Genomic DNA, 72,089 nt, shown 5'->3' on the forward strand with positions numbered 1-72,089 from the left:
CATAGCCCCTCCCCTCCAAGGAACTTGCATCTAATGGACAAGAGCAGGCATATGAATAGCTGCTTAATATAAGGCAGAATAATATTGTTGCAAAGATGCAAGGTGAGGGGTATGGGAATACATTTATAAAATCTTGATGCTTTTGAAAAAGCACTTCCCAAAGTACTTAGACTATCAGGCAGACAACAATTTACATTTCCTGGAACATAAATAAATTTCCCTCAGAATTAAAAGAAGCATAGGTAAATGTCCAGCCATTGAAATTAGGGCTAACACAGAAATCTGCCAGCTTGTTTTGATTCCCAGAAAGACACAAAAGCAAGTATTCAAACAATTTTCAAAATCCCAAGCAAAGAACTTAAGCAAAAATCTTAAGCAAAATACTCAAAGAAATCAAGATAGTAATGAAGAGTCAGCACTCTGCCCCAGGGAGGTGTCCTGCCCTTGATGAACATCAGTCATTGGTGAGGCTGAGGCTTTGGGAACATGCAGGATTGAGTATAGAGCCACCAAACATTTCTGAATACCTACTATGCTACAGCTGCTAAGAATAGTGTAGCAGGGGAGGCAGATATATAAGCAGATCATGAAGCAGCTGGCAAAACCCTGGATCCCTCACCCCTACTTCCACTTTGTGCAAACCTCCAACTGCAATTGTCTTCTTAACTAGAGAAACATTCCATTTATACCATAGTTTTAATTCTTCACCTTCCTCAAATTCCATCTAAATGACTGACAGAATACCCAACTAGGGGAAATTCTGCAAAAGTGCTAGAAACTAGAGAACAGCAATATCCACATGACAAAAAGGGTGGGGGATTTCTGCTAGCTATTGTGCAGATTGGAGCAAGGACCTACCTAACCCACACCTCCTTGTATGAGATGGAATTGCTGGCCATGAAGTAAGAGAACAGGGATCTATAAAACTTCTAATTCTGGCAAGCATAGACCAACCCTCCAAAGGACGAAGAAAAATCACAGGGTGCATGACAACTTCCTCCAATGAACTAGGATAGCTAAAGGAAAACTTTACAAAGTTATAATTTGTATTCTTAACAACAATCACAAGACATTACATCCAAGAAACTAGGACAGGTGTGAGTAGGTCTCTGAAATAATAAAAGACCTCGTGAAATGACAACTATTAAGTCCAAGTTAGATACTACAATGAAGGTATGTGAACAACAGACTCACTATCACAAAAAAGTAAAAGTAAACAGAAAGATTGACAGGTCCAAAAGTTAAGAGGCAAGAAGGACAGATCCAATTCATTATAGTAAGAACTCCGGAATGAGCAAACAGAAAAAAAGGCAAAAATGATAGAACTTTCCTAAGCTGAAGAGAAACTAAAGTGTTCATACTAAAGGAGGTTAACAAGTAGCAGACATTATTTGTTAAAAGATTCTGTATTAGTTTGCTAGGGTTATCATGGCAAAAAAAAAAAAAAACACACCGTGGTTTGGCTTAAACAAGAGAAATTTATTTCTCACACTTCTGGAGGTGGGAGGTTCAAGATCAAGGTGTAGGCAGGCTTGGTTTCTTCTCACTATGTCTACACAGAGTCTTTCCTCTATGTGCACATACCTGGTGACTCACTGTGTGTCCAAATTTGCTCTTTTTATAAGGTCACTAGTTAGACTGGATTAGAGTCCACCATAACAGCCTCATTTTAACTTAATCACATGTTTAAAGATCCTATCTCTAAATGTAGTTACATTCTGAGGTATACCAGGGGTTATGGTTTCAATATGAATTTGGAGAGGGGGGTAGGTAATTTGAGTTATAACAGATTCCAAAACCAAGATGTTTTCTGGTCATTTCATTTTAAGGATAAAAAATTATATTATCAGAGTAGAAAATAACAAATAACAAAATAGCAATAACAACAAAATTAAGCTAGTTTAGATTTCTCACCTACATTGCTAAGCACAAGAGTTATCACTGGAAAAAGTTTACAGATTTCTGGGAGAAAGAGATATGATCCAAAGAATCTGTTCACAACCAGGATAACAGAGACATTCTCAGACATAAAAAAGTAAAGAATGTGTAACACCCGTATACTCTTTCCAAAATTACTTACTTCAAAATTTAAATTCAAAAATTGGTATTTTTAGTATTAAAAAATTTTAATCAGTAATGAAGACATTTAAATATAGAATTCCAACAATTATAGACAACAGTGTAATAAAACATAATATGTTTTTAATAATTCTTTAAATATAATAGTTATGATATAAAAATAATTAAAATGTAAAATAAAAATATGAATATAACACATCATATTATATCAAGGATACCTGGAAGAAAGGAGAAAAGAGGGAAATAAAAGAACACTAAATCAGAGAAAAACTGCTTTAAATATATACAATCAATTAACAACATATACATTTATTACACTCAGTAAAATAGGTTAAGAACTTTTAAATTATTGAAAGTAGCAAAGAAAAATACACCATATAGCAAAAAATCATTTAAGGAAGCAAAAAATTTTATTTTTAAAAATAAAAGAGTATAGAATAAAGTTATACTGAACCAAACCTATCATTTGTAACAATAAACATGAATAGATTAAACTTGTTTAAGACCCAACTTAAAAATCCAATAAAGTTTTCTTCTTTGTGCTTTTCTTTAGTTTAAAAACTGATTTCAATAAAGATATGTCCATTTTATAATTATAAAAGTGGTAACTATTGATATAAATTAAAGGAAAAAAACTAAATGTAAGTAATGGAGTCTGTTTTGACATGCACATTGTAAATTTGCTCATTCTTGTATGTCAACTAGATGCTGCTGGCACCACACTGAGCAGACCTGAGAATGCCCCTTCAGAGGCATTGCTGTCCCATCCACAGTCACTAGTAAAGCACCCCGCTCTGCCGCTGACACACTGCCTCCACTCCCTCCTCAGCACCCCGGCCAGAGCTGATTAGACAGATACCCAAGGTCAATCAATCCATGGGCTTACTTATGGCTTGGTGGGGAAAGCTGAGCTAGAATCATTAGATTCCCACTCTGGGGCGTATTGGAGTTGGACACATGGGAGAAAATTCCCCATGTCCTCAGTGAGAGCCAAAGTTGTTCTGCTCCTAACAGTTCCCTGTGACAAGTTCTCCTTCCAGGGGCAACTGGAGCAGCTCTGTTCCAGCACTCAAAACAGCCTGAATCAAAACATGATGGGAAAGTGGAAGATTCCATTAGTTAAATAATCTATTCCACATCAAAAGTAAAAATTGACTAAATTGACTGAATCGATTCATTTTTACCACATTGCAAGGATATGACTTTTCACTGCACACCGGAGTTACTCTTCAGAGTTCTGCCTGTAAGATATGCCAAGAAACTGTGTTAAAATGTTTAGATAAAGTGACTAAAACAATTAACAAGTTGCCAAGTGTCTTCACATTTATCTGAGTGAACACCCACACTTCTCTCTCCACAGACAGAATCTACACTGTCCTCTATATTCAGGCAAACCTTTTACAAGGCTAGTTCAGTTCAGTTCAGTTCAGTTGCTCAGTCATATCCAACTCTTTGTGACCCCGTGGACTGCAGCACGCTAGGCTTCCCTGTCCATCACCAACTCCCAGAGCCTACTCAAACTCATGTCTATCACATCAGTGATGCCATCCAACCATCTCATCCTCTGTCATCCCCTTCTCCTCCCGCCTTCAGTCTTTCCCAGCATCAGGGTCTTTTCCAATGAGTCGGTTCTTCCCATCAGGCGGCTGAAGTATTGGAGTTTCAGCATCAGTCCTTCCAATGAATATTCAGGACTGATTTCCTTTAGGATGGACTGGTTGGATCTCCTTGCAGTCCAAGGGACTGTGAAGAATCTTCTCCAACACCACAGTTCAAAAGCATTAATTTTGGGTGATCAGCTTTCTTTATAGTCCAACTCTCACATCCATACATGACTACTGGAAAATCCATGGCTTTGACTAGACAGACCTTTGTTGGTAAAGTAATATCTCTGCTTTTTAATATGCTGTCTAGGTTGGTCATAGCTTATCTTCCAAGGAGCAAGTGTCTTTTAACTTCATGGCTGTTGTCACCATCTGCAGTGATTTTGGAGCCCAAAGGAATAAAGTCTCTCACTGTTTCCACTGTTTCCTTATCTATTTGCCATGAAGTGATGGGACCAGATGCCAAGATCTTAGTTTTCTGAATGTTGAGCTTTAAGCCAACTTTTTCACTCTCCTCTTTCACTTTCATCAAGAGGTTCTTTAGTTCTTCCTCACTTTCTGCCATAAGGGTGGTGTCATCTGCATCTGAGATTATTGATATTTCTCCCAGCAATCTTGATTCCAGCTTGTGCTTCATCCAGCCCATTATATATATTGGCTCGATGTGCGTTGTAAACATAGCCTTTCTGAATGGCACTGGTAAGGGGGGATTATTTTATTAAGTAATTTCCAAAATGCCAACCGTGTCCCATATTTATTCCCTAGGGATGTTTTTTTCTTTCTGTTGGCTTGTTGTCATAGCTCTGTGCTACTTGCACTCTCTCTCTCTCTCTATGTATGTGTGTCTCTCTCTGATGTGCATTCTCATGGCATAGCAAAAGAATAGAGTGTTATATTCAAATGCTTAGGAGAGAAAAACAATTTTCTGAGCAGAAAACAGACGCTCCTATTGGATGGAAATGTAGCCACCATATCATTTCTTCCATCATCTCATTAAATATTCCATCCCCCAGCTTAGCTGCTCAGTTTGGTTGTATAGGATCATTTTAGTGTTGATATTTAGGTGTTCTCTTTCTTTTTTTAATTTTTGTTTATTTATTTACGGCTGTGCTGGGTCTTCGTTGCTGCATCCTACTCCAGTTGCACAGAGCAGGGGGCTACTCTAGTTGCAGTGCATGGGCTTCTCATTGTGATGGCTTCTCTTGCTGCAGGTCACAGGCTCTAGAGTAGGGGGCTCAGTAGTTGTGGTGCACAGGCTTAGTTGCTCTGCAGCATGTGGGATCTTAGTTCCTGGACCAGGGATTGAACCTTTGTCCCCTGTATTGGCACACAGATTCTTAACCACTGGACCACCAGGAAAACCCTGAGTATTCTCTTTCTACCATTAAGCCTTTCAGTAAAAATGGAACCTCTGATCTATTGTGTCTTTCTAATCCTCTATTAAATTAATCTAGAATATTTTTCTATCATCAACTTTCAAAAGCTGGAACTCCATGGTACCTAATAGTATCTTTTATATATGTAAATTAAATTAATTTGAAATGACTTAATATTATTGGGGGCTTTAAAAATGTGGAAAATAGAACAGTATGTAAAATAAAGTAATCAAAACATTCAATATGTGGGGAAACATTGGGCATATGAAAAAAGAAAATATTAACAAATGCAGCCAAAATATAATTTAACTTCTTATTACACGGATTTGGAAATATATTAAGTGTTAAACCACATCTCTTGAAATGTAACTTCAGAGTAAAGTTCTAATGTAATACAGTTATTCTTCAGGCTTTGTTCTCCCAGCTCCATCTCCTTGATGGGGTCTGATCTCATGGACTGGCCTGGCTAGCTAAGAAAAAATCAGATAGAACCGATGCAGAAAAATATCTTGACAATGAGGTCTGCCATGTTAGAAAAAACATTCTAAAATAGGATTGTGACAAGTATCAGCTCCTGGGGACATAGAAAATTAGTTTGCTCAAAATTCCAAAAGGCACACTCGAGTAAGACAGTTTCAATCAATGCAAAGGAAGGGAGATGGGCTCACTAGCCTGCCAGGTCTGTTCCCTTCTTTCTGCCTCTGAACGTGTCTGAGGCACATTAAGAAAACATTTATGTGCTGCTCACCTTGAATGCAAAGGCGCGCACAGCTTCTTCCACACAGCACAGGCAGGACCTTTCATTTTCAAGTTTACCAAGAATAAAATAAAATTAGAGCTTGTCACCTTTAAGGGGAAAGAAAACAGACTCAAATCATGCAGACACCTCAATGGCTCAGTCTTCAATAGAGAGTTTTTTAGGAACAGCAGTGAGGAAGTTTTCACATCCAATGCCAGTCACTTATAATTGCTGTCGGGACCTGAAACTTTCTTTCACCTGACGCTGGAGGCATGAAGTCCCCAGACTATGCTCACAGACATCACAGCTCGTGGTCCTTAAGCTGCGGTGAACCTTAAGCTGCATCTTCATTCTCTCCTCCCGATATGCAGTGCACAGTCTCATCTACTCAGATTCCATCATCTAAGAATTGTGGACACTTCAGAAAGTAATTGGGGCTGAAGCTTACTTTACCTATGAAGGGAAGATTTCCAAGATATTATTATTGTAAACCAAACTGCAGCAAAAAGGAATAAATTCCACCACACAGGCAACATCGAGAAAGCCTTGAGCTTCCCTCAGGTTGCCTCAACTTTAGACAGGTAGAAACTGCCTAACAACTGCCCCCTGACACCACCATCCCTTTCCCTAAAGCATGTATTTTAGAAAAACTGGAATTACAAATTCTTTCCCTGCCCCTTTGAGAAATAAACCTTCTACAACCCAGGAATGTCTTTCTCAAGGACTTGGAAGTTATCCCTTTGAAATGCAATTGTCTAGAAAAACAGCACCCTTATCTCCCAGCCTCTGTGCAAGAGTAGGAGCCTAACTTCCATAAGTAACAATTAAACCAGTAGTCTAGTCACATTGACCAATGTGCCCCCAATATTCTCCAGCACTGAAAAATCTTCCTGCCTTTTGTTTGAACAGAATTAAACTCATCTCAATGAACCAGTGCAAGTTTTCTTTTACAAACAATATTTCATGATCCTATCATCCACTATACCCTTCTTACTCTTAGAACTCAGTTTTAGTAAGGTTGTGATATTCTCAGCTAAAAGATTACATGCTCGAGCCTTCCCAGCACCTGAGTGTGTCCATGCCTGTCCCAGCAGCCATCTGGACTAGACGCCCTATACTAAGGATGGCCCAGGAGTGAGAATGACTGACAGCCTTGTGGAACTGCCATTAATTAAAGCTTCAATTGCTTAACCCCTACTTCCTTCACATGAGAGAGAAATACACTTCGCTTCAGACACTGTGATTTGGGGCAGGGGGAGGAGGAGCTTAAATTGCATGAAGGAAACTCTTCAAGCTTCCTCCAAAATCTCAAAAGCGTCTATTTCCCCTATATCTCAGGACTTGAAGGGATATTTTAAAAAATCTAATCCTCACCCTCTATTTTACAGATGAGAAAACTGAGGAGATCCAAAAATCTCAATCAGCTTGACCAAAATCCTTTATATAGGCCTAGAGAGAAAATGTAAAGCCTTATTTCTTTCCAGTGTCCAGCCTGCTGCCTTACATCAAGCAGAGGTTTCATATATGTTTAGTGAGTAAAAGAGCATGTAAACAAATAACTACATTCAGTGTGATAACTATTATAACAGACAAATAAATGAACTGATGCAGGAATACTGAAATGCATACCACTACCCACTCTACTTGCTAGCCACTGTTTATGCCACCTTTAAAGTTTACTCATGTTTGGAAATATACTTGCTTTTAATCTCTTAAATCAAACTTTCCACTAATAAGAACTGGCCTTTGTATTAGTGATTTCTATATTGATCTCAGCAGGTACCATGTTCAACACACAGAGTCTGGCTAAAATATTCCACAGACCCAGTTCTCTTTCTATATGAACATCACTCTCTGCGTACCAGACACCCTTCCTCCTGGGGATCTGTCATTCAAGGTCTGTGCAAATTTAGGGCAGGGAAATGAAAATATGAAATCTCTCAGTTGGATTCGTTCTGCTGTTGCATGTAAATCCACACCAAACATGCCAAACCAAAGTGGAAGTTCTTTCCTGGATTTATAATCTTATTGCTAACTGCATCTTAAAATCTAAAAACACTTAAAGTCAAAAACAGATGCAAACTTTCTACTAAAGCACACATCATATTAAACGAGAAGCCTGGATGTCTGTTTGTTTGCTTCCAGAAGTGTTAATACACAGATGATGCTACGTATCTGGAGCATCCTCCAGTCACTGCTACTTTGCTTTCGTGGAGCTGTTTCCTCATCTCTAATCCTGGTATCTGACCAGACAGAACTTCAGGTCCTATCGGCTCTGACAGTCTATAATATTATGATTGGTTTAACTTCTACACTGTGTAATATGAGCCGTGCTTCCTTCTCCTCTCCCACATGCCACACAGAGAAGTAACTTCTGCTCCACTTCCAAAGGGAACAGGACAAACACATGGGTTCTCTCTCTCCATTCCCTCACTCACTCACTTGTTTACTCCTACCAGTGGGAGGCAGAGTGATTTCCCTGATGGGTGAGTCAAGGAGCACCTGAAATCCACAGGGGAAAATTAGGGCACCAAAAATTGCACAAGTCATGTCTCTTGCTATCTTGCTCTCTTGGTTCTAATGCCCCCGTGCTGGGCACTCTGCCCCACTGTCTCCTGCCCCAGACAATACTTTTCCTCCACAAGGAGCTCCAATATTCTCTAGCCTCTCTGCTAGGGACTGATGGACAAGTTTCAACTAGGGTATGAGATGAAGCCAGGCTACCATTAATCCAACTCAGCTTTCCTTGTATAAAGTTGACACTGTATTTTAATCCATATCTGACAACTGTTGTCCACTATCAGTTATTGAGAACACAACATGTAATAATTATTCCAGAAAAAAAACCCAAGCTGATTATCCTCTGCACATTCCAGGAAGTCAGAACGTGGCCCGTTGTAGAGACAGGGGATGTGACTATAACCCTGGAGAACTACAAATGGGCCTCCACATCTGGGCAATATGTGGAATAGGGAAGAAATTTATATGTGAAAAGTCAGGGGAAGGCAAAGAGGAACTACTCTGAATGTGGTCCATGGTGGATGATACTTGTATCAGTTTCCCTTAGCCCAAGGGAATGTACACCCAATATTTGACAAAACAGCAAACTTTCAGAGGAAGATTCATAAGCAACTTGGATCATCAGGGAATCTGTAAGGAGTCAAACCATTTGATTCCCAAAATGACACAGACATAGAGTTTGTAACAGTCAGAGAGGAGGTTCTTTCTCTTCTCCCACTCAGCAGTGAGGGGAGCAGCTCGTGTCTGGAAGCAAGGACAAGAAGGGCAGCCACAGTTAAGAGGACAGAGCAAGCATGGAGTGAAGAAGGCAGGAGAATGGATTCTGCCCATAGCCATGGCTCAGACAAAACTGGATGCTACTGAGGAGCCCCAGAAGAGACACCAGGAACAAGGTCCCAGAATGCCAGGACCTGGTGACCAAAGTTCCAGTAACTTTTCACAGCTCACTGTGGAATGCCAGAGGGTCATTTGCCATGACATATGCACTAAGAAAGCTTTCCCAGTGGCTCAGTCGTAAAGAACCCGCCTGCCAATGCAGGAAACCCTGGTTCAATCCTTGGGTCAGGAAGATCCCCGGAGAAGGAAATGGCAAACCTCTCCAGTATTCTTGCCTGGAAAAATCCCATGGATAGAGGAGCCGAATCATATAAGGAATTGTCTAGTAGGTGTGTCAAAAAAGTGAAAAATAAGCAGGTGAAATTAATTTAATAATATGTTATAGTAACCCAATATAAGGGATTTGATCTAGGTCATACCTGAATGGTCTAGTGGTTTTCCCTACTTTCTTCAATTTAAGTCTGAATTTGGCAATAAGCAGTTCATGATCTGAGCCACAGTCTGCTCCTGGTCTTGTTTTTGCTGACTGTATAGAGCTTCTCCATCTTTGGCTGCAAAGAATATAATCAATCTGATTTCAGTGTTGACCATCTTGTGATGTCCACGTGTAGAGTCTTCTCTTGTGTTGTTGGAATAGGGTGTTTGCTATTACCAGTGCGTTCTCGTGGCAAAACTCTATTAGCCTTTGCCCTGCTTCATTCTGTACTCCAAGGCCAAACTTGCCTGTTACGCCAGGTGTTTCTTGACTTCCTACTTTTGCATTCCAGTCCCCTATAATGAAAAGGACATCTTTTTTGGGTGTTAGTTCTAGAAGGTCTTGTAGGTCTTCATAGAACCGTTCAACTTCAGCTTCTTTGGCGTTACTGGTCGGGGCATAGACTTGGATTACCGTGATATTGAATGGTTTGCCTTGGAAACGAACAGAGATCATTCTATCGTTTTTGAGATTGCATCCAAGTACTGCATTTTGGACTCTTTTGTTGACCATGATGGCTACTCCATTTCTTCTAAGGGATTCTTGCCCACAGTAGTAGATATAATGGTCATCTGAGTTAAATTCACCCATTCCAGTCCATCTTAGTTCGCTGATTCCTAGAATGTCAACGTTCACTCTTGCCATCTCCTGTTTGACCACTTCCAGTTTGCCTTGATTCATGGACCTAACATTCCAGGTTCCTATGCAATATTGCTCTTTACAGCATTGGACCTTGCTTCCATCACCAGTCACATCCACAACTGGGTGTTGTTTTTGCTCCATCTCTTCATTCTTTCTGGAGTTATTTCTCCACTGTTCTCCAGTAGCATATTGGGCACCTACTGACCTGGGGAGTTCATCTTTCAGTGTCCTATCCTTTTGCCTTTTCATACTGTTCATGGGGTTCTCAAGGCAAGAATACTGAAGTGGTTTGCCATGCCCTTCTCCAGTGGATCACAATCTGTCAGACCTCTCCACCATGACCCTTCCATCTTGGGTGGCCCCACATGGCATGGCTTAGTTTCATTGAGGTCATTCAGGTATGACCTAGATCATTGAGGTCATGACCTAGTTTCATTGAGGTCATTCAGGTATGACCTAGTTTCACTGAGGTCATTCAGGTATGACCTAGTTTCATTGAGGTCATTCAGGTATGACCTAGATCAAATCCCTTATGAGTATACAGTGGAAGTGACAAATAGATTTAAGGGACTAGACCTGATAGATAGAGTGCCTGATGAACTACGGACAGAGGTTCGTGACATTGTACAGGAGACAGGGATCAAGAAAATCCCCATGGAAAGAACTGCAAAATAGCAAAATGGCTGTCTGAGGAGGCCTTACAGATAGCTGGGAAGAGAAGAGAAGCGAAAAGCAAAGGAGAATAGGAAAGATATTCTCATCTGAATGCAGAGTTCCAAAGAATAGCAAGGAGAGATAAGAAAGCCTTCCTCAGCGATCAGTGCAAACAAATAGAGGAAAACAACAGATTGGGAAAGACTAGAGACCTCTTCAAGAAAATTAGAGATACCAAAGGAACATTTCATGCAAAGATAGGCTCGATAAAGGACAGAAATGGTATGGACCTAACAGAAGCAGAAGATATTAAGAAGAGGTGTCAAGAAAACACAGAAGAACTGTACAAAAAAGATCTTCACGACCCAGATAATCACGATGGTGTGATCACTCACCTAGAGCCAGACATCCTGGAATGTGAAGTCAAGTGGGCCTTAGAAAGCATCACTACGAACAAAGCTAGTGGAGGTGATGGAATTCCAGTTGAGCTACTTCAAATCCTCAAAGGTGATGCTGTGAAAGTGCTGCACTCGATATGCCAGCAAATTTGGAAAACTCAGCAGTGGCCACAGGACTGGAAAAGGTCAGTTTTCGTTCCAATCCCAAAGAAAGGCAATGCCAAAGAATGCTCAAACTTCTGCACAATTGCACTCATCTCACGTGCTAGCAAAGTAATGCTCAAAATTCTCCAAGCCAGGCTTCAGCAATACGTGAACCGTGAACTTCCAGATGTTCAAGCTGGTTTTAGAAAAGGCAGAGGAACCAGAGATCAAATTGCCAATATCCGCTGGATCATCAAAAAAGCAAGAGAGTTCCAGAAAAACATCTATTTCTGCTTTATTGACTATGCCAAAGCCTTTGACTGTGTGGATCACAATAAACTGTGGAAAATTCTGAAAGAGAGAGGAATACCAGACCATCTGACCTGTCTCTTGAGAAATCTGTATGCAGGTCAGGAAACAACAGTTAGAACTGGTCTTGGAACAACAGACTGGTTCCAAATAGGAAAAGGAGTACGTCAAGGCTGTATATTGTCACCCTGCTTATTTAACTTATATGCAGAGTACATCATGAGAAATGCTGGGCTGGAAGAAACACAAGCTGGAATCAAGATTGCCGGGAGAAATATCAATAACCTCAGATATGCGGATGACACCACCCTTATGGCAGAAAGTGAAGAAGAACTAAAGAGCCTCTTGATGAAGGTGAAGGAGGAGAGTGAAAAAGTTGGCTTAAAGCTCAACATTCAGAAAACTAAGATCATGGCATCTGGTCCCATCACTTCATTGGAAATAGATGGGGAAACAGTGGAAACAGTGTCAGACTTTACGTTTTTGGGCTCCAGAATCACTGCTGATGGTGACTGCAGCCATGAAATTAAAAGACGCTTACTCCTTGGAACGAAGGTTATGGCCAACCTAGATAGCATGTTTAAAAGCAGAGACATTACTTTGCCAACAAAAGTCCGTCTAGTAAAGGCTATGGTTTTTCCAGTGGTCATGTAGGGATGTGAGAGTTGGACGGTGAAGAAAGCTGAGCGCCCCAGAATTGATGCTTTTGAACTGTGGTGTTGGAGAAGACTCTTGAGAGTCCCTTGGACTGCAAGGAGATCCAATCAATCCATCCTAAAAGAGATCAATCCTGGGTGTTCATTGGAAGGTTTGATGTTGAAGCTGAAGCTCCAATACTTTGGCCACCTCATGCGAAGGGTTGACTCATTGGAAAAGATCCTAATGCTGGGTAGGATTGGGGGCGGGAGGAGAAGGGGACGACAGAGGATGAGATGGTTGGATGGCATCACCGACTCGATGAACATGGGTTTGGGTAGACTCTGGGAGTTGGTGATGGACAGAGAGGCCTGGCGTGCTGCAATTCATGGGGTCACAGAGAGTCGGACACGACTGAGCGATTGAACCGAACTGAACCCAATATATCCAAAATATTACTTTCAAAATTTAATCAATATAGAAAATTATTGATTTTTTCATTTTTTTAATATCATCTTTGAAACCTACTATTTAATTTACCCTTAATACATAGTTCAATTCAGACTAGCTACATGTGGCTAGGCTTCCCTGATAGCTCATTTGGTAAAGAATTCACTTGCAATGCAGGAGACCCCATTTCAATTCTTGGATCGGGAAGATCCGCTGGAGAAGGGATAGGCTACCCACTCCAGTATTCTTGGGCTTCCCTGGTGGCTCAGCTGGTAAAGAATCTACCTGTGATGCGGGAGACCTGGGTTCAATTCCTGGGTTGGGAAGATCCCTTGCAGAAGGGAAAGGCTACCCACTCCAGTATTCTGGCCTGGAGAATTCCATGGACTGTACAGTCCACGGGGTCACAAAGAGTTGGACACGAATGAGTAACTTTCACTTCACTTCACTTTCACATGTGGCTAGTGGCCTTGACATTAGACAATACAGTCTTAAATTGTAGCCAACAATCTGGGTACAATGGGAAACATGAATGCAATGTGTGTGAATAAAACATCTCCCAACAGCGGCAGAAATCTAAAATGTTAACTTTGAAATCTAAAAATATCACCACTGAACCAAACTATGGATGATGTTATCTTGCAAATGAGATGATGTTCTTAATCTGCAATCACGGTTTACCCTCATATCGTAGGTTTTATTCTAGGGTCCAAAAAAATGGTCTTTTGTTTCAGACTATCACAAACCTGGCCACTCAAAGCTGCATTTTAAAATTTGCAGTTCTGATATTAATTCATTCAATATTGGCATCTCCTGAGCAAATCTTTGCCTTCCTTTACTGCAGCTCTGGGTTCATGTGAATGCATTGCCCACAAAGTGGCCTCTGCTCTAGAGGGCAAAACATTGAAACTCAATTGTCATCCTCCGTCTCAGTGGGCATCCAACAAAGGCTGATCCCATAAATTGGCAAGGAATATTCATCTTCTCAAACCATGAAATCATTTTCAGATTTATGCTAGTGAAAGATGAGCCAACAATGGAAAGTCGTTGTCATCAAAATTTGCATCAATGGATCCATTTCCCACCCTTCCTTTCACAGACTTCCTCGGCATTTGTGAAACCAGAGACCTAGTTGATGATTTTAAGAAAAATATAGCCGTCTACTCCTATAAAACTGTGCTCTTGAGAGAAAAAGATGAGCTGCCTAATATCAGAAAAGGTAATCTTGTTTGAACTATGTCTTCTATAAGATACATAAGTTAATGCACCCTGAAGGCAACCTCAGCTTTCATGCCAACAAATCATCACACTTTTTTACAAATTTTTCCTACTGATTTTACATTTAAAAAGTGAACAGTTAATAGAGCAAAAGCAAGTATCTTCCTGCAAAAACATATATGGCAAAATAGAACAAATAGTCCTCTTTTCTTTTTTCACTACTGAATCAAATTCTAAGCTACTGCAATTAGCAGACACTGAGTGATCAATACCCAAGACTGATTTGCTTGGGCACTTGTGAAACTAGATTTTGACAGCAAGACTTAGTGCAGTGTGCTAGCGAGAAATCACACAGAGAATTTTGGGGAAAGAGTGAAGGGATGGTTTCATTGCGTGTCAACTGTGCTCATCTTGCAATTTAGTCCTCAAAGCTCAAGATGACTGACCATGCCTGCACACAAGTGACCTGACTTTTTGAAATCCTTCAAGAAACATGTCATCCCTCAACTCACAAAAATCTTAATCATACTCTCATGTGCTGGTGACTGTAATCATTCGGACACATCCAATCTTTAAAGATACATGATAATTGTTTACATGCCTCTTCAACATTAGCCCACTTTACCTTTAAGCCATCAGGCTAACCTCTCCCAATGGTGGGTGTCAGCAAACTCTCTTGTATGAATATTGGCATTGTTTTGAAAAGGATTTTACCAACTAATTTTTAAGCCTCATGGCCTGAAGTTACAGAACCTCTCTTAGTCAAGCCTCCCTAGTAGCAACCCAGAAACTCCCCTTTTATGGAGTTATGATGGATTCAGTTCAGTTCAGTCACTCAGTTATGTCCGACTCTTTGCAACCCCATGAACCACAGCACACTAGGCTTCCCTGTCCAACACCAACTCCCGGAGTCCACCCAAACTCATGTCCATTGAGTCGGTGATGCCATCCAACCATCTCATTCTCTATTGTCCCCTTCTCCTCCTGCCCTCAATCTTTCCCAGCATCAGGGTCTTTTCCAGTGAGTCAGCTCTTCACATCGGGTGGCCAAAGTATTGGAGTTTCAGCTTCAACATCAGACCCTCTGATGAACACCCAGGACTGATCTCCTTTAGGATGGACTGGTTGGATCTCCTTGCAGTCCAAGGGACTCTCAAGAGTCTTCTCCAACACCACAGTTCAAAAGAATCAATTCTTCGGTGCTCAGCTTTCTTTATGGTCCAACTCTCACATCCATACATGACTACTGGAAAAACCATAGCCTTAACTAGACACACCTTTGTTGGCAAAGTAATGTCTCTGCTTTTTAATATGCTGTCTAGGTTGGTCATAACTTTCCTTCCAAGGAGTAAGCGTCTTTTAATTTCATGGCTGCAATCACCATCTGGAGTGATTTTGGAGCCCAAAAAATAAAGTCTGTCACTGTTTTCACTGTTTCCCCATCTATTTGCCATGAGGTGATGGGACCAGATGCCATGATCTTAGTTATGATGGATAAAACTCTATTATTTTATTTCTACTTAAAAAATGGGAAATATTTGAATACTGACCCTCATTAAGTAAACATAAAGAGTGGTATAAGATTCCAGAAAGAATTGCAGTGCAGTTTAAGTGTTGTTTTACATACTTAAACATATAAATGTGTTGGTCACTCAGTCGTGTCCAATTCTTTGCGACCCCCATGGACTGTAGCCTGCCAGTTCATCAGTCCCTGGAATTTTTCAGGCAAGAATACTGGAGTGGGTTAGTCATGCCCTCCTCCAGGGGATCTTCCCAACTCAGGGATAGAACCCAGGACTCCTGCATTGCAGTCAGATTCTTTACCATCTTGGGCCATCAGGGAAGCCCAAATATACAACCGTTGAAAACCAATTTTTTAGTGGCACATCTTTAGGAAGTCTTCAATACATGACTATTCAGGAACTCAATTTTCCTTTATGGAAAGTTTTTACAGTGTCTCTTCTCTGAATCACTGGTAAGAAATTGATAAAATTTGCCTGCCCAATCTCCTTCCCAGTCACCCTCCCCTGACTAGTTGCTCCACTGGCACCATTCCCTCCACACTACCACTACTCAACCACATCTCATACTGAAGAGAAAGGGTGAGATCAAAATGCTGACTACATGACCACTCCAGACCAACTAGAAAAAATCCACTCAGAGCACTTGGGACTTCAGGGAGTAGCACTTGGATATGCCCGATAGTGCCTGCCACTTGAAAAGAGATTTTTTTTGTCCATATCTTTGGTCTTAATTGTGTCTGGAGACCACAAATGTCACACGAAAGAGAATACATAAAAGTCATCTGGGCCACATTCTGTGTCAGATACACACCTGGACCACCCTCCCATCTGGACTCCAGGGCTCTCCTATTCTCCTGGCTTCATACTCAGGTTCTCAACATCAGCATCAAGAGCACCCTGTGGTAGCCAGTTTGAACTCTCTTATATGCTTCTTGTTCAGTCCCTAGGTCATGTCCCTCTTTTGCAACCCCATAGACTGCATCACACCAGGCTTCCCTGTCCTTCTCTGTCCCCTGGAGTTTGCTGAAATACTGCACTCCTAACCTGATACTCTGCTGCACTCTATTCATTCTCACCCACATCCATGCAGGCTAGCCCCCTCTCTCTACCATTCCCCCCAGAAGAGAATGACTGCACATTCTCATCCTGAACTCCTGAATATCAATCACATCACATCTCTTTGGATTCCCCATCACTGTGCTCCATCTGCCTGCTTATGTGGTACCCATCAGTTACTTCAGCTTGAGGTGGACTTCCTACCTAGGTTATGACCTTCAGATCTTATGTTTGGACAAGTAAAGTAAATGCCCACCAGCATTAGCAGCTGAGTCTATCTCCTTCCCCCTCCTTCACCCTCAGCATCCACCCTATTCCTATAAATAGGATATTCCCTTGTCTTATACCTTCTTCCTTCCCCATCCCAAGTCACCTCCCTTTCACTTAGTCTGCCACATTCTTTTCTAGTTATCAGGCCATTCCTGGCTCTCTCTGTGAAAATAGCTGCTCTTAAAATGATGTGGATTTCAGAGAATTGAGCAGTAGTCAAGAAGTTGAACATCTTTTCTTCTCATCCTAAGTTTAGCCATCAATGGAATCTCACCATTTCCTTTAAAGCAGTTTTCTAGAACATCAAACACATACATATTCATCAGCTCCTATCTATATTAGATTATCCATGCTTCTGCCTTCTTCCATTAGTGCAGTTAATCAAGAGCGTTAGAAAGTAGAGCTAACCTTATGAAGTCTGAATTTTGTGGCAAGGTGTATACCGAGCTAGCAGATATTCTTGCTGTATTTGTTGACTTCTCATGAAGGTGCAAAGGAAACAAAAAACTTCAAGTATTTCAAAGGATTTAAAATGGTTTGAGGATATTTTTATTTGCTCAGAAGCCTTCTCTAAAGGGAATTGCACTTTGAGCTGTTATATCACATATACATTTTTATTGCCATTTCTGTTCACTCAGTCATCCAAATACCAAGGTAAAGCATTGAACCGTTGGACACAAGGATGAATTTCAAGGAGATTAGAGAACCAGGAAAGTGCAGAATGGGTTTAATGACTCATGGGTAAAACATTAGTCATTGGTCATAAACCAATATGGAACCAGAGACACTGGGAACGAATTCAGGCTGCAGAGAGCAGGCTCGCTGGGTTCCAATTAACAGGTCAAGCAGCTGACTCAACACTTCCACTGAGTTTACAAAGCAAAAAGCCCAGCTGGTTTACTCTATCTCATCTTCCACTTAACCTTTTACAATCAAGGTCTCTTTTGGCATATAGAACAATATGAAAAAAAAAGTAGTTACTGGGTAAATATGATTCCTAAGAGAGAGAACAATGACCTAAGATACTCAGATACACACACAAGTAAAAGGCTGTAATAGCTGAGCTAGGAATATCCATTTAAAATGAATGCGTTGAAATATAGCTTTCACTGTAAGGAGTGCCCAGTGGTTTCATGGATGACTGGGAACGAGGAATTCAGGCTCTGTTTAATTCTGCTCACAATTCAGACTGTAACTTTAGTCTAGGCAGATCCCTTGTGTTCTCTAATTCCCCATTTTGGACTCATGGGCAGGAATGTGTACCATCCTAGAATCCTTTTCAGGCCTTCCCACATTTCTGAAGGCTTCTCTGACTCCTCCCCTTTCTGTAAATTACTCTCCTCTCTGGACCCCTCTATCCTATAGGTGTCTCCCCATTTGCACTTACCTATCTTTGATGAAGGTGAAAGAGGAGAGTGCAAAAGTTGGCTTAAATCTCAACGTTCAGAAAACTAAGATCATGGCATCTGGTCCCATCACCTCATGGCAAATAGATGGGGAAACAGTGGAAACAGTGTCAGACTTTATTTTGGGGGGCTCCAAAATCACTGCTGATGGTGATAGCAGCCATAAAAGACGCTTACTCCTTGGAAGGAAGGTTATGGCCAACCTAGATAGCATATTTAAAAGCAAAGACATTACTTTGCCAACAAAAGTCCGTCTAGTAAAGGCTATGGTTTTTCCAGTGGTCATGTATGGATGTGAGAGTTGGACGGTGAAGAAAGCTGAGCGCCGAAGAATTGATTCTTTTGAACTGTGGTGTTGGAGAAGACTCGAGACTCCCTTGGACTGCAAGGAGATCCAATCAATCCATCCTAAAAGAGATCAATCCTGGGTGTTCATTGGAAGGTCTGATGTTGAAGCTGAAACTCCAATACTTTGGCCACCTCATGCGAAGGGTTGACTCATTGGAAAAGACCCTAATGCTGGGTAGGATTGGAGGCGGGAGGAGAAGGGGACGACAGAGGATGAGATGGTTGGATGGCATAACCGACTCGATGGACATGGGTTTGGGTAGACTCCGGGAGTTGGTGATGGACAGAGAGGCCTGGCGTGCTGCAATTCATGGGGTCGCAAAGAGTCGGACACGACTGAGCGACTGAACTGAACTGATCTTTATTAGTGGTTTACCAGCTGATTTTAGCCCCCTGTACACTACCTAACTCCTCATATGCTAGCAAGAGGGGTTCATCATTGTTTAGGGCTGATGAATTTTGGGAAGGATCCAACTGGACAAGACATCTCAAGATTAGAAAAAGTATAATGCCAATCAAAAAGTGGGCCAAAGAACTAACAGACATTTCTCCAAAGAAGACATACAGATGGCTAACAAACACATGAAAAGATGCTCAACATCACTCATTATCAGAGAAATGCAAATCAAAACCACAATGAGGTACCATTTCATGCCTGTCAGAACGGCTGCTATCCAAAAGACTACAAGCAATAAATGCTAGAGAGGGTGTGGAGAAAAGGGAACCCTCTTACACTGTTGGTGGGAATGCAAACTAGTACAGCCACTATGGAGAACAGTGTGGAGATGCCTTAAAAAACTGGAAATAGAACTGCCATGTGACCCAGCAATCCCACTGCTGGGCATACACACCGAGGAAACCAGACTTGAAAGAGACACGTGTACCCCAGTGTTCATCGCAGCACTGTTTATAATAGCCAGGACATGGAAGCAGCCTAGATGCCCATCAGCAGATGAATGGATAAGGAAGCTGTGGTACATATACACAATGGAATATTACTCAGCCATTAAAAAGAATACATTCGAATCAGTTCTAATGAGGTGGATGAAACTGGAGCCTATTATACAGAGTGAAGTAAGCCAGAAAGAAAAACATCAATACAGTATACTAACACATTTATATGGTATTTAGTCAATCGGTAAAAATAACCCTATATGCGAGACATCAAAAGAGACACAGATAAATAGAATAGTATTATGGACTCTATGGGAAAGGGCGAGGGTGGGATGATATGGGAGAATGGCATGGAAGGATGCAAATTATCATATGTGAAATGAATCGCCAGTCCAGGTTCAATGCATGATACAGGGTGCTCGGGGCTGGTGCACCGGGATGACTTGGAGGGATGGGATGGGGAGGGAGGTGCAAGGGGGGTTCTGGAAGGGGAAAACATGTACACCCATGGTGGATTCATGTCAATGTATGGCAAAACAAATACAGTATTGTAAAGTTAAAAAATAGAAAATAAACTAATTAAAAAAAAAAAGAAAAAGTATAATGGCTTTGGATTAACTGACCAGCACTGTGGGTCTAAATGTCTTGGGAATTCTGATCCCCAATGTCTATATTCAATGAAACAACCAGCAGGATATGACATACAAAGATCATCAATTTTGAAGTCAGAAAGACTTGGATTCAAACTCAAGTTTGGCCTTAAATCCACTTTAATTCCTCATTCAACGAGGATACATTAAGTATCTGCTATGTTCCAGATAGGGCTGCCCAGATGGCTCAGTGGTAAAGAATCTGCCTGCCAAACAGGAGGTGTGGGTTTGATCCCTGGGCCAGGAGGATCCCCTGGAGGAGAAAATGGCAACCCACTCCAGTATCCTTGCCTGGGAAAGTTCATGGCCAAAGGAGCCTAGTGAGCTATATAGTCCGTGGGGTCGCAAAGAGTCGGACAGACTTAGTAACTAAACAGTAACAGTTCTAGATGCTGGGAGTGCAGCAATTCAAAAAAGATATTAACAAAATAATTAAAGAATAGTGAACCTGGAAGAACCTTTAGGGGTTTTCTACGTGTGACTGGGACACCCCCATGACCATTCGCTGACATGCCATCTCTGGTTGCTTGCATCACAACAGCAGACTGCAGTGGCTATGCCAGAAACTGAAGGGACCGAAACATTCTAAAATATTTACTTTACAGAAATTTTTTTTTCTTTGCAGAAAGGGCTTTTTCTCTAAGGGTTTCTCACATATATTGACTGCTGGCTGTATACCAAAATTTTCTTCTAGGCTTTGGGAATATGGTAGTAATTAATGCCCATCCACTCCCTGTCTTCAGGGAGCTTTCAGTTTTGGAAAGATGGGTGCTAAGTCACTTCAGTCCTGTCTGACTCTTAGAGATCCTATGGACTGCAATTCCTCTGTCCATGGGATTCTCTAGGCAAGAATACTGGAGTGGGTTGCCATGCCCTCCTCCAGGGGATCTTCCCAATCCAGGGATCGAACCTGTGTCTCTTATTTCTCCTGCATTGGCAGGCAGGTTCTTTACAGCTAGTGCCACCTGGGAATCCCCACTTGAAAATTTCCACTTGGAAATTCTTACTTAGAAACTTCCACTTGGAAAGACAGGACAAGTAAGTAGGCCATAAGTATCAAATAAGATAAATAGATCTTTCACTGTTTTATTCCCTGATGTAGCCCAAGAACCTAGTGCCTGGCATATTGAAAATATTTAAGAAATATTTTTTAATAAATTAATTTCCCAATGAAAGGGATGTCTCAACAAAAGTTTAAGGACTTTTTAGGCAACTAGGAAAAGTTTCTGGCAACTAGGAAAAGGGGTGGGGGAGAATGTGTATGCAAAGGCCAAGAGGCTATTGAATATATGTACTATTTTCAATGCAGTAGATCAGTGGACTTATTTAGGGAGAAGACTTTGGGGGATCTTGTTTTTGTTTTTGTTTTTTTGGTCTTGCTGAGAGGCATGCAGGATCTTAGTTCCCTAGCTAGGGATGGAACTCATGCCCCTGCATTGAGAACTCGAGTCTTAACCACTGGACCACCAGGGAAGTCCCAGCAGACCTCCTTAGAAGGAGAGGTGGGAATGAAGGAAGGAAGAGCCAGAACAGTTAGCAAAGGACAGACCTTGCAGTGTCTATTAAGACATGGTGATGAGTTGGGACTTGAACTGAGAGTCACTAAAGGATTCCAAGGTTGAGTGTGATGTGTTTAGATATGCACTTTAAAAACACAGCTGTGGCCACAGTGTGGGAACCTGGTATGAGAAAACCTTCCCCTCGAGAAACAAGTCTAAGTTCAGACCGGCTCGGGTGGGTGGTTGGTTTCAGGTGTTTGGGCATTTATGCCCCTTGAGTTGATGCCAGTGAGACAGCTCAGGAAAAGATAGGTCAACAAAGCAATGGACAGACAACTGGGAACTATGAAACAAGAAGGAAATGTGGTGTTAGAGGAACTGGAGCTTTTAAATAGATATCTCGGAAAATCCAGAGACTCCTGGTCAGCAAGGGGAAAGGAATGCTTATCTTCTCTGTAAACCATTTTCACCTAAAGCTGATTCACAATTCAGTCAGGGCAAAACTCCTCCCATTTGCTTGAAACTCAAACCCAGCATGTGGTTCCTGTTCCTAGATTTTCCTCTTTCCCCATGGTGAGTGGGAGGTGTGCAGCAAGGTCCCAGGTCACTAGGGTGACCACTGGTGACACACATTGTCTTGCTGGACTCATTGCTGCCCAAGGTGGTCCTGGTGTGAACCTGGGACATCTCAAGCTCAAGTCCCAGAGATCATCAGACTCAGGGAGGCTGACTCTGGCTTACTAAGTTCACAAAAGACAAAGCATCAACCAGAAAACCAACTTCTGATTTTACCATGATAAATGTAAGCCTCAGAAAGGTTAGTAGCATCTTCAGACCCATGTGTATTTTTCTCTAGGCAAAAATACTGGAGTGGGTAATCATCCCCTTCTCCAGGGGATCATCCCAACCCAGGGATCGAACCCAGGTCTCCTGCATTCCAGGCAGATTCTTTACCATCTGTGTCACCAGGGAAGCCCCAAGAAAACTCTATGGAGAGCTAAATTATAATCATGTTTCATGAGAAGTATGAGATGCTCAAAAGTAAGTCAGTTCTACACTTTGACTGTGTAGTGACATTGGGTAGACAGGCTGAGATAACATCCCACCAGGCAGATGGTCTTGCCAGTGGGGAAGAAATATTCAAAGTCCCTTAGTTCAGGTTCCTTCTCCCCTGGGTAGTTCCAGGAGGGCAATGCCGCCAACGTCTGCATCTCTGACTTTCCATTTTCTGTTCTTCCCCTGCTGGCAGACTGCAGTTCTGAATGATAAGTTCTCTCTTTAGATATGTTAATACAGTTAATCAGATTACAGTCCAGTCTTGCTGACTTCATTTAAAGTCATTCTCAAAAGTGACTTTCATGTCTTTATCCTAGTCCACTAGGTGCAGTGGGTGCTTTTATTCCCTGGTTTGCAAATTCTTAGGCACACTTTTCTCTTGCTCTCCTGTGCAGACGCAGTTTCTGATGTTCGCTGATCTTTGCTGTCACTGCCACCCCGCTACTCCACCACCACCCCTCCAGCCCCTCATGTATTATGTACTTTTCTTGCTTTTCACTAGAGTGAATTTTTCTGTATTTAAATCCTGGTTTGCTTAAGATACCATTAAAGCATTTCTATCCTTTACTGATTAAATTTTAAGATCTCATGGATAGAAGAGACAGAAATAACACTACAACTTACATGGTGCTCGCTATTTACAGGCACTGGGCTGATCACTTTCTATACATTATTTCATTGGAGCCTCTAAATTTATCCTCTCTTTGTGTATGGGGGAAACTGAGGCTGGAAGAAAAGTGGTTCCCCAAGGGCACTGAGGTACACTGCTGGAATTCAAAACTAAGTCCCCCATCATCAAAGTATGTAAATCACCTCCAGTTCACAAATATTAAAGAATGAACCTGACTACTCTCAGAGAGGAGCCTCGCTTTTCCATATGCATTGCACTTCTCAACTCTGTGGGGAAACCGAGAAAGGGTAAACATTTTGTATTTCGATGGCTGTCAATCTGGCTCCTCTGATGTTGGTTTTGACCAAGTGTTCCCAACCTGAGGTTCTACATCTCTGATACTGGCAGCCCCCTGGTGTGTCCCAGCACTTTGACAGGTGTATCATTGCCTAGGAAAAAGTTGAGAAACATCATTTGATGTTGTTATGGTATAATTTCCCCTCATCATGTTTCCAGGCACTAGTAATCAGACTGAACTAGCTCATCCCAAATTGTTACAAGCTGCATGGTCGGGTGGATTCTAATGTTTCCCAGGTGTGGCTCTGCTGACCTTCAAAATATCTATCTGCTCCACCTACATCCCTAGGGGAAAGAAGAATTTGCACTGATTGGTGAAAGAATGAAGTTTCATTTATCTTAACACAGTGAGTTCCAAACCAGGTTGATCATCAGAATCTCTTCAGAGATTCTTAAACATATAGATTCCTGAACCCACTCTAGGAATCAGTAAAATATAAAAGCCCCAGGGCCAGTCTGGAAAGTCATCCAGGTTTAGGAACCCCAGTGTAGTGGATACACCCGTGGCTGCTAAGATCAGACCTGTGTTTAAGGCCTTGTCTGCTACCACGTAATCTTGGGCAAATTAATCCCCTGAAGCATCAATTTCCTCTTAAGCAGAGAGAGGTTATAAAATACTTATTTCTTAGTATCTAGTGGAGAGGACTGAAAAAGATAACTTAAGTGTAAAACATTCATAAATATTTTCATTTAATATTAACATATCCTAAAAAAAAGACTCAAGAAAAGATAGGCATGCAACCCAATTTATGATTCATTTTTTGGCACTTCATGCATCTCACCACATCACCTTTGAATTCAATAATTCCAAATTGATGACCAATATATCCATAGCTATCCCTTATAAAAGTAAACATAAGCTTAACAGTTATTTTTAAAGAGAAGCCAAGAATCCTGAGAAGCCCTTTTTTTGTCCTTAAGCTGTGAATGTGTCTGTCTTTGGGGAAAGGGTGTTTTGGATTTCTTGCTATCAATCCTTCACTTGATGTGAAACTTCATGAATTCCAGCTGCTAGCCACATAATTTCTCTCCACATTTGGTTTTTGGACTTTTCCCTTGTCTCTAAATCCTTCCCATATGTTAGTCAGGGGGCCCTGGGACTGGGGGGCAGAGGATGGCAGGCTCAAAGCTGCCCTCTGTCCAAGGGCTAACGTGATGCATGCGACCACGTGACAAGCCACAAGCACCCTTATTAGGAGACGCTCTCTGACTTCTGACCAGGCCTTCTGCCCTCCAGGCTGCAGCAGCCACCTGTTCCTTATTTTCCTGAGCTATTCTTCAATTCACCATGTTACAAGAAAAACAAATACACACACAAAAAGTATACTTTTTTCAGCTGAAACCACCCCTAGACTGTCTACATTCTAGCTTTGTTTACAAAGGCTCTGCAGGGTTCTTGACAAGGGAAGAAGGCGGGGAGGGGGTGTGGAAATACCCACTTCATCTTCAATTTAACCTTTTACAATCAAGGTCTCTTTTGGAACAACTAGAAAAATATGAAACAGTGGTTCCCATGGGAAAAATAGAATTCCTAAGAGATAGAACAGTGGCTCAAAATACTCAAATGCACACACAGGTGAAAGGCGGCGATTTTTAAGCTAGGGATATTTGGTGAAAATGAAATGCATTGAATGTAGCTTCTAACATAAGGAGCATCTCATGGTTTCACAGTTGACTTGAAAGCAGGCATCCTGAGGATGTTACATTTTGCTAGTTTAGGCTGTACCTCAGCCCGGGCATGGTGGATCCCTCGTGCACTCTGTCTCTCCATCACGACATACGTGATGAGAAACCAGGCCACCTCAAACTCCTGAGAAAGATGTTTCATTTATCTTATCACTATGAGTTAATTATGCTCTTCTCTGGACCATGTCTCCATCCACTGTAGCCCGCACCACCTCAGAATGACTCGACCATTTCTTCAGCCTCCCCAACTAGGCCGAGCTCTCTTTAAGGTCAAGATTGCACCTTATTCATCCGGATGCTGCACAATCACTAGCCCCTCACAGAGTCTGCCACATCTTGGGTGTTTGTTGATGAGCTTCACCAGTGGCAATGTGTCAAGTATTTTTGAAGTGTTCATCTGAGATTATTTTCCCACAACCTTCACTCTTCCCTTACTCTCTGCCCTAAACTCTTCTCTGCTGCTGCTGCTGCTAAGTCGCTTCAGTTGTGTCTGACTCTGTGCGACCCCATAGACAGCAGCCTACAGTCTGACGGCAGGCAAGAACACTGGAGTGGGTTGTCATTTCCTTCTCCAATGCATGAAAGTGAAAAGTGAAGTAGCTCAGTCGTGTCCGACTCCTGGCGACCCCATGGACTGCAGCCTACCAGGCTCCTCCGTCCATGGGATTTCCAGGCAAGAGTACTGGAGTGGGTTGCCATTACCTTCTCTGAAACTCTTCTCTGAAGAGACTATATTGGAGGGCTTATTTAATTCTGAGCACCAGCTCTTGAAAGGGATGTGGAGTGACTGGAGCATGTCCAGAGCTCAGCAGAGGGTGGGTGGGCAGCAGCAGCATCAGATACCTCTGGCATCCCATTTCTGATTCTCTGGGTCCTATCTGTCCATCATTCCAGCCACGGCCATAGGACCAGATCGACTTCCCCCAGGTGAACCTGTCAGCACTTGCCTCAGAAACAGCCTCCTATCCTTCACCTCCTCCTCAGGGCTTCTCTGCCAAGAGGTGAGGTTCAGGAGATTCTCAGGCAGGAGAGTTAATACCCAACTAGGCAAACCTCTGATCAAATGGGGATGGGAGTCAATAGGTGAATGCTTCCCTGGGACAGACAGCCCTGAGATGCTGCCCATATGGTTCCCTGAGCCCTGCCTTGGAATGAAATACTTGTCTCCCCAAGCAATGGCCAACCTCAAAATGCATCTTTTATTGACTCTCTCTCTTTCCTGCATGACTACCCCATCCCTCACTTCTGCTCCCTAGATCAGACACCCAAGGAAAACAGTTACACCTAAGCTTTGACCACTACTGGAATGAATAGATCAGGATGTTGAAAGTATACAAATGGGGCATAAAGAACGAGGGAAAGGTGGTTTTCTAAAAAGAAAGAACTTGAAAGAAGATAGAACCTGTCATGTGGAAGAGATTTATTCTGTGTTGCTCCAATCAAGTTAAACTAAAACCATAAATAAAAGTTACAATGAGGAAGACTTTGACTCAATGGAGAGTTAGGAAAATGTTGAACAATTAGAGATGGCCTCCCTGCTTGCCTGTGTCCTAGCTGCCAGCTCTCCTCCTGGGTCCATCCTGCCAGGATTCACAGGATTTTCCTTTAATCAACATCCCATTAATCAAGTTATCCCTGGTTTGAACACCTCCAGTAGCTTGTAATTCCCTTAAGAACCAAGTTCACACTCTGGTGTTAGAATTGTTTGGCAAGGAGCCATATTGTGAGGTGAGGAGCACTCCATCACAAGGAGTGTTCAAGTTATGGCCAGTTTGGCAGATGTGTTATAAATAAGGTTCTCTCCCAATCCTTATTTCCAGGTGCCTGCTAGCCATGCCCACTCTGGTGTGCCACTATTACTTTGTACTTTAGTCCATCTCCAGCAGCTGTCTCCAACATTTGTGGCACCAGAGATCAGTTTCATGAAAGAAAACTTCTCTACAGACAGGGTGGGGGGTGGTTTTGAGATGACTCAAGTGCATTAAATTTATTGTGCACTTTATTTCTATTATTATTACATCAGCTCCACCTCAGATCATCAGGCATTAGATCCTGGAGGTTAGGGACCCCTGATTTAGAGTAGAATTCATTCAGGTCCTTCCCAACCTTCACCAACTTACTTTCTTTATTTCTGATGTGGCACTTTCCCATCCCCTGATTAATTGCCAGCCACAAGCAAGACCCTGCTCAAATACTACCTCCTCCATCACTTCGTAGTTCACCCTCTTCTGTTTTCATGCTTACATGATAACACTCAACACATGCAATTATAGGTGTGGGAAACAGAAACAAGTGTTTGAACATTCTGAAAACAAAATCTCACTTTTTTTTTTTAACAATCTAAGCACCTAAACAGAGTACTAAACATAGTAACCCCTCAGAAAGTACTTAGTCAATGAGTCACTAAAAGAATAAAGCAATGTTAAGGGACGTGATTCCTTAGACTATACCACTCAGTAAAACCTGAGCGTCATTGTCCCTCCCATCAAATCCCAAAATCAATCACCAATCAGTCTTGCTTCTTCCCTCCAATCCCTGATATCTCACCTGGTTTATACCTCTGTCCCACTGATCCAGTTTGGGCCCTGAATCTCATTCAACAACTTCCCAGCCAGGGTCCCTACCTCCAGTCATTTTCAACACCTTTTTACATCCATTCACTGAAGATAAAAACATCAAGTTATTCTTTCTAAAAATCCCACTAATGGCTTCCTTCTATCCATCAGATAAAATTCAAGGGCCTCCTGAGCCTCTCTTTCCCACATTATTTCCCATACTCCTTACATCAAACTGGGGTGCTTTGCTCCCTGTATCCCCAACCATGGCTCCTGCATTTCTTCTACCCAGCTACATCCTATACTTTTTAGGTATCGGTTCAAATCCCCTCACTCCCATGAAGACTTTCCTAATGACCAAGTCCCAAGCATACACTCTGTTCTCTGAAATTCTGATGTACTTATTGCCTACAACCACCCTCTAACATTACACCTTACAAAGAAAGAGAGAGAGAGAGAAAGAAAAGACCACCTAGTGAAGTCAAGTAAGTTGGGGGGTGGATATCTATATGTATTAATATATAGCAATAATGATTAACAACTTTTGAAGGTATTTACAAAGGTCCATCTAGTCAAAGCTATTGTTTAGCCAGTATTCATCTATGGATGTGAGAGTTGGACCATAAAGAAAGCTGAGCACCAAAGCATAAACGCTTTTGAATTGTGGTGTTGGAGAAGACTCTTGAGAGTCCCTTGGACTGCACGGAGATCAAACCAGTCAATCCTAAAGGAAATCAGTCCTGAATATTCATTGGAAGGACTGATGTTGAAGCTGAAACTCCAATACTTTGGCCACCTGATGCGAAGAGCTGACTCATTGGAAAAAGACCCTGATGCTGGGAAAGATTGAAGGTGGGAGGAGAACAGGATGATAGAGAATGAGATGGTTGGATGGCATCACCGACTCAATGAACATGAGTGTGAGCAAGCTCTGGGAGTTGGTGATGGACAGGGAAGCCTGGCGTGCTGCAGTCCATAGGGTCACAAAAAGTCGGATACGACTGAACGACTGAACTGAACTGAACTGACCAGCCATTAGCTTTATGTACATTGTTGTTCCAATTAATCCTTATGTCTGGGAAGGGGAAAATTTCCCCCTACCCTTCCTGAATTCTTCTGGCTGGTCTAACAATTAAACTGACACAAGACAGAGTAACGGGATAAAATCAAATTTAATTTTACACATACAAAAGTCTCATAGAGGACCTAAAGAAATGATCAAAGAAGACAGCTTTCATAATTTTTAGACAAAAAACAACAACAAATCTATGAAGAACTGACAAAACAAAGAAGTTTCGGCTTGGGGTAGTACATCAGTAAAGCAGTAATAAGGCTTGTTTGACATCCTTATCAGCCCTGTTCAGTTCAGTTCAGTTCAGTCGCTCAGTCATGTCTGACTCTTTGCGACCCCATGAATCGCAGCACGCCAGGCCTCCCTGTCCATCACCAACTCCCGGAGTTTACCCAAACCCATGTCCATCGAGTCGGTGATGCCATCCAACCATCTCATCCTCTGTCGTCCCCTTCTCCTCCCACCCCCAATCCTTCCCAGCATTAGGGTCTTTTCAAATGAGTCAACTCTTCTTATGAGGTGGCCAAAGTATTGGAGTTTCAGCTTCAACATCAGTCCTTCCAATGAACACCCAGGACTGATCTCCTTTAGGATGGACTGGTTGGATCTCCTTGCAGTCCAAGGGACTCTCAAGAGTCTTCTCCAACACTACAGTTCAAAAGCATCAATTCTGTGGCGCTCAGCTTTCTTCACAGTCCAACTCTCATATCCATACATGACTACTGGAAAAAGCATAGCCTTGACTAGACGGACCTTTGTTGGCAAAGTAATGTCTCTGCTTTTTAATATGCTATCTAGGTTGGTCAGAACCTTCCTTCCAAGGAGTAAGTGTCTTTTAATTTCATGGCTGCAATCACCATCAGCAGTGATTTTGGAGCCCTAAAATACAAAGTCTGACACTGTTTCCACTGTTTCCCCATCTATTTCCCATGAAGTGATGGGACCAGGTGCGATGATCTTAGTTTTCTGAACATTGAACTTTAAGCCAACTTTTTCACTCTCCTCTTTTACTTTCATCAAGAGGCTCTTTAGTTCTTCTTCACTTTCTTCCGTAAGGGTGGTGTCATCTGCGTATCGGAGGTGATTGATATTTCTCCCGGCAATCTTGATTCCAGCTTGTGTTTCTTCCAGCCCAGCATTTCTCATGATGTACTCTGCATATAAGTTAAATAAGCAGGGTGACAATATATGGCCTTTACTTACTCCTTTTCCTATTTGGAACCAGTCTGTTGTTCCATGTCCAGTTCTAACTGTCCAGGTCAAAACTGCTATCAGCCCTGAATTTCCCACAAATGGTGATAAGGATGTCTCTACCAGCTGAGATAGGGCGGATACCATTCATAGGGGAGATTTACTTCCTGTTTTCCAGGAGATAAAGAGGAGGGTCAGAGTGCCCCTCTTACACTCAACAACTCAAGTTGTTTCTTGAGTAACTTTAATTCAAACTAATCAGCATGCCTCTTTGGCATAGTTGGGGTCACCTGCCCTGAGCCCCAACATTCACAACAGCCCCATGAGGTGCTATTCATATCTCCATCTACAGATAAGAAAACTCAGTTAAGATACTTGACCCCCTTAAGCTTCAATTTTCTTTCTACATTTTTGGCCACGTCTTGCATCTTGCAGGATCTTAGTTCCTCTGACAAGGGATAGAACTTGAGCCACTGCAATGGAAGGGCAGAGTGCTAACCACTATACCACCAGGGAAATGCTGAGCCTCAATTTTCTCATCTGTAAACTAGGATTCAAACCCAGACAGGGCTTGTGATGGTCTCATCTTGAATATGTAGAGTCAGTTAAATTTTCAGGTATCAGTTCAGTTCAGTCGCTCAGTGGTGTCCGACTCTTTGCGACCCCATGGACTGCAGCACGCTAGGCTTCCCTGTCCATCACCAACTCCCGGATCTTGCTCAAACTAATGTTCATCGAGTCAGTGATGCCATCTAACCATCTCATCCCTTGTCGTCCCCTTCTCTTCCTGCCTTCAGTCTTTCCCAGCACCAGGGTCTTTTCCAAGGAGTCAGTTCTTCACATCAGGTGGCCAAAGTATTGGAGTCTCAGCTTTGGCATGAGTCCTTCCAATGAATATTCAGGACCGATTTCCTTTAGGATTGACTGGTTTGATCTCCTTGCAGTCCAAGGGACTCTCAAGAGTCTTCTCCAACACCACAGTTCAAAAGCATCAATTCTTCAGCGCTCAGCTTTCTTTATGGTCCGACTCTCACATCCATACATGACTACTGGAAAAACCATAGCTGTGACTAGACGGACCTTTGTTGGCAAAGTAATGTCTCTGCTTTTTAATATGCTGTCTAGGTTGGTCATAGCTTATCTTCCAAGGAGCAAGCATCTTTTAATTTCATGGCTGTTGTCACCATCTGCAGTGATTTTGGAGCCCAGAAAAATAAAGTCTCTCACTGTTTCCATTGTTACCCTATCTGTTTGCCATGGGACTAGATGCCATGATCTTAGTTTTATGAATGTTGAGTTTTAAGCCAGCCTTTTCACTCTCCTGTTTCACTTTCATCAAGAGGCTCTTCAGTCCTTCACTTTCTGCCATAAGGGTGGTGTCATCTGCATTTCTGAGGTTATTGTTATTCCTCCTGGCAATCTTGATTCCAGCTTATGCTTCATCCCGCCCGGCATTTTGCCTGATGTATTCTGCATGTAAGTTAAATAAGCAGGGTGACAACATTCAGCTTTGACGTACTCCTTTCCCGATTTGGAACCAGTCCGTTGCTTTGTTTTGGAACCAGTCTGTTATTTTCAGGTATAAAAAATGCAATATAAATGTCAGAACTTGCCACTACCAATACTGTTTTTGTTCCTCAGTAAACAGAAGTTCTGAGAGCAATACCAGCCCAGTTGCCATCTGTGTCTCCATAGCAGAGAGCACAGGGAACACCCATCCCCCCAGTAAAGTGGTTGATTTTTTTTCCTTCAATTTTCATATTATTAAAAGACTATTTTCAATGTATAAAAATAATGTTTTAATTTTTCATAGCCCTTTGTCATCTATCAATTTATTTTCACAACGGTGCTCAGGTAGGTCAGTATTTCAGCACTTTTTATATACAAAAAGATGGAGATACAGAGAAAGTAAACAATCTGCCCAGGAATGGACACAGAGGATGTGGAATGAACAGGTTCCCCACACCTCACTACTGAGCAGGCCACACTCACTCCTCCCAGCACAGGGACCCTGGTCAGCATCTCTGGGAGGGGCTCGGTTGTCCACACTGAGTAAGATTCCTTTATTCAGTCTCCACTGAACCATCAACCTCAGAGATATATAAATTGTAAATATCTGCTATGGAAAAAATTAATAAAGGTTTTCTGATATGTCTAAAAAGTGAAAGTGTTAGTTGCTCAGTTGTATCTGACTCTTTGTGGCCCCACAGACTGTAACCTGCCAGGCTTGTCTGTCTATGGAATTCTCCAGGCAAGAATACTGGAGTGGGTAGCCATTCCCTTCTCCAGGGAATCATCCCAACCCAAACCTGGGTCTCCTGCATTGCAGGCAGACTCTTTACCTTCTGAGCCATCAGGGACCTCAAATATATTCAATGCCCTGTTTTGTGGAAACTAAAACAGTCTCTCTAAGGTGAATTACTAGAGAAACACTCGATATTACAGAAATCAAGCCCCTATTCCTTTTGTTACTACTTTGTTATTCTAACCTTTCTGCATATACAATTATGTCCCCTGTTTGTATTCAGTTTTTGAACACCATATTTGAAACATAAAATATAATAGGTATTTTTACATCTCTCTACGGATACGTGTATGGAAATTGTTCACATGCAGGCACAGATGCACCCTGGACTGGGAAGAACTTAGTTCCTTGGTCTGTGAGGGCCACATTTCTTATTCTCCGAGCTTCACCAAAATAATGGACTTTGGTATTTCTATTAGCAGCAATCTACTTTCTCCCAAAAACTCCCTCTGGTCCATGGGGGAGGTTGTTTTCAATGAATTTCTCTGTTCTTTCCTTCCCTATCTCCTTTTCCTAATCAATGTTTTAGTCTAACTACTTGATTTTCAAATTACTTTGTAATTACAAAATGTTTGGCTAATTTTAGCCTCACTCCAAAAAGCGGTTTTCATCAGTGCCATCTCTGTCTTTCTCTGTTCCCTTCCTTGGCAATATTGTAGCTAGAAGTAAAATTAATTGCGGCCTGATTGTAATAATGCCACCTGAACTGGCTAGCTGTTCTTCTCTGAGGAAGCATCAATTAAAAAAAAAACAAAAAAAAAACAGCATTCAAGCTGATAGATAAAAGAATTAGGATCTCTTAGCCTGGAAAAGTGTAGAGGGGTGACTATAATGGCTTTTAAGTACATAGGAGATAATGGCTAGCTGTTGGCAGGGAGAATAGAACAAAAGGAAACAGGTTTTAAGAGGAAAAGTGGAGATTCAGAATGTAGATAAGGAATAAATTACTGTCTAAAGACAGAGCCAGTGTTACTTGCAGACAAGACAAATCCAAGGGGTATGTAATGTTCTGAAGGTTCCCAGGAGGGCTCCTGGTGCATCATGAACTGCTTTCTCCTGCAGGGCTTTTGGGTGCTCTCACTCTCCTCCGTTGCTCAACCTTTCCACTCTCCTTTAAAATCAAATCATTTTATGATTAATTAAGACACAATCACATCAGTATGGCTTCCAGGGCCAAGAACATAATTTGCGGGGTCCAGTATGAAATGAAAATGTAGAGTCACTTGTTCAAAAAATAAGGACTTCAAGACAGCGACAGAAGAGCATTAAAACTACATGTGAAGCCCTTCTAAATGCAGGGCTCTGTGCCGCCAGACAGTCACACTCCATGGAGCCAGCCCTCATGGCTCAGTTGGGTAAGATGTGGAAAACAAGGAGGTTGGACCGTGTGGCTTCTAAAAGCCCGTAAGAACCTGTCAAACATTGGACCTAGATCTAGGACCCAATCACGGCTCAACAAGCCTTCTGAGACCATGATGGTGAGAAGAGGACGTCAGGAGGAGAAGAGGAGTGAAGAGCCTGTGATGTATGCCTCGCTATTCCCACTCTCTGTGCTGTAAGCTCAGGTGTTAATGGGCTTCCCTTGTGGTTCAGACAGTAAAGAATCCACCTGTAACGCAGGAGACCTGAGTTTGATCCCTGGGTTGGGAAGATCTCCTAGAGAAGAGAATGGCAACCCAATCCAGTATTCTTGCCTGGGGAATCCCATGGACAGAGGAGCCTGGCAGGGGGTCACAAAGAGTTGGACACAACTGAGCAACTAAGCAGTCATGTAAGCTGATAACTAATAATGTCTTAACACCTAAATCTCTTATCCCTAAAATGGTTCACTTGAAATGAAAGAAGATCCAATCCAACTTTCCAAGGCCTTGAAGAACAGTCTAAAAAAGAGTAAGTCCAAAGTTGAAAATAAGGTGGTTTTTTTAAATGGTAAACATATATGTGAATCTTACTTTCTGGACCTTAATAGAGTTGTGTCTATTTTCATACACTTAATAAACTGTAATATTTCAAATTATATCTAGAACAAAATGTTATCTACATTTTCATTTTTCTCTAGGCATAAACAAAAATTTTGACAAAGTATAATTGTGACAAGAAGCCACACTGATATGTGAGAGCATTTGTTTTTATTTTATTTTTATTTGGAATAATTAGAAATTCAAAACCACCAGTTCATAAGGTGACAAAACTCATTTTTCAAAAACTAGCTGTGGGGTTTGGCCAAGGCCAGTCCACTTCTTCTCTACAAAGTTGGTACTAGCCCTTGGGACCAATAAAATTAGCATATGTTCTCCCAAAACAAAATGTCTGGTTCATTTTGATGTAACTAATTCTCTAAAAGCCAAAAGTTTCTTGATAACACAAAAGTAATAAGTAACAACTTTTCCAATCATGTACTCTTTGAGTTGTAAAGAAAGGATAAAATTGGTCAACACAGGAAAGGTGGATTTAGTGGATTTTCTTGTGCATTCTATAAGCAAGACACTTACAAGAACAGAAAGTGTAACTTAACCCCTGTCCCTTTGTTTTCTACATAAAAATCTGGATGCCCCACATTTATCCTGTGGCTTCACAGGATTAAAAAAAAAAAAAAAGTGCTGGCCAATGTCCCTGAAAGTGTTAGTTGCTCAGTTGACCCCATGGACTGTAGCCCATCAGGCTCTTCTGTCCATGGGATTTCCCAGGAAACCCAGGGATTGAACCCAGGTCTCCCACATTGGGGGCGGCTTCTTTACCAGCTGAGCCACTAAGAAAGCCCAAGAATACTGGACTGGGTAGTTATTCCCTTCTCCAGGGGATCTTCCCAACCCAGGGATCGAACCTGAGTCTCCTGCATTAGCAGGAGCCACCCTGGGAGATAGTGAAGGACAGGGAAACCTGACATGCTGCAGTCCTTGGGGTTGCAAAGAGTCGCACACTACTTAGCGACTGAACACACACTGTCTCCCAGAGACTATATAGTCATTACTGATTGCCTCTAATAAGTATCAACAAGAAAATAACAGCTGTCATTTTTTGACCACATCTCACAGACCAAGCACAATGCCAAAGTCCATGCATGGGTTATCTCAGTCTCACTGATGCTAAAGAGGAAGGGTGATTATCTCTCTGAGTCATTACAAGGATTAGAAGAGCTAAGTGCTCAAAGTCAGCTAATGTTAGCTAACCTACATGTGCTATTTTCTTTAATCCTTTTAATAATCTCATGATTAATAAATTAATAAGATCAAAGTATTAAGCAACAGATGAAATTTTACCCCAGTTCAATAAAGTGGAAAACCTGTAAACTGAGCAGGAGGACTCTTTGGGGCCTTCCTGGGACAGATGCCCCCATGTCCTCCACCTGCTTCTTTTTTTGTAGAAAAACTTAAGCCTCTTATGTAGGGTAAGGGAGTTAGAGAAGGCGAGGTTTGGAGAAAGAACAAGATTAGCACTTTACAGGAACAGATCACCTTTAATGAGGCGAGAAGGGGCAGCAGTCAGATTAGTGATCTACTGCACTAACCCAAGAAAAGAGTAAGTGTACATAGGCATATATGTGGAAATCTACTGTCTTAAGGGGGCCTGTTCTTCTCCAGGGTTGTTCAGAGTAGTTATCTTTTAAACAGCTGGGGCAAGGAATTCTGGAGATTGGCCAGAGGCTGGACCGGCTGGGAGCTGGGCATAATCAACCTTAATGTTCATTGTTTTTTCTTCGGTGAGAGAGTTCTTTGTTTTGCATAGAATGGTGGGGAGGACCTGGAGGGGAGTTTTAACTTCAGGCTATTTTGAGCCACGTAACTTTCCTTCACCCTAGGCCTTCCCTGAGTTACAAAGAAAAAGAACAAATTTAATCAGAGAAGTGAGATTATGCAGAAACAAAGAACAGTGGAGCAAGGCAAATAATGGTTGAGTCCTCAAAACAAAGTCAAGGATATTTGATTCCTCTTCAAGGGCTATAGAGGGCTTCCCTGGTGGCTCAGTTTTAAAGAATCCACCTGCCAATGCAGGAGACTCGGGTTCCATCCTTGAGTCAGGAAGATCCCCTGGAAAAGGAAATGGCAACCCTCTCCAGTATTCTTGCCTGAGAGATTCCATGGACAGAGGAGCCTGGTGAACTACAGTCCATGGGGTTGCAGAATCAGATACAACTGAGCAACCAAACAACAGCTACAGGGCTGTAGATAACATCCTGAGCCATATCCTTGAGTTATTTTGCCACTTTCTCAAAAAGGCCTTCCCTGACCACCCAACCTAGAGCAGCCCCAAGCCCACATTCCAGGCACACAACCCCATCACTCTGTTTCTCTTCCACAGAGCACTTCCTCTACCCATGAGTTTCGGGATCATCACCTGTCTCCCCTCATCAGCATGTCAGCTTCCTGAGAAGAGGGATCTCACCTTGGTCACCACGGCAAACCTAAGACCTGGATTGGCATCTGGTAAGCCTTGGTTGGTCATGAATGAATTAATCTGCTGTACCACATGCTGCTAAGTCGCTTCAGTCGTGTTCGACTCTGTGCGACACCATAGGCGGCAGCCCACCAGGCTCCGCCGTCCCTGGGATTCTCCAGGCAAGAATACTGGAGTGGGGTGTCATTGCCACATAGCTCCTCAAGAATCAGCTTTCTTCAGGGAACACGGTTTCAACCTCAGCCCACTTTCCTAATCAAAATGCTCCTTCACCATGGTAACATATCAATCACCCGGACAGATTCTTCCATGCCTTCGACTACTGCTATTACTACTACTACTAATAGTTTCTATCACATATTGAGTGCTTGCCATATACCAGAGTACTAATCATTTTATATACATTATCCCATTTGCCAATGTTACTATCCTCGTAACAAAGAACAAATTTAATCAGAGAAGTGAGATGATGCAGAAACAAAGAACAGTCAAGTAAGACAAATACTAGATGAGTCCTCAAAACAAAGTCAAGGATATTTGGTTCCTCTTCAAGGACTACAGAGGGCTTCCTTGGTGGCTCAGTTTAAAAGAACATTTTAAAGAAGAGGATCCTGAGATTACCTTCATGAGGTCATGGGACTTGAAAGTCAGACAGCTAGTAAGTGGTAGAACTAGAGCTCAAATCCACGTTTTTCTGACTATAAACCCACCATGACATCCCCTCTCCTCTTTCAAAAACATGCATTTCCGAGTGTATAATTTAAAGAAACACTGAATTAAATGATGGAACTTCAGTTGGGGAGAGCCCAAAGAAAATATTTCTAGACAGCTTTGGAGGGCTCTGGGTTACAGACAGGGAGGTGAATACATCCTTTGAAAGAAAAGTGGAAAGTGCTCCCCGCCCCCTCAAAAAAAAAATCTCAGTCGGTTATCCTTTGCTAATGGTGTCAAGACAATCATTAATCACACCACTTTTGCAAGCCCCAGTGGTGAAAGTGGCCTCCTGAAGCAAGGACAGATATTAGGTTTGCAAGAAATGCAACTGAGAAGATAAAAAGACTGCAAAGCACATAGTCCCCACTACACTCAGCTGTGCCTGATGCTCAGCCGCCACAGTGTGTTCAGCAAAGTTAGGAAAATGGAGCTGCACGTTTTAGGCAAAGGAGGGAGCAAAAATCCTGCAGAGTTTTTAAGCATATTATAGATTATTGGAGTGGTCAGTAGGTTTCCAAAATGCAATGTATACCCTATCTCTCTAATCCTGATAAATGTACGGTCCGTGATAAATAATGGATAATCAACCTTGAGATTCACTGAGAGACAGTCTGAGTTGGGGGAAATTTCTATGAATCCAGCAGTAATGCTATAGATATAAGAATACACAAGCAACCAAATGACCCAGGTTGTGAAAAATAAATAAGATCTTGTGAGGTGATTTGTGACACCACTTTTCAAGGCTGAAAATAGTGAAAGAGGATGAGAGGAAAAGACGAGGTTTTGGAGGCAATATAAAATTTAGAGCTTCTTGGTTTATAGTCAAATGCACTTAAGACTCCACTAGGAAAGCTAAGGACCTTGATTATCATGTGGCTTAGGCATTTCAGATGATGTTATTCTCAGTATGCATCCTATTAGTATTGGGGCCTATATTTCCTTTTCCTAATTCTTAATATTTGATCATTTTTCAAACAGAAAAACGCAGCCTATATCCCCACTGAATTTACCAGGGAGAAATTCTTTTAAAGACATAGCAGTGTACCAATCCAATGTGTTGGGTCTTCAGCATTCACCTAATAAATGGCCCTTATATGTGCACATCTCATGTGTCATTAATTGATTTTAATACTCCATTACTAATGAGTCCTTCTTGAAGCCATAGTTCTATACTGCTGGGAAACAATCTTAAAAAAAAAAAACAGCTGAACCAGAAATAGAAAGCGTTAGTCCTCTGTTATTCTCTCACCATAGAAAGCATGGGTGCAGCTCTGTTTTAATAGCAGAATAAATGGTAGAGTGATGATGTTTCACACTAATAAATTAAATTTGGGTCACCAATGTAAAATAAAAATGTTTCTGATAGTTATGGCCTGGAATACAGAATATAAAAAATAAGTACAATCTCTAGAAAATGTTTCTTTGTATTTAAAAAAGGAGGCTATCGTTTTAACATTTCTCTTAACTTTGCTAAAAATAATAACCATGACAGAATGCTTTTTCCCCACTAACAGTGATGCCAAATGGGAAAAAAAAAAAAAACTAAAGAACCACAGTGTCCCCTAGTGAGAAGAAGCAGAATCGTTCTTCATGCACAGTAAGTAGTTAACTACACAGAGCATTTGTGAGCAAAAACAAGTCTCTTTCCACAAATGAAATAGGAAGAAAATGATAGTATAACTGATTCCAAAAAATAATTTAGTATTCATGCCTGGTCCTGATTTTCTTTGTTTCTAGCAGTTTTACATTGCTAGGCAATAGTTTATGTAGTTGTGATCATGACATATGCATGGTTCTGCATGTTGATTTACTCTTAACATGACAACCCACTCATTTCCTTATGTTATTCAAAACCTTCATAAACTCCTTTGTAATGTACCATGATTTATTTATGCTTTTCATTTTTATAAGAAACTTTAATTGAATTAAAAATATTTTTAAACAAACAAAAATTTTGTAAAGGAATCCAAATAGGATTACCAAAGAATTTCAAGGTAAGGAAAGTCCTTGGGTAACTGCTTTAAGAAACTCATGATTTAAAAGACAGTTTGTAATCAAAACATCAGTTATTCGATGATCCTTACTACTGTTAATGTGAGATACACGTGGGAAGGACCTAACAAAAGAAGGGTGATTAAAATGCACATGCATACAAACAATGCAAGGCAGTGCACTGAAGTAGGAAGTAAAAGACACAACCATCTATGGAGATCAGAAGGGTGAAGGCAGCAGCCCTGAGAAAAGCCATCAGGAGAGCCATCAAGGAGATGGCGAGCTGGAGATGAGAGGAAAGATATATTCAAGATACAATGAATAACAGAAGCAAAATTACAGAGGCTGGAGCTCAGTTTTCCCAAAGGACGGAGAGAAGATGGTTTCAGCAAAGGGCTAAGAAGGAACATTTCTTATGATACAAAGGGAAGGGGGTGGGAAAAACATGTCTTGAGCCTCATTCCATGTCCCAGTCAGCATGTTGGGAGGTTTACATGCTCATCTCACTTACTCATCACAATCTTGCAGTTATGGGTGTCGTTGACCTCATTTTAAAATGAGGAAGCTGGAAGTCTCAAAGCAGGTGACTCTTGACCAATAAGTAGGAAAGATAAGATTTGAACCCAATCAGTTGTCCTATATGGGTTCTATTTTCTAAAGTAAAAACAATCTTATCCCTTGCCATCATGTTTCATCTATTCACTTAGAAAAAGAAAACCCTTTTATCCTGAAAAGAATGGTAGTATACTTCAGTCAAGTTTCTGTCTCAGTGGTCATAGATGTAAAGTCCATAGCTTCTGAATAAATTATGACTGCAATTAAATGGCCTAAACTCTTTCCAACTCCTCAAACCACAATTTTCTCTTGTGTGTGGAATTTGTGAAGACTGGAACCTGGCACTCAGAGTAAGGATCTAAACCCTTTGTGAAACTGCTGGGAGGGTTGACCCTCTCTTCCCCTCCCAAAGCGGAGGGGTGGCAGAGTGAAGAGAGAGCAAGAACAGCAAGGTTGTCTCCTGGGATGGCATTTGGTTATGTTGGTCCTGCTCTCAGGCAGCTGCACATGCCCATGATATTTCTCTACAGAAGAGAGCTAACATTTACAGCACCCCCACCAATGACCACATGCTCTTCACATATGTTACCCATTTAATGCTCATACCCAGCTGCCCAGGGTCACAGGGTTCTGAGAAGCTGTGACCATGCAGCACAGGTGCACAGAGTTCTCACATTCAAGATGTCAAGTCCAGCAACATAAAGTTGATGCAAATTAACTCGAGCTCTCTACTTGCATTTCTCAAATATTCTGAAGGGAGTATGTAGGTCACAGTCAAACTCTTTTAAAATTCCCTTTTTCTCTCTCCTTTACTTCCCTCACCAACCACAACTATTCCAGCACCTCCCATCTTGCAAAACTCCTCAAAACAATCACTTTTCCAAAGTAAAAACTTCTGTCCCAAAGACACTGTTAAGAGGATAAAAAGACAAGCCATAGACTGGGGAAAATGTTTCCACAGGGAGCAAGTATTTGCCAAACACACATCTGACAAAGGACTTGTATCCAAAATATACAGAGAATTCTTAAAACTCAACAATAAAAAAAAAAAACCAGCCCAATTAAAAAGTGAGGAAAAAAAAATCTGAACAGACACCTCACCAAAAATGATATACAGCTGGTAAATAAGCATATGAAAAGATGCTCAACATTAAATTGCAAATTTAGTTGCAAAATAAAACAAAAATACACCACTATACACCTATTTGAATGGCTAAAATCCAAAACACTGACAATGCCAAATGATAATGAGGGTGTGGAGCAACAGGAACTTTCATTCTTTGCAGGTGAGAATGCAAAATGGTATGGCCACTTTGGAAGAGAGTTTGGCAGTTACTTTTTTACAAAACTAAATGTACCATTACCATACAATCCAGCAATCACACTCCTTGATGTTTACCCAAATGAGTTGAAAACTTGCATCCACAAAAAAACCTTGCACACTGAGATTTACAGCAACTTTAATAATAATTGCCAACAGAAGCAGCTTGACCATCAATGCGTGCTCACTCAGTCATGTCAGACTCTGAGACCCCATGCACTATAGCCTGCAAGACTTCTGTCTGTCCATGGAATTTTCCAGGCAAGAATACTAGAGTGAGTTGCCATTTCCTTTCCACTTGATCATCAATAGGTGATGAATAAACAAACTGTGATATCTCCATACAATCAAATATTATTCGGCAGTAAAAGGAAATGAGCTACCAAACCACAAAAAGACCTGGAGGAAGCCAATATGAAAAGGCTATATGCTGTATGATTCTGACTAAATGGCATTCTGGAAAAGGTAGAACTATGGAAAAGGTAGAACTGTTCTATAGTAGAACAGTAAAAAGATCAATAGTTTCCAAGGAGTGGTAGACAGAGGGGAAGAAAGGATAAACAGCTGAAGCACAGTGGGTTTTTAGGGCAGTGAGGTTATTCTGTATGGCACTATGATGGTGGGTATACTACATCATGCATTTGGCAAAACTCACAGACCTTTGCAAAACAGAAAATGAACTCTAAACTATGGATCTTAGTTAATAATAGAGTATCAGTATTGGTTTGTCAGTTGTTACAAACATGCCACACCAATGCAAAAATTAGTGACAGGAAAACTCAGGGGAAGGGAGTGGAGTATGTGGAAATGCTCTGTACTTTCTGCTTATTTTTTCTAGAAACCTAAAGCTGATCTACAAAATGCCATCTCCAAATTTTTTAAATTTTATTTTTAATTGGAAGGTAATTACAACATTGTTATGGTTTCCACCATACATCAACATGTATAAATTTTTTTTATTATTTTTCTCTCCTCATGTAAGTGCCCACTAGAACCACCCCCCCCAACCCCCTATAGCTATCGTGAGTGCCAAAGGACCAGAAGACCAAGAAAGATGTGTCCTTCTCCTCACTCATGTGCTCTTTCACCCTCTCCCTTTCTTCTTGGCCGTCATTTTGTTTACTTGGGATTAATTTCCGTCTTGCCCCTCTGGTACTTCCTATACCCATGTCACAGAGCCCTGTGCTGCAGGCGAGGCTGGGTGGCCTCTGACAGGCCCAGAACACAGATGGCGCACTCCTCCCAAGTGGGGCTCTTCACAGAGGATGTCAATAGAACAGTCTAGGAGGTGACCAGGGTTGCTCCACAGGAAAGCAGTGATGACACAGTGGGCTGTGTCTTCCCGAAAGGATACCTTGCAAAAGAGCTCAGAGCTAATAGTAATGTCTCCAGGTACCCAGACCAGAGTCTGACCTGAAGAGGAACCAGGGGCAAGGTGGCCCTTTGGGGGAAATGACAGTCCCTGCTTTGCACGGTTGCTCAGAGAAATCGTCCTTCAGAAACTGCCCTTGCGCCTGCTCCTTCATGAAGCTTTTGTTACATAAATGACACCCAGGGTCCAGGTCTCTCCAGACCTTATGAGTTGTCTTCAGAACCCAGTTTGGAAATCCCCCCAAACAGTCCATATTAAAGCATAGTCAGCCCTCCATATCTTTGGGTTCCACATTCAAGGGTTCAACCAACCATAGATCAAAAATATTCCTTTAAAAAATTCCAGAAAGTTCCGAAAAGCAAAACTTGAATTTGCTGCTCACCGGCAACTAGTTACATAACATTCACATTGTATTTATGACAACTTACAAGGCATTTACATTGTGTTTGGTATTATAAGCAATCTAGAAATGATGTCAAGGGAGGATGTGGTAGGATATGGGCAAACACACTATGCCATTTTATATAAGGGTTTTGAGCATCCTCGGGTTTTGGTATCCCTGCAGGGAGGCAGGGTCCTAGAATGAATCCCCCAATGGATAGAGGGACAGTTGTACTCAGGGCTTTCCTGGTGGCTCAGACTGTGAAGAATCCACCTGCAATGTGGGAGACCTGGGTTGGGAAGATCCTCTGGGGAAGGAAATGGCAACCACTCCAGTGTTCTTGCCTGGAAAATCCCATGGACAAAGGAGCCTGGAAGGCTATAGTCCACGGGGTCACAAAGAGTTGGACACGACTGAGCAACTAACTTTCACTTTCACTTTTCTGAAACAGGACCAAATGTAAAATATGCTAAGTAATAAAATCTTCCCAAAAAACTTGTGTAAGAGACTCACAAGTCATTATAACTAACAGAGAGTACCAAGCCTGAAATTAATATAGATCATCAGTCATCTGCAATTGAATTCAAAAATAACATCTCTTAGTTGGAAGAACTTACTTTCTGGGTTTAGGACTTAAACATGCAAATAACCTTCTGTCTTGTCCCTTATTTTCAAGGGTTAAATTTTTCCTAAGGCTCTAAACACCCTTCCTCTTCTTGACTGATCATTGTCAATCTGCCAAATCACTCAGAAGGAAATGTTTACAATGCAGTACCTACGTTTTTAGTTTATCGTTTTGCCATCTGTTCATGAAAAGCCATCAACATCAGCACATACGTACACATTGTCCTCTCATCTTCTACTACCTCAGCAGTAAATACCAGCAGACATTTGGCAACTATTAGCAGCAGATGACCTTTTTCCAGATATGCACAGAATATTGTCCAAAAAGAATGTACTGGATTCAATGGGATATCAAATCAATGGATTCATTTCACAGGAAAAATCATCTTTCTCAGACAACCTTAATTAAAATTGCAAAAATGTAGAACTGGGATGTTTTTAAAAAGACATCTTTCATGTAAGAAAGATAACCGTGGTTTCTACTGATTTACAATATTTAGCACAGACATATGCCCTTCATAATTTTCAAATTGTTATGCATGTTACTTTTACCAGTAAAGAAGAGTGTTAAATTTACTTAATGTTTCCTCAGTGTCTGTTTTGAGATGACTGCTCATTATATCCTCCTTGTAAACATATGGAGAATTTTATAATCCCCTTAAAATGTGGTAACTCTACCAGAGAGTGTTCTGTGATAACCAAAATTTAAATTTACATTTCTCTGTGTTTTGATCTTTTGTATTATTAAAGATTCTTCCCTTTCATTATAGGTTTGATTTTTGAAATTTCAGCTGAACTTTTCTGAAAGGTTGGTCTAAACAGGGTTGAACAGCATACATTTGTGGCACTGCTGACCTCACTGACTCAAGAAATGAATACATTGAGAAGAGATGGTTAGTCCTAGGTTTACTGGATCTTGACTAAATTTAAGCAAGTTATTACTTCTCTTACAAAATCTCAAATAAAAATAGGAATATGATATCTTTATAGAGTAACTGTTCATTTCCTGGGTTGGTTCTTTCAGCCCAATAATGTCTAGTCCTAATGAGACCTGTAGTGGGGATTTGAACCTCAAATGGACCATCTTCCTTTACACCAAGAAAACCTCTCTTGATTGCCCATTAAGCTTCTCAAAGATGTACCATTTTTGTTGCTATGGATACCAGGAAAGAAGTGTGGATGGATCTGCACAAATCCATAATCACTAATCACTTCTGGAAAAATCAACCAGAACTTCAGGATGTACTGAAAATGGCCCATACATCATTTTAAATAGAAACAAATGCACCTTCCTTCTCCACTGAAGTAAAAATTCTGAAAGCTAAAGCTCACTGTCACAAGCTCTGCCTTACCCACCATGTATGTATATATGGAAAAGAATAATGTCAATCAATACCATAGCTACCTGCACTTTCATTTCTAAATCCAACAAAAGAAAATCAGGGCAAAACCTACTTTTTTTCTAATATGCTAGGATCCTGCCTTGATTTCAGCCATGAGACAAAAGATAAAATTAAAATATTAGGAGATTCTCTTTAAAATTGTGCAGGGGAATATTTCTGCCAAAAGGCCTACAATGTAAAAACAAAAGCAGATGATTAATATGAAAGCACCATTTACCAAAAATCTGCACATCATCAAATTAATATACATTTTTAGGCCCCAGCCATGAGCCAAGCACTCAAGCTATTAAAGGAAATTCAAAACTTGCCATTTTCAAAAAGCTTATGCTCTGCTTAGGAAAATGAGGCATGCATTCCAAAACACTTTGTGAACAGTGCAGACAGTGTCTAACCATATTCTGGAAAAGATAACCTGAATAAGTACTATGGGGATAAAGAAACACAAAGATCTTTGTGGAATGGAGTAATCGAAGAAAAGCTTGCTGGAGAGGGGGCAGACTTGAACTGGCTTGGAGGTAAGTAAAAGGACAGGAATTCCAGGTCAAAAGAGGCTGCTTACCTTTGTGAGGAGGCTGAGGAAACCTCTCTGAGGAGATGGAGTTTGAGCTCAGACCTAAATTATGAGGAGCAAACCTGCAGCCATCAGGCAGAGGGAACAGTTATATACTTCTCCAAAGTATATAACCTTAGGAGAAAAAGAGTTCATGTTCATTTTTAAAGATCAAAAGGAGGCCAGTGTGGAAGGCACACAGTGACTGGGGACAGACAGTGGCATGGGTGAAGTCAGTGACAGGGGAGAGTAGTGTGGGTAAAGTCAGAAACACAGGCAGAGACTGATCCAGTCAACTTTCTCCCACCATATAGAAATTTACCTTTTAAATACAATAGAAAGTCAGTGGATTATTTTAGATTTGGGTAAGTGATGCAGAGAGGCAAGTTAAATGAGATCATTTATATTTTTTAAAGATCACTGTGGTAGCCCTGAGAAGAATGGATTGTAGCGAGAGGGACAAGATAGAAGCAAGGAGATGCTTAGGAGGATGCTGTAGCAGCAACCCTGGCTGGGACCAGGGGAAAGTGGTGACAAGCAAGAGTGAGAAAAGCAAAATGCCCACAAACACAAAGAACCTCCAGGACTTGCTAGCAATTGTAAATTAAGAGGAGGGAGGAGAGGAAAAGAAGACCTAAGGATGACATCTAGCCTTTGTACTGGTGCAGTCTTGAGGGTAGTGAAACTTCTTAGTGAACCGTGGAAGACTTGAAAAAGAAGAATTTGAGCCATGAAATTAAAATATGCTTGCTCCTTGGAAGAAAAGGTATGACCAACCTAGACAGCATATTAAAAAGTAGGGGCAAAGTCAAGAATTCTTTATTAGTCATGTTATTTCTTTTATGCCTTTTCTATATATGTATTGTTCATAGATAGGAATTATTTACAGAAACTTTATAGCAAGGACCTGTATTTTTCTCATATAGTAAAGAGTCCAGAGAGGGACTGGCAATTTGGGGCTGGGAGAGCTACTCAAAGTCCCCCTTCCTTTCCTGCTCAAGTACCAAAAATGAAAAAACTTTCATTCTTATGGTCACCCCATGATTACAATATGTGTTCTGTCTACAACTTCTGGTCTGTGTTTCAGACAGAAATAAGAAGCAAGCCAGATGAGGAAGGATATATGTCTATATCAAGACTGAAAATTTCCCAGAAATCTCCAGAAGACTTTGATTGACATTTCTCATGACTACTCAAAGCTACAAGGGAGTCTAAAAGAAAATGTAGTGCTTAGCTTTGGCGTATCATTACCCCCAAAATATCCACATTGGATGAAGCACAAGCTGGAATAAAGATTTCTGGGAGAAATAACAATAACCTCAGACATGCAGATGACACCACCCTTATGACAGAAAGCAAAGAGAAACTAAAGAGCCTCTTGATGAAAGTGAAAGGGGAGAGTGAAAAAGTTGGCTTAAAATTCAACATTCATAAAACTAAGATTGTGGCATCTGGTCCCATCACTTCATGGCAAATAGATGGGGAAACAATGGAAACAGTACAGACTTTATTTTCTTGGGCTCCAAAATCACTGCAGATGGTGACTGCAGCCATGAAATTAAAAGATGCTTGCTCCTTGGAAGAAAAGGTATAACCAACCTAGACAGCATATTAAAAATAAAGACGTTACCTTGTTGACAAAGGTCTGTCTAGTTAAAGCTATGGTTTTTCCAGTAGTCATGCATGGATGTGAGAGTTGGACCATAAAGAAAGCTGAGTGCCAAAGAATTGATGCTTTTGAACTGTGGTGTTGGAGAAGAATCTTAAGAGTCCCTTGGACTGCAAGGAGATCAAGCCAGTCGATCTTAAAGTAAATCAGTCTTGAATATTCATTGGAAGGACTGATGCTGAAGCTGAGGCTCCAATAATTTGGCCACCTGTTGCTAAGAACTGACTCATTGGAAAAGACTCTGATTCTGGGAAAGACTGAAGGCAGGAGGAGAAGGGGACAACAGAGGATGAGATGGTTGGATGGCATCACCGACTCGATGGACATGAGTTTGAGCAGTTGGGAGTTGCTCCCATCCAGGAGTTGGTGACGGACAGGGAAGCCTGGAGTGCTGCAGTCCATGGGGTCGCAAAGAGTCAGACACGACTGAGAGGCTGAACAACAACTGGAGATAGTGGATACTGGGAAGGTGGCCGGCTGTATGAGGCACCGTACACAGGTACAAACTGAAAGAAGTCTGAAGTCTGAGGGAGTAGTTATAGAGATGAAAAAGCCATCAGCCAATAGAGGATATTTAATGCCATGAGACTGAATAGAATTAGTTAGGTAAAAAGTAAAGACAAAGAGAACTCCATGTTGAGCCTGGAAGCCTATCAACATTCTGAAGTCCAATAAAGGAGGTAGCAAAGAAAATTGAAAGGAGCAGTCAGAAAGGCAGAGGGAAAGTCAGAAGAATGTGCTGAACACTGCTAAGAGGCCACGTTAGACAGGTCAGAGGAAGGGCCACTGGGTTTTGCATCATGGAGATTGTAGGTAATCATGAAGAGAGTAATTCAGTAGAGTAATGAATTCAAGGGCAAGATTGGAAGGGGCTAAAGAGTGACTAGAAGGCAAGAAAGGGGGGCTGAGTAAAGACAATTATCTCAAGCAGGTTTGCTACTAGGAAAAAAAAAAAAAAGAAAGACATAAAGCAACAATAGAAGATATGTGACCACAAGAGAAGTTGTGGGGTTTTTGTTTGTTTGCTTTCTCTGTAAATGAAAGATACCAGAATACATTTCTCTGCTATAGGAAGACCTTGAATTCCATGTTGAGAGGTTGAGATTTAATTTTGGAAACATTGCAAGTTTTTAAGCCAGAAAATGACATGATGAAGTCAGTGTTTTAGGAAGATTCATCTGAAAAGAGCTGTCCATAAATTGTATAAAATTGGAAAAGTATACATAGCCATGAAAAGTGCTGGATGTCACCCAAAGGGAGCCGACTAATGCAACAGAAAACGGCCTTAAAGAGGCTCCCGAATGAGGTAAGTCAGCTGTGAGTCTTTCAATGGCTAAAGAATGGGTCCCAGAAGGGGCATTCGGAATTGATGCCTCTCCAAACAGCAAAATTTCAGCTTCAAGTCTGTCTCTGAGAGACTGCCATAAAAACTCCAAACGCTGTAAAATATCTGAGGATAAAATATTGAAGTCATCACTAAAATCTGCTAAATATTAAATGGATGAATGTGTTGGCTCAGCACTTACTTTTATTCTCATAATTTATAGTGCTGTGTAAATGTATGTGGTACTTTATAGAACATAAAGCACAAAAGACAGAATTCCTGTCCAGTGAAGTTTACAGTCTCTTTCAGACATAAACTAAAACAGTGGGTGATGACCCTAAAATATTTTTTCCAGCCAAAGCGATTGGAAAAGACATGAGTATAGCCAACACAATGGATCAATGTTTTACATGTCCCAGTGCACAATCCCAGTAGAAAATCTTGTTAGAGACCATGGTCTCTTACCCATTTCTTCTTTAGTTGTGTTGCATATATATTCTGAAATATCTGGAAAAGAAAATATACTTATTTGCATGTGGTGGTTTAGTTGCTAATCGTGTCCAACACTTGCAACCCCATGGACTGTCAGCTGCCAGGCTCCTCTGTCCATGGGATTTTCCAGGTGAGAATACTGGAGTGGGTTGCCATTCCCTTCCTTCTAATAACAATTAGATAACAATTAGAATTTGTTAGAGTTCTCTTGATAACAATTAAAATTCATTAAAATTAGAATTTTAGATTCTAATTAGAATTCATTAAAAGACTCAGATCAGAGAATAAGTATATTAGAACCATAACAATCAAGTGGCCCAATCAACTCACTTTTGAGATAGAGCTGACAGCCAACAAGGTGAAGATGGAATAATTCACAAAAGGTCATTCCACCAATTAGCAGATCTGGAACTTGAACATGAAAACAGTATACAGTCTAGGACTTTTCCTCTTTTCTCCTTCAGAAGAAAATCAGGTCATAGACGTTCTATTTATTTATTTCCCCCATTGATTTTCATGAAAAACATGTGGCTATTTTATGCTGCTTCCTCTGAAAATCATCTGCATTATGTTGCACATTAACAAAAACATGCAGGGAAGAAGATCAGGGGCTGCTTTCTAAGGTCCAAATCCTACATTCTGGTGACCCAGAATCAACAACTGGCCACATTTAACACAGAGCCGGGCTTCCCAGATGGCACAGTGGTAAAGAATCTGTCTGCCACTGCAGGAGACTAAGTGATGGGAGTTCAATCCCTGGGTCTGGAAGATCCCCTGGAGTAGGAAATGGCAACCCACTTCAGTATTCTTGCCTGGAAAATTCCATGGATAGAGGAGCCTGGCGGGCTACAGTCCATGGGATTGCAAACAATGGGACATGAGCATCTGAGCACACACAACGCAGAGCCATCTCTGACAGAAGACTTTTCTGTTTCTTGAATCTATTTTAAAACCTTTTTTCGCCCTATAAACCAGGTGGTGCCCACTCTCAGCAGTCGCATTCCAATCATCCTAAAGATGTAGAAATAAACTTGCTCTTTGTGGGTTTCAGGTGCCTACAACCCAGCCTGCAGCAAACAGCATATAATATGTGGTAGATTAATTGACTGTGAAATTACAGTTTAAGCAACAAAGCTTTTTAAAGTGTTAGGAATGTAAAGAAGCATGTAAACAAACTGATTTTCATTATTTGTTAAAAACTGCCTTTTCTCTGTGCCTTCCTTCTTTTCTCTTTATAAATGTCTTACAAGAACTTTCTCTGGGATCATTTCATTTATAAAGCTTTCCTAAACAGCACTCCTTGAAAAGGGAGATTTATTTGGATAGGTGCTGAATGATTTTAGCTAAGGTGATCTGCAGTGGTTTCTTTGGACATTAAAAGCTAATAAAGCATTGAACAAATCAAAGGTATTATATTAATGTTATTATGATGAATACAAAAGGTGAACGGTCATAATTGATGAGCAGCTTAGTGATTGCTCAGCACTTTACAACTACAAAGGACAATAGAGAAAATTAATCCAGCCCAATTCATTTGGAAAATGGGGACCAATAAGGACAAGTTATTTGTCCAGTATCCAATAGCTAGTTAAACGCTGAGTTGGAGATGGAAACCTTATAAAGTGTAAGGATTATAAAAGCGCATCCCCAAGGAATTTCTCTTGTGTGATACCCTCAGGTCTTGGCTCTATACTTCCCACCAATCCACACCTGCAGATCCCTTAGTCTTGCCCAAGAGCAGCCTATGGGTCAATGACTGCAGATATCCAGGGCTAAAGCCAACCACCAAGAAAGGTCAGTCATTATTACACCCATGTTTCCCAAAGGTAAATCCAGGAAAACTGAGACAACTATTTTGGAAAAGGAATGCTATTAGAATATTTATTCCATGATATTTAGCCTCTGATAACCGAAATACAGGGAACATAAATGTATTCGGTTATATTTTTTAAAAAATTCTCAATTTTTAAAATGTTCTTTTTTTCCCCCTATACCGTCAGAGTTCTACAATATGCCCAAGTTGACTTTTCTAGTTCCAAACACCCATACTGGTGTCCTACATGATAATCATTTGATAGGGTACCAGTATAATGATTGTGCAGAGTCCATTTGATGAAAATTCTATTTGTTACTGGACTTTACTGTGATCTGTTGCCTCTTTCTCATATCATCCAGGAGAGGTTAGAATATGCCAAAGTTTTCAGCAAAATGGGTGGAACTTTTTGCATTCAGAATAAGAGAATGCATTACAAATTTAACACCATGCTAAGAAATATTGACTCCTAAACTTTAGGTTTTTCAAAGTATTGTCAACTCTATGGAAGCTTGTTACAGATATGATGCCTGGGTCAGGCTCCTAATTCACGGGAACACTGTAGGATTAGGAAGCCAGCAATGGGTGACTGCCAGTTCTAGTGGATGTGAGAGAGAGAGCAGGCAATTACAAAGCTCAAGAGGAAATATAGTGAGTGAGTAGGGAAGGAAGAGGTAGAAGTTAGCATGTGCATCCTTTCTCATACAATGAGCAATGCAAATGCCCAACACACATGGATCCATTCTCTTTGCATAAAGCTTTCTGGGCTATGATCCCTTCATTCCGGAGGCAGTCTGGCTCCCATTCTAGCTATTGACTAACTTTTCATGGCTGTCATTATACCAACAAGACCCTCAGTAGAGTCCACTCAAGTCAGAGGAGGTCTTACCATGCATGAAGGGGAGGCAGAAAGAAGAAACTGCTCCCTGTGGGTTTTTCTCTTCACTTGAGCATTTGGCAAACAAATTCCAAAGAAAGATTTTCTTTCCTCATAGCAGCACTGTACTTCTCAGCAGTTCACATAAATCAGGGTGAGAACCCTCACAAGGGCAGAAATAAAGTTTCTGGGTCTCAAAGTGAAATCTCCAATTTTGGAGAAGGGAGATGACAAAGCTCAACCTCAGAATTTTCCAACCAGATCAAGTAATGATAGTGGTCATTTATTCAATTGCTCAGCAAATACCTATTGAGTGTCTAATCCAAGCCAGACACTATTCCAGATGCTGAGGATACAGTAGTAAACAAACAGACCAGGAAAGTGAACAAATGTAGTATGTCAGAGGGTGATTAACACTATGGAAAAAAAGGAAATTAGGCAAGGGAGAGAGATAGGGACTTGGAAATGTGACACCGGTTGTAATTTTTAAATAAGGTGTCCAAGGAAAGCCTCACTGAAAGAGTGACATTTGAGTCAAGGCCTGTGGGAGGTGGATGAGTTAACCAGACAACTATCTGGGACAATAGCAGGGATAAGAACAAGTGCAAAGGCCCTGAGGCAGGAGCCTACCTGAAACGTTGGAGGAATTGCAAGGAAGCCAGTGTGGCTGGAAGGGAGGTTAGTAAGTGGTGAGGACAGAGAGAGAACCTATGGGGTTTTGGAAATCAGAGTAAGGACTCTCAAACATCCGAATCAAGATGCTGGGTGTAAGGATCTGGTTATGCAGGTCTAGAACTGGGGAAAGAGTTCTGGGCTAGCGATATAAACGTCAGTCACCAATACAAAGCTTCTCCACTGGCTGACTCCACCTCCATGGTAACTCTTCATGTTCAGAACTTGATTATTCCTTCATAGCCTTTGACTTAAAGGGGCTCTGCTCCTACAGAATTCAGTCATTCAGTGTTTGTCCTCCTGCAGAAATATCTTATTTTGGGACTTAACTGAGTAACTAGAAAAGGAAATTATTACTGTTCTAATGTTTCTAGAACCAGAGTTTTTAAGGTTTTCTCTGTTAATCACTAAAGAACCTTGAAGGAGACTCTTTGAAAAGAAAAAAAAAAAAAAGTGAGGAATTCTCCAGTAGAAGTATTATAGAATTCAATTTGTGACTTTCTTCATGATAGTATTGTGAGATATTCTGCACATGTCATCGCTATAGCAATGCAGGTCATTTTTTGCATTGTTATTAGAAATTTCTTATAAACTCTCTTTCCTCAGTAGAAAATCTTAGGTTTCTTTTGACTAGCTCCTAAAATGTGAGGCCACATTATTGCCATGCTGGTAGTTCAAGATCTAAGAAAATTTTCCCTGGTCACCCAGGCTACACACTTGCCTCCCTTTGTGTTTAGTCACTCAGTCATGTTCGACGCTTTGTGATCCCATGGACTGTAGCCTGGCAGGCTCCTCTGTCCATGGGGATTTTCCAGGCAAGAATACTGGAGTGGGTAGCCATGCCCTCTTCCAGGGCATCTTCCCAATCCAGGGACCAAACCCGGGGCTCCCGCATTGCAGGCGGATTCTTTACCATCTAAGCCACCAGGGAAGCCTCCCTTTAGGAATTTGATAATCCAGAAATTGTTCCATCTCTATCTTTAGCCTCTCTTCCAAAGAGCTCCTAAATCTATCTGTGAATTATCAGAAGGAGAATCTCTCCACAGCAGACTAAGGTATTATTAAAAAGTCAATAAACTAATTGAACTACTATTTTCTATTGGCTTTTGCAAAATCTGAGGTCTCTGTCTGTCTTAAATTACAACACAGCACACCACAGAGCTCAGGAAATAGCTATGTTGTGCAAAGGCAGGAATCTTCTCCTGGACTTGGAATCAGAAGCTGTCTATTGTGGCCAAAATAATGTAGACATATTTAATCAGGTCCTTTCCTTATCAAGACATCCAAAAAATACTCCTACATATAATTAAAATATATCTTTCTAACTTACTCTGACTTTTTTTTAATTTAAGACTTCAAAATGACTCCTAGTGCAGAACTCAGCAAACTTTCTCTGTAAAAGGCCAGGTAGTAAACATGTTAGGCTTTATGAGCCATAAACTCGGTCACAACTACTCAGCTCTGCCATAGTAGCACAGAAACCCAGCCATAGACACTATGAAAATAAATGGGAATGGCTGTGTTCCAACAAAACATCATTTACAAAAACAGGTGGCACACTGGATTTGACCTGCAGGCCATCGTTTATTGACCCCTCCTCTAGAGATTAGACCTGAGGTTATCTTATTCCTTACTTCCACAAATACAAAACTTTGAGTCTTCAGAAAACATATACCAAACTTACTCCTTTAATTTATCCAGAATTCATAAATTCTGGAAAAATTTACAGATCAGAGACTATTAAATAAGAAACACTAGTATAATCATTTGTCTCTCATTGTTGCTTAATCATTGTCATGTCTAACTCTTTTGTAACCCCATGGACTATAGCCTGTCAGGCTCCTCTGTCCATGGGATTTCCCAGGCAAGAATACTGGAATGGGTTGCCATTTCCTTTTCCAGAAGATCTTCCTGACTCAGGGATCCAACCCGTGTTTCCTGCCACATTTCCTGCATTGCAGATTCTTTACCACTGAGCCACCTGGGAAATAGTAAATATGATAGTTCTACTAGTTGCCTACAATGGCTCAAAAAAAACCATTCATCCAAAAAATGAAGAATATCCAACAAGAAACCTCATTCAAAAAAAAGTCTATGTTTATGATATCATCTGCCATAATAACAAAATACAACTGCTACATTTGAAACAGATTTCCAGATTTTAGGAACTTGCCTACATGTTAAGGTTTCTACTTTTGTTCAATTCCAATATTCTTAGCCTGTAAAAAGAGATGCCTGAAATCATATTTGGATATCTTAAAATAAATATTCACATTTTAGTGACCATAGATAAGAACTTGAGTGCTTTTGATTATAATCCTAAAATTCCTAGAACAGCAGAATCACAAGAATGGAACAGGGTCTCAGATTCTCTAAGAGAATCAGGTATGCTAACTCTCCCTACTGGAAACTACCTAAGTATCAATGCTAATTTATTTGGGGGATATAGAGACTCTGGCAGCCAATCTCCAAGATGGCATCAAAGAACCCCACACCTGGTATAGTCCCTCCCCATATTGTACCAGGGTTAGCCTGTGTGACCAACAAAATAAAGCACAAGCGAAGGAATGTAACATCCGGAATCAGATTCTAAAAGGCCCTGATGCTTCTATCTTGGTTGCTGTGTCTTGCTCTGCTCTCTTAGACCATTTGCTCAGTATGGTTGCTGCCAATTCACAACCTTCCTGTGAAGGGACCAACAGGGTGAGGAACTGAGTCTTCTGTCAGCATCCATATGAACAGGCTTGGAGGTCACTCCTCCAGCCCATCAGAAGATGGCAGACTGGTCAACAGCTTAATTATAACCTCATGAGATACCCAGAGCCAGAACCAACCAACTAAGAAAGTGTGTGAGATAATAAATATCTGTTGTTTTAATATGCTGAGCAAGGGGATAATTAGTTCCATAGCAATAGATAATTAAAGATTAACACATATCTAATATGTAAATTGGTTTACATGAAAACAGCTTGTGGTTCATCTGTAGTCAGTATAGAAAATACTGATAATATTCAAAAGCAGACAAGAAATAAAATCTCTTCAGGTGTTGCAACCAGCCCCTGAATGGTAGCTCACACTGATAGATCCAGCCATTACCTGTGAATGTGAGTTCAAGTGACCAAAATATGAGGCAATACTTCCTGCTCAGACCTGGCCCTGAAATCACATCTTCTTTCCATCCTTCTACTTAGGTCAATGTGCAGACTTCATTCATTCTTTGTGACCCAGCTCAATTTCTTCCCCAACACTTTTCAAACCACACCAGCACCACATGGCTCTGTCTTTTCTCGATTTCTGTTGCATTGGATTCTATGCCACAGAGTTTATGACTGTTAACTAGTAATTAATCTCCCTAAGTACTTTGAGAATAGAATGTTTTTTATAAGAATTTTCTACTTCTCACCTCACCCTATCCATATCTTCTGATATTACTCATTTATTAGCAACAGGACCCCCTCTCATGACCATGCTAGCAATTGTGAGGCATGATCTATGCTAGGTACTATATATGGCACTCATCATCAATTTTCAATCTCTTCCAAGATGCCCGCCCACCCCCACCCTGCCCCTGGATTCTAGGACTCAGAGGCTGAACACTACAATTCCTAGACTCTCTTGCAGCTGTGATTCTGGATACAATATAGGTTCTGCTAGTAAGATGCACTTGTATGAGATCTGGAAGGTAGAAAACAAGTAGAATACTTATTTTTTCAGTTGTGATTGGGGAGACATAGCCAACATCAGTATCGGCAGCTCATCAGCTTCAAGACTGTTAGGAAGTTACAAAAAGTGAAGTCGCTTAGTCGTGTCCGACTCTTTGAGACCCCATGGACTGTAGACTACCAGGCTCCTCCGTCCATGGGATTTTCCAAGCAAGAGTACTGGAGTGGGGTGCATTTCCTCCTCCAGGGGATCTTCCCAACCCAGGGATCAAACCCAGGTCTCCCGCATTGCAGGCAGACGCTTTACCATCTGAGCCACCAGGGAAGCCCCAGGAAGTTACAAAAGCAGTAACAATGGCAATAGGAGTAGCTCCCTGACCTCAAGTCACAGCTGGTCAAAAAGTCCAGAGGATCCACTACCTCCATGCCTTCCAATGATTTTTAAGCACCCAGTTCCTTATAGTAAATCCCTTTCAGGGTAAGATGCCCTGTTGCCTGCGTTGAACTCTTACTGATATACATACCATGCAGTTTTCTTTTTTTAAGTCTTTGCTGATTACCTGGTACTTTTTTTTTTCATTCATTCATCCACTCAACTAGCCATGGACATTTTCTGAATGAATAGATAAGTGGAGAAGAAAAGAATGTCTCAAAGGAAAGAAAAGGATTTTTGCTTTTGATAATATGCTTACAGGTTCTCCAAGTGAGGATAACCAACAGATGGAGAAGTCCAAGGCCTGTGATGCAGGAGAAAAGTCTAAAGCTTCCTTCACTACCCTGACTGCTGCCAGGAAACTGTCAGGTGAAGGGTGGTTGCTCTCACTGTTGATTACCTTGAGTCTGCAAATGCACTCATTACTTTGAATAAGTCAAAGTCATGAGAGAAGGTGAAGAGGAGGATGTGAGGGTTACCTCTTAACTCTTTCATAAATGCTTTTCATTGGGAAAGAAAATGCACTTTTATGATCATAATCTTCAACATTTCAGTAACTACCATAGCACTTTAAGGTCAATTTAAAAGAACAGATTTATTTTCAACACCTCTGCTTGCTTCAGCAAAATTCAAGAAGGAAAGAAAGAAAAAAAGATATTAGCAGGACTTCCTCAGATGGGACTTTCAAAAACTTAACCCTTCCAAATCACTCCAGCAGAGCCCTTCTGGACTCCAAGGAGGCATAGAAAATTGTGGCTACTTAAATATTTAGTGTTAACTAAAACTGGCATATTAGTTTTCAATCAAATTTATGATAGAATGGAATTACATTTTTAACTGCTATGTGTATACTTAATACTACAGTAGAGCCTCAACTACAATCAAAGTATATGGGACACTTATGCCCATTTTTACAGCATTTGGATCAGAATTTTATTTTTTTAAGTGATTATAAATGTTTATGGTAGCTGGAGCTTTATCATATTGTTATTAAAAATAATGTTAACAGAGCTGGGGTGCCCAGGGCTGAGTGAAGCATATCCCCCAATATAACATGTTTTCTCTGGATAAAATTTGGATTTTCTGCACACACTGTAACACACTGTAAGCAGACTGAGCACTGCCTCCACTTTTCTGCACATCTCCCACAGGACTGAGAACAGCTCAGGGTACAGAGATGGCATTAGTATGTCCTTCTTGCTCGAGGAAATGCTCCGGTGTGTGTATATCAGTAAAAACACTCTGCATCCGAAAACCTAGTTATTCTTGACTTGATAATGCTCTCCCCTCTTCCAGCTGTTTGTCATACATGTCCTTCTACAAATTAGAGGGTGCCCTGACCCCCCAGGAGAGTCCCTGGTGAACTATAGGACATTAAAATCATGAGTCCAGTAGAGATAAAAACGGCTTCCCAGCTAATCTCCTTTTTCTCCAACCATCTCTGTTCTACCTGAACCATGTATCACTGCTCTCTGAGCCTGTTTATGAGCCAATAATCAGGTCTCACTGCCTCAGTGTCACATGCCTCTATTACCCTGCCATTAATTCCACCATCATGCATTAAAGACCCACTATATGTAAGGCACTGGTGAGACAGTAGAGAATGTAGCTAAGAGGACAGGCTGTGAGGCCAGACTGCCTGGGTGTTCATAACCTAGCTCCACCTATTACTAGCTGTGTGGCATTGAGTAAGTTACTTAACCTCTCTGGGCCTCAATTCCTCATTGATACAATGGAGATTAAATTAACAGTTACCTCACAAGGGTATTTGAAGGATTAAAGGAGCTAATATACATTTTTTTGGATAGCATTTGCTGCACAAACAAATGCACAATAAATAGTACAAGCCTTGGGGATACAAAATTTATTAAGTAATCCTGTGTGTGTGTGCTAAGTCATTTCAGTCGTATCCAAATCTGCAACACTATGGACTATAGCTCACCAGGCTCCTCTGTCCATGGAGATTCTCCAGGCAAGAATACTGGACTGGGTTGCCATGCCCTCCTCTAGGGGATCTTCCCGACCCAGGAATTGAACCCGTGTGTCCTATGTCTGCTGCATTGGCAAGCAGGTTCTTTACCACTAGCACCACCTGTGAAGCTTTCCTACCCTCAGGGAAATCACGCTCTAGTAAGGAAAGAAGATGGTCAACCATTACTTACAGTATCAGTGTTGTGACAAAGGAAAGTACAGACAGGATAAAATGTTTAAATTATGAAAGAAGACAAATGTGATATCGCTTACATGTGGGATCTAAAACAATGATACAAATGAACTTATTTACAAGACAGACTCACAGACTTAGAGACCAAACTTATGGTTACCAGGGGGAAAAGTGGGAGGGAGAGATAGATTGGGAGTTTGGGATTGACTCGTACACACTGTTATATTTAAAATGAATAACCAACAAGGACCTACTTGTTGTACAGCACAGGGCACTCTGCTCAATATTATGTAACAACCTAAATGGAAAAAGGATTTGAAAAAAGAATAGGTAACAAGCATATTTATAACTGAATCACTTTGCTGTATACCTGAAATTAATATAGCTTTGTTAATCAACTATACTCCAATATAAAATTAACAGTTTTTTTTTAAAAAAGAATAAACTAATAAAGGGCTTCCCTGGTGGCTCAATCAGTAAAGAATCCACCTGCAATGCAGGAGACGTGGGTTCGATCCCTGGGGCAGGAAGATCCCCTGGAGAAGGAAACCCACTCCAGTATTCTTGCCTGAGAAATCCCATGGACAGAGGAGCCTAATGGACTACAGTCCATGAGGTCGCAAGAGTCGGACTTAGCAACTAAACCACCACCAAATAAATAAAATAAAAACCAACAAGGACCTACTGTATAGCACAGGGAACTCAGCTCCATATTCTGTAATAACTTAAATGGGAAAAGAATTTGAAAAAGAACAGATACTCACTTATGTATAACTGCATCACCTTGCTGAACTAACACAACATTGTTAATCAACTATATTCCAATATAAAATAAAAATTTTTTAAACAGGAAAAAAAAATAGACTGCAAGTCTGGTAGACTTCCTACAGGAATCAGTATTTGAGCCAAGCTCTGATCAAAAAAGTATGGAGAAGACATTCTAGCCAGAGGCAGCAACATCATGAATGCCAGGAGGCAGAAGGCTGAAGCAGCCAGAGGAATGACCGAAGCTTCAGTGCAGCTGGAGAAGCTGAAGTCAGAGGGGCTGATGATGACAGAACTTACATGCCACCCTAAGGGATGCGAACTCTAACAAAGTCAGAGGTACCAATGAATGACTTGCATTTTGAAAAGATCATTATGGCCTTAGGGTAGAAATTAAAGATGTGTTAGGCAGCTCCACATCTCAAAATCTGCAGAAAAGGATAGGAAACAGCCACCCTGTCCACTTTCTCATTATCTGTTGTCACTGTACCCAATAAGGCTTTGTCAAGGACCTGCTCTTTGCCCTCTCACTAAGCCAACCTCTCACTAAGTAAACTTAATGAAGTTTACTCAAAATAGTAACTTTAAAATAACACAATGGACTCTAGATTCCATTATACATGCTAGAGTTAAAGAGAATTTCAGACCATCTATATTTGATCAGATCTACTAGAAAACTAGTAATGTGACAACCTCCATTGTTCTATTAAATTTCCCTTCATTCATGAGGTGAGTCTGCCCAAAGATACAGGTGAGAATCGTAACTCTATTTTTAACTTTCTATTCTTCCCAAGTGAAACAGGTTAATTATATTTCAGAAGTAACCTTTTCCTTCCTTTAGATTGGTAATGGTGTCAAATAATTTCATAATGGATAATAAAATTCCCATTAGTATTATGAATTATATTAATATGAATCTTTTCCAAAGTCTTTAAATGTTTTAGCTGATATTTTAACTGTCTTAAAATTATAGTATAAGGTACTTTCTTTTAATTCTCTCATAGTTCAATCCCAGCTCATCCAAAAGTGATGATCTGTACTAGTTCAAGTCCTCTCTCTTACATACTTGGTAATTCTGTAGCTATGCCCTTACTACTTCTGTTCCTGTATATTCAGATCTTTACATTGCAAAACCAAGACTTAATTGTCTAAGGAAGCTGCTTACAACTCAGAACACTCAATGAATGCCTCCTAGGGCAAGGAATATTAGGTGGAGAAAAGAATTGCCCCCAAATCAAGCAAATTTAAATGTCCTTTGCTGTGTGATTGTTTCTGGTCTCTCATTACAAAACGTAACAGACATAATCCTAGCAGTGACCTCTCATCACTTTGGTCATATTCTACTGGTTAGAAGAAAGGCATAGATTCCACCCATAACCAAAGGGAGGGAGTTCAAGGGTATGACTCATCGGGGTTCACCTTAAGGGTGGGTCTGACACATAGGTGCTTAAGTTACTACTTTCTAGCCTGGAGTGCATCCTACCTTTCTATTCAAAATAAATATAGAGTACAAATAGTCTTATTGCAATTTAAAGTTATTAGCACAGCATCTGAAATAATATTATTTAAAAAGAAAAAAAATAAGTACAATTAATACACTTCTTCCTGTGTTTTGAGACACCCTGCTGAGGCTTAATAACAATTGTGGAGGCCTGGGTTTGGCATTTTTCAGAAAAGCAAACAGGATAGTCAGAGTAGAAGAGAACCCATCTACAGGGCCTCCCGCTTATCTTACTTAAGTCGGCTGATGGCATTTAGCTCACAAATTCCCTGAGTTTCTACAGTTCTGAAACCCACGGGATTTCTGAGTATCTGCAGTTATACCGCCTTAGCAGGCTTGCGTGTTCTGTATAAATCTACCTGAGGAGGTCCTTCTAGGTGTTAAGCTTCTCAGTGCTGAGGCAATCAATGCAGCCTTTATCAAGAAATCCCTGATGAGATTCTCTTGGTTGAATTCAACGATGGGCCTCAGCAGGAAAAAAAAAAAAAAGGAATTTATTCTTCACAATGTAATTTTCCAGAACGACTCCTAGGTTTCTTAGGAATATTTGGCAAGTTGACAATGGAAGATTGGATCAGTTCTGCTCTGGATATACCACGACTGAAATCCTTAAGAATTTTGCAAATCAGAACTGAAAACCATTCATAGTGCATAGTGGTGATCTTCATGACTTTTGGCTTTGCAAAAACCAATTCGAGGAAGAAGGGATTACCAGAGGTCTATTTTGCAGCTTTTAACATAGGTTCCCCTGGGGTAGGAAATGGCAACCCACTCCAGTATTCTTGCCTAGAAGATTCCACGGAGAGAGGTGCCTGGTGGGCTGCATGCAGTCCATGGGGTCACAAAGACTCAGACACGACTGAGCACACAAGCACTGGCACTCGTAGCATAGGTTCAAAAAAAATTTATGCTTCGCTTTCACCAGAGTGCAAAAAAGCAAGGGCTCTGCTCTTTTTCTCTTGCCACCTCTCCTTTTCACTGCTAACGTTACCATTGGACACATGACCTACTTAAAGGAATGCTCCAAATCACCTGAGAAATCTACCCAAAGTAAAAACTTGAGGCAATTGTCACAGTGATTAAATAAAACCAAAGCAGAAACCCCTAAACATTTTTTTCTATAAAAACTAGAGTTGATAAAAAAAATAAAAATAAAATAAAATAAAAAAACTAGAGTTGAAACAATGTTTTGCTTTAATAATAGATAGTTTGAAAATATTGGAAGGAGAAACAATTAGAATTTATTTTTTAGATAATAATCTCAAATATCTCCACTACTTCACATATTAACTAAATGTAACAAGAAAAACGAGCCAAGATTCTGGAAATTGACCATCTCTTCTCCTGCCTTCATCCACTCAGTCAATATCAACAAGTCTGCAGAGTTTCCCTGCTGGGAACTTAGAAACTGCAATAAGGAGTTGTACAGCCTCTTAGCCCTGCACGTCTATGTGATGTGCTTTATGAAATACATACTCAATTCTAATGTATACTAAATTAAATTAAAAGTGGACCAATAATGTAATTCCATTGAAATACGCACATCAGTATTTACACACACACTGTTAGTTTTGCATAGAAAGACTGGACAAGGGTTAAATGCATATTTCATTCTTTCATTTAGTTCTTATCTCATTTACTCAGGATGTGTATATTATTAGAGATCAATTGCATGTACAATCCTTAGTGAAGAATAAATGATAAAGTCATTTTTATTTTACTAAAAAAAATTGTTCCCAAGGGCCAACTTCAGCATGTAAAGTCTACCGAAGTATTTACTGATTATTTACTTTCATCCTGTATTTTGAGTCATTTTTAAAACTAACAATGAAATCTTGCTTTCATATAGTACTTGATACTCAACATAGTCTTTAAAAGTAGAGAAGGCAAAGTCAGACTCCTGTATTTAACTGTCAGAAAAATCTGAGGCAGGCTTGTTTCTTAATCTCATGAACCTGTGTACATTGGGTAGTAGGACGTTGGAGGGGGCAGGAGTGGGTTTGCGAAGAGGCATCAGCTTGGAGCACAACATTCCATGGGGATGAATACCTCTGTGCATTTTGGGAACCTTTCTTAACTTCTCTTGGATTCAGCTTCTTTCATCTGTAAAATGGGTATAAATACTATTGCAGAGGTCAATACCAAATGGGAGAATGTATTTGAAGCATTTTGCACATAAAGGGCATTCAAAAAAATGGTTGCTATCACTTCACCAATAAACTAAGGGTAATAAAATACCCACCTCACAGGTTGTTGTGGAATTGCATTGGTAAATGCCTGAGGATGCATAGGCACAGTACCTGATGTTCAATAGGTGTGCATGCTTAGTCACTTCAGTTGTGTCCAACTTTGCGACCCTGTGGACTGTAATCCGCCAGGCTCCTCTGTCCATAGGGATTCTCCAGGCAAGAATACTGGAGTGGGTTGCCATGCCATCCTCCAGGGGATCTTCCCGACCCAGAGATTGAACCCTCCTCTTCTGCATTGCAAGCAGATTCTTTACTGCTGAGCCATTAGGAAAGCCCATTCAATAGGTGTCAAGAGACATTTACTATAGGTAAACAAGCGTGCCTGTGTGTGTATTTGTGTATGTGTGTGTGCATGCACATGCTTGCCAAAGTGTTTATCTTCTGAATCATCATACAGACTGAATTGAAAAGAACTAAATTGTTATGCCTAGACAGCATATTAAAAAGCAGAGACATCACTTTGTCAACAAAGGTCTGTCTAGCCAAGGCTATGGTTTTTCCAGTGGTCGTGTATGGATGTGAGAGTTGGACTATAAGGAAAGCTGAGCACCGAAGAATTGATGCTTTTGAACTGTGGTGTTGGAGAAGACTCTTGAGAGTCCCTTGGACTGCAAGGAGATCCAACCAGTCCATCCTAATGGAAATCAGTCCCGAATATTCATTGGTAGGACTGATGTTGAAGATGAAACTCCAATACTTTGGCCACCTGATGTGAAGATCTGACTCATTGGAAAAGACCCTGATGCTGGGAAAGATTGAGGGCAGGAGGAGAAGGGGACGACAGAGGATGAGATGGTTGGATGGCATCACCGACTCAATGGACATGGGTTTGGGCAGACTCTGGGAGTTGGTGATAGACAGGGAGGCCTGGCGTGCTGTGGTTCATGGGGTCACAAAGAGTTGGACATGACTAAGCGACTGAACTGAACTGAAATTGTTATGCTGGGAAATGTGCAAAATAAAAAGGCTAGGTTTGCCACATGTCCTACAATCTGTATGGTTAATATAACCTAATAAGACCCATGGGGCTTCCCTGGTGGCTCAGACGGTAAAAAATCTGCCTGCAATGTGGGAGACCTGGGTTGGATCCCTGGGTCGGGAAGATCCCCTGGAGAAGGGAAAGGCTATTTTGGAGAAGGAAATGGCAACCCATTCCAGTATTTTTGCCTGGAGAATCCCATGAACAAAGGAGCCTGGCAGGCTACAGTCCATGGGATCGCAAAAGTTGGACACGACCTAGTGATCCTGTTTCATTAAGATCCTATTTCATTAGCATTGTAAATAATGCCCTGGGAAGCTCTGAAGTTGCCACCATCTAGTAGATAGTCTGCTTTCAGTTTGTCCCCTTTCAGAGCATTTTTCTCATGTCTTCATCATCACACTTTGGCTCTCTCCCTCTCTGTGGGATCCAGGCTTGCTCACTCTGGCTCCTCATTTCCCCAGGTAGTTTTCATTCCCTAAACCTTTCAGTACAATGCAAGTTAAAAATAATGCATGAACGTTTGTTAGTATGAATAATAAGTAATAATTCTGTAACTTCTTTGATGTTGGTTTAAGATGTTTTTAAACTATTAACCAGTTAGCACTTCCTTCTAAAGGCAGCATTCTTGAGCAGGTGGCATTCCCCATTAGCAACAAGTCTTCCTTCAAAAGCAAGAAAAATTGCATAGTTGAGTGCTGTTGTACTGATGAAGCTATCCTCTCAATAATGCCTACTGTGTGAAGTTTAGAGCTGGAATCTAAACATCATGATTGTAAAGACTAGAATGCCTGCTGGGAGCCAGCTCACGAGATCCCACCCATGACAGAGTCATGAGAAAGAGGACTGATTTGAGCACGGCTCCTCAGGCCTCGGGGATTCTCGAGAGGCTGCCTCAGCGCTCACCTTAAAAATTAGATCTCTCTTTCTGACGCTTGCTGTAATAGACCTCTTCTTGTCTTCTGTGACTTGGACAAAAGGCTTTTCCTGATTCTCTTCTGAAATAGATCAGTCTGAAACCTCAATCAACAAGGCCCCTGAACGGTAGCACCCTAAATAAAATTATCTGGGATATAGAGTATGCTGATCTAAATTCCTTTTGCTAACATATTGGTTTGTTTAATAAATGTACCTGTGCCTTTGGAGCTAATGTGCATGACTGTTCCTTAATAATAAAACAGCATTGAGAGCCTCCACACGAAAAGCCCCTATGGGCACAAAACCCTTCGCAGGAAAAAAGGCTTGTTGGGAAATATGGGAAATGTTGCTTTGTGAAACTGTTGCTTAGTCTATATTTACTCGCTATGCTTTTACTCTTAACATATTTAGCCTATATAATAAAAGCATAATAGTTGAAGATTTATATAAATAGAAGTTTAGCTGTAATACAAATAGTGAGACAATTGTTGATTTAACTGAAGATTCTTACTTAGAGCTGACCTTCAGCTTGCTGTTCTATGACTTTATGGGACCACATTCTTTTCTGTTAAGCTCAAGGCGTAAAGTAAATTACCGAAAACAGGTTTTGCCTTGAAACTTTCTATTGATGGGTTCTTTCCTGCTGTGCCTGATACAAAAGTGTTCTGACTGATCAACCCTTATCAATAGGAGAGTCACAAGATGTTGGCAGGCCCCCAGGCCAGAAGATGATGTAAACAAAATGAACTAAGATATGCAAACCATGTTGGTAAAGGTCAACACTGTTGACCCATTAAGCTGATTTGATATGACTCTATACATTTGTTTCTATATACCACAAAAAATATAAAAGCTGTCTTAAAAACAATAAAGGCAGGAGACACGGAAACACCGAGATTCGCTGTTTCTTCTCATTCACATTGCCGACAACGTCCATCCTGAGGGAACCCCTGGACCAGCTGGAGCAGGACTCTGGCAAATGCCTAATATTTTCTGTGCTGATATGTAATAAAATACACCTTGATTTACAGAGCCCTGCACTCTATTTCTCTTTGCTTTGTTCTGTCAGCAGATATTGACGCCCATGTAGCAAGTTTACCCACCACAAAATATTTGGTCTGTGAACAAGAACACTTTCTGATCCTATTTTATCATTATTTTATTGAAAGCATTGCCCAAACTAATTTCCAATCTGAAAAAAATCTCCTACCTTTTCTGCCTTTGTATTAGAGGATATACAGATTCTTCTATATGTTTCATAGGCCAAAAATAGCAGTGTCCTTAGTTAAGCAGAAGTTAGTTTCTCTCCAGTCACAGGTGGTGGAGAGCTGGTAGGGCAGTCAAGCTTAGCAAAGTCATCACAGCATCCAGAGCCCTTCCTTCCCGTTGCTCCACTAACCCTGCCTAGATGCCTGCCCTTATTCATGTGGTTCAGGGAAGCTCATCTCCAGTCCATCTTCTCGGCAGCAGGATGAAGAAAAGGAGTGGGAAGAAGGGGCACCCTCCTCTCTTTAAGAATGATTTTCATAAGTCGTGCCCATTGTTTTCCACATCTCACTGGCCAGCCCCTAGACACGTGGTCACACCTTGCTGAAGGGGAGGTTTGGGATATATAGTCATTGTTTCAGAACTCAGAGGCACAGCTAAAATCCAAAGGTTCTGTTGCAGAAGGAAAGGGGAAGGTGAATATTGAATCACAATTATTCCTCCCTGCCACACATTTTTTAGAAATCTGGTGATCATGAAACAACTCTGCAAAGAATTTTCTTTCAGTAAGGACTTCTGGAGCTGGGAGAGGAGAAAACAAATTAAACCTAAAAGAGGAACATAAGGAATGACCATTATGGATAGAGGTCAGCTGATAAAATGAAAAGACAAAAGAGTTAGTCCTAAAAATTTGAGCTTTACAAGGGTGTCCTCAATCACTTTTCTGCTAATTACACTTACTTTTCTAAAATTTTGTCTATTCTTGAATGTCAACAGGACATGAGTTCTCCTGACTTATTTTTGCGATTTGGGAATTGGCGATTTCCTTTTAGTGTAGCATTTACCCAGAATGAGGTTATACAGGAAACTTAAAGGAGCTAGATCTGTCTGCTTCAGCCTACGAAGCTTTTCAGAGGAAAGCTTTTAACATTAACACCACTCATGTGTATATATTAACCTCATGAGGTATAACCACCCCTTGAAGTAGGTAAAGCAGAAATCATGACCACAGTATTTCTAGCCCGGAGACAGCTGGTATAATGAAAACTACGCTAGGTTAGGGGCCCTGAGGCCGGGGCTGTGGCATTGAATCTTCTTCTTTTCAGCCATTTGAACTCCAGCAAGTCAAGTAATCACTTTGTAATTTCTAACAATTTAATTGGTTGTAACAGAGGTGCAGGTGGAAACTGCCATGCTCAAGACACTGATTATTTTTTGATGGATTAATATAATATGGTGTCTAATGGGACTATTGATTTAAATACTACAGGGAACCTGCACTGAAAGGGATGTGTGTATTTTCTTAAAAGCAAGTTCAATAAAAACTGTCAATCTGATCCTGCTATAATTGGCACAGCACCAAGCTGAGTATCAAAACTATATCCAACCCAGATTGTGGCCTTTTTTAGCAATAGGTGTCTCACAAAACCACAGGGTCAGTTTCATGCTTACAGTGCTATTCCTCTATTTTTCATGACAGTTGGGAACAGGGGTCCACAAGAGTCCTTTTCAGATGTGGGCTACTCTAACTTGTCTCCTCTTCCTGTGTGAAGCCTGAAAATTATTAAAAATGTGGATTTTATTTCTGAAGGTTTTGTACTGCAAACATGTGCATTAAAACATTAAGGGACAAAATAGAGAGTAATCATTCACTAAACAAATACTCATGAAGAGACAAGCATTTGCCAAACTAATGGGGACTATAAATTAATGGTTTAAAATACAGAGACGTATAAGGCCCTGGCCCTGTCCTCAAAGAGGTGACAACCCAGCAGGTGAGACCAGCACACATACACAGAGTTACAAATGGGCACAAACAGGCCTCAGTGGAGAAATGTGGAGAAGGGGTCACCAACCACTTGGGCCGGAGCGACGGTTACAGGTGGTGGAGGAGGACAGTCAGAGAAATGATGTAAAATGGTGAAGAAACAGCTTTGGGTCTGGGCTCAGAAAGGGTGGAGCTGAAATCATGGCTTTGCTGCATAGTAGCAGAGTGACAGAAATTAACAATATTATAATAATTAATAATAATATGCCACGTGTGTGTGCCCAGTAGCTCAGTCATGTCTAATGCTACACGATGCCATGGACTGTAGCCTGCCAGGCTCTTCTGTCCATGGGATTCTTCCAGGCAGGAATACTAGAGTGGGTAGCCATTTCCTCCTCCAGGGAATCTTCTTCACCCAGGGGTCAAACTTGCATCTCTTGTATCTCCTGCATTGGCAAACAGATTCTTTGCCACTAGTGCCACCTGGGAAGCCCCTGTTTGTCTTTATTTTTGTGGTTCTGAATACCACCAGCTTTTAAAGACACAAGTAGGATCCAACTGAGGAACAAGCCTGTCTCATTTCTTTTTTTTTACTTTTAAATCTCCAGTTAGTATGCCTCTGCCCCTGGAAGATACAAATGGCACCACAGAGATGCAAATGACCAAGGTGGATGAAGGGATCACTGAAGATATTTCAAAATCCCAGTGAAATCTTTTTCTGAGAAAAAATATGCAAGGAAAAGCTACTTTGATATGATATGAAATCCTTTTTTGGCAGATACTTTAAGGATTAAACAGAGATTAAACATTTACCCTCTTTAACCTCCAACCAAAAGGAAACTGACAAGAAATCTTAGGTACACCCAAATTAGGTTTGACCTAAGCACTGCACAGTTCCTGAGGTGTTTTTCTTCAGCACGACATAGCCTGGCTTGTGAATTCACCCAGGCTGTGAATGCCAGAATGTGAATGAAGCAGAACTATCTGAAGTCTTTGAACTTAAGGCTTCAAGGAAAGAGTGGTCCTCAAAAATAAAGCTTGTCCTCATCAAATAGCTACTTCTTAGCAAACCAAGGGATGCCAGAGAAAGAACAGAAAGGCAGAATAGAATCAAGCCTATAGGAGTTTATTTCATTTTGTCAGTCCTTCATCCTCTGCCCGCTTTTCAGAAAACTAGATGGACCAAAAAATGATAATGTTGAAAAACAGTAAAGAATCAAAAACTTGTCTTTTTCCCAAAGAAAGAGCCTTTGAAAGCTCATTCTGATTTTGGTATGTAATGATTTTCATGCTTTCTTCTGTTGTTCTTGGTTTAAGGAGGGCTTTTTTTTTTTTTTTTTTTTTTGGTAATATAAGAAGAATTGTATTGTTTTCTTGATTTTCTGTCCCTCAAGTTCATTTTACCCACTTCAGTGTGCTATAAAACTGACTAAACAGTGAATAAATTGAACAATGAATTACCACGGTGTCTTATTTTCAACAGTTGAGATGACTGGTACTAAAGCCTTATGCTCATTGCGGGAGAACTGATTCTTCCCCAGCTCTTGCTAAAGAAAACCTAGCTTAGCCACCATGGAGATATAGTTCCCCACACACCCTGAATGGAAAGCAGGATATCACAACATTCTTTGTTTTTATCAACACACAGGTAATTTGAGGCTAAAGAAATTACAGGTTAGAATCTGACTCATCTTCAGAGCAAGAAAAATAATGTCAATTAAGCAATTGATTTTGTTTTATATAACAATATTTTGAAATATGGATGTGTTGGGTAAAAATCCTTTAAAAGGTTGTGTTGGTAAATTTTGTATAAGCTGCAAAAAATGTTGTTTCTACACTAAAGGTAGTTCTATATTTTAACATATTAAGTCTTATGTGTCTGTGACTTAACAAAGGGGTGTATAAGAGGTTGTAGTGGTAAAGGTGGTAATGGTGGAGGTGATGCTCATTTTCAATAAATGAATTAGCTTTGATTTGTTTTTTATTTGAAAGTTAGGAAACAGAAGATGAACCAGAAGCAAAGCAGCAGGCCTAGGTTACTTGGGAAATTCACAGGACTCGAATTTTGTGTTAGAAACATTGCAGAGAGGTAGTAAGCCTAGCCAGAATATGGTCTTTTGAGGGCTAGAACATTACATTTCTATGAGAAATGCAGATGAAATAGCATCTAAATAATCAGATACTGGGAATATCACATACGAATTTGTTAGAATTTTATTTACTAAATGGGTGAGCTTGGGCAAGCTATTTGACCTCTTTAATATTCAGTTTCTAGTCAGTAAATTGGGATAATAGTATCTACCTCAAGGGCTGTTGAATCATTCAAAATAATTAATAAATGTAAAATACTTAGCCCATGGTAAGCACTGCTGCTAAGTTGTGTCAGTCGTGTCCAACTCTGTGTGACCCCATAGACGGCAGCCCACCAGGACCCTCCATCCCTGGGATTCTCCAGACAAGAATACTGGAGTGGGTTGCCATTTCCTTCTCCATTGCATGAAAGTGAAAAGTGAAAGTGAAGTCGCTCAGTTGTGTCCGACTCTTAGCGACCCCATGGACTGTAGCCTACCAAGCTCTTCTGTCCATGGGATTTTCCAGGCAAGAGTACTGGAGTGGGTCACAGTGCCTTCTCCGTGGTAAGCACTGAACAAATATCAGTCTCTTCCTCCCTCACCCCTATTTTTCTTCTAGCATTCTCATTTTTTTTCCAATAATGTTATCTTGATATAAGGATTAAATGTCTTGGAAACAGTAATAAAACATATTGAATAGTTCTATAAATTAATTCAATATAAGACCTATCTTCAGTTGTACAACACTTTATAAGCTACAGACACATAAGACTTAAAATGTTGAAAGAACAGAACCTCCTCAGAGACAGATCTAAGGCACACCTTAATATTTGATGGTCTTTGTTCTATTGTATTCAGCACATTGCTTCCATCATTTGCTCAATCAACATCTGCTCTCAAGAAAAAAAATTGATTAGATATTACTTCTTAATAACACATGAAACTTCAGACAGAGTTATTAATTTGGGATTAAAAAAGCAATTTTTGGAATAAGTAACACTTCTATCCTTCTCCAAGAAAAGAGTACCTCACCTAATAACCTGTGCCTCTGAGATAAATGAATGCATTAAAGCTCTTAACACCCCTTTGATGGACTACAAATGATCACAATACAGGAAAATATTTGAATCATGATTTGTACTTTCTTCTTAAGTGTAAGCTGATTGCAACGGCTCCCAGACCACACGAAGCAAATAGCTAAAGGGTCATGAATCTTAATAGCTTCCAAATCAGAAAGATCTGCAACTTATACGCTCTGACTGGAGTATGGATGGAATGTATAAATATTAATAGGTCTGGCAGAGCCTCTGCAGACAAGCTGTCTAAAATTTCACAGGAGCAAGATTGAAGTTGCAGTGTACAAAGCAGACATGAGCCTCCCACCTGGAAATGAACTGTCAGCATGTGTGTAAATACATTTTTCCTGAAGCAATATTTAACACCCGGTGCTGCCCTGACACCCAACAACGCTATGCATTGATACTTAACTCCAGTCCATTATTTAAGATTATGAACATGCAGATCAGGCTCAACTCCAGAAACACTAAGACAGGAATCCTAGTTTTCAGAGTCTCAAAATACAGCATGGTAAACAGCAGAAAATCCCTGGAAGACTCTAAAACAATACTCAGCTCCCCCACCCAATGACTTGCTCACTA

General features: G+C 40.8%; 1 long non-coding RNA gene across 1 annotated transcript; it reads right to left on the minus strand.

Moving 5' to 3' along the window:
• Positions 1-29,144: 29,144 nt before the first annotated feature.
• Positions 29,145-52,897, minus strand: LOC145503575 (uncharacterized). Its single transcript, XR_014051572.1, has 2 exons — positions 52,055-52,897; positions 29,145-31,820 (listed from the first exon to the last, which is right to left on the minus strand). It is a non-coding gene; the product is annotated as an uncharacterized LOC145503575 (long non-coding RNA).
• Between the last annotated feature and the right edge of the window lie 19,192 nt (positions 52,898-72,089).

This window comes from Giraffa tippelskirchi, chromosome 4, assembly GCF_054371585.1.
Source record: "Giraffa tippelskirchi isolate mGirTip1 chromosome 4, T2T-mGirTip1v1.2.pri, whole genome shotgun sequence".
NCBI lineage: Eukaryota > Metazoa > Chordata > Mammalia > Artiodactyla > Giraffidae > Giraffa > Giraffa tippelskirchi.